The sequence below is a fragment of the Lactuca virosa genome, chromosome 5, assembly GCF_052849685.1.
Source record: "Lactuca virosa cultivar CGN04683 chromosome 5, Lactuca_virosa_CGN04683_v6, whole genome shotgun sequence".
In the NCBI taxonomy this organism is placed as follows: domain Eukaryota; kingdom Viridiplantae; phylum Streptophyta; class Magnoliopsida; order Asterales; family Asteraceae; genus Lactuca; species Lactuca virosa.
Window position 1 is genome coordinate 334,851,149 of NC_136430.1, and position 72,089 is coordinate 334,923,237.

The following is a 72,089-nucleotide window of genomic DNA, read 5'->3' on the forward strand; positions in this document are numbered from 1 at the left end:
ACCTGTCGCTAGGTTAAGGCCGAGCACCAGCGTCCGCATGGCAAGTTGCAGCCACTAGAGGTTCCCCAGTGGAAGTGGGAACAGATTTCTATGGATTTTATCACCAAATTGCCGAGGACCGCGAGGGGTGTTGACGCAATTTGGGTGATTGTGGATCGGCTGACGAAGAGCGCTCATTTCCTTGCTATCAGTGAGAGCTCTTCTGCAGAGAGACTGGCAGAGATGTATGTGAGAGAGGTGGCGTCGCGGCATAGAGTGCCGATCTCGATTGTGTCAGACCGAGATGTACGTTTTACTTCCAGGTTCTGGAAGAAGTTTCACGAGGAGTTGGGTATGAAATTGCACTTCAGTACTGCTTATCACCCACAGACGGATGGGCAGAGTGAGCGGACGATATAGACACCCGAGGACATGCTTCGAGCATGTGTTATGGACTTCGGTGGAAGTTGGGATACATACCTACCCTTGGCTGAGTTTTCTTACAACAACAGCCACCATTCGAGTATTGGTATGCCACCCTTCGAGCTTCTTTATGGGAGGAGGTGTCAGACTCCCATCTGTTGGGGAGAGGTAGGACAGCAAGTGATGGGTAGCATTGAGATAGTGCTTAAGACGAATGAGCAGATACAACAAGTCCGACAGAGGTTACTGACAGCACAAAGCCGCCAGAAGAGCTATGCGGATAGGCGGCGATCCGAGCTCGAGTTTCAGGTTGGAGATTTCGTTCTCCTGAAGGTATCTCCTTGGAAAGGAGTGATCCGATTCAGGATGAGGGGCAAGCTGGGGCCCCGATACATTGGTCCATTTAGGGTGACCGCGAGAGTGGGTAAGGTAGCATACCGTTTAGAGCTACCTGCGGAGTTGAGCCAGATTCATGATACCTTCCACGTATCCCAGTTGAGGAAGTGTATTGTCGATGAGACGGCAGTAGTGCCGCTAGAGGATATTCATGTGGATGTGAGCCTGAATTACGTTGAGAGGCCAATTGCGATCTTGGATCAGAAGATCAAGGTTCTGAGGAACAAGGAAGTGTCCCTGGTTCAGGTCCAGTGGCAACACCGGAGGGGATCCGATTTGACTTGGGAGCCGGAGTCAGAGATGCGGGAGCAGCATCCAGAGTTATTTGTGGAGCACGACTTCGAGGGCGAAGTCTGATTCTAGTGGGGGAGAATTGTAACATCCCAAAATTCAGGTATATTCCTTTGACCTTTTTCTTTCCCCAAGTTGTCAAAATTAACCCTTAAAAGAAAAGTTTTGCTTTTGAGTACGTTGGGCGTAAGGAGGAGTACGTTGCGCGTACTCATGAGCGTGTTCTTGACGCGGAGTCTACCCAGTACGTTGGGCGTACCATAGTGTACGCCAGGCGTACTAGGTTCAGATTAAAACCCTAATTGTGGGGGTGAGCCCTATATAAGGAACATTATGGCCTCCTTGTTGGCCACCATTTCCAGAGACTTGTCCACCAAAAACCCTAATCCTTGTTCTTATAGCTAGAGAGTGCCTTTGAGAGCTTGTTGGTGTATTCTTGAACATTACAAGTGGAAAGGAAGCTTTGGAGAAGAAGGAGTGAGAGCTCAAGCACTTGGATCTGAGCTTAGCAGTATGGGAAGCTTCACTTGGAGGTATAAAGCTTCAAGCTTTCCTACTCTTTTCTTTTGTATTTGTATGGGGTGTTTTAGGGTTTTTGTCCCCAAAGTTGATGACTTTATGAGTTAATGAGCCCCAAGAATCCGAGGATCTGTCCCTTGTTAGTGTATTTCATGATATAGAGTCATAAAAATCCAATCTTGGACGTTAGAAGTGAGCCATGCATGAGATATGAGCTCTTTAGTGAAGGAAGTGATGTGTTTTGGGTGTTGATGACCATTACAGCCATGCAAAGGCGTAAAGTCTTCGACTTTATGGATTAGGAGGCTGTAGGAGGTCCAGATCTGTATTTTGAGCCAAAGTCTTAACTGATTAAGACCTTAAGTGAGGAAATAGTGAAACTGGGACTTACGCTGGGCGTAATCCCAGTACGCGCAGCGTAGGGGGTCGAGCTCCCCGATTCTGTGAAGCCTTCGAGTACGCCCAGCGTACAGAGCTGGTACGCGCCGCGTACTCCGGAGGGCTGACTTTCGTTGACTTTTAGGGTTTAGTCAACATGTGGACCTTTGGGCCATTTGAGGGATAAAATGGTCTTTTACCCTTCTGAGAGAATATAGGGTGGGACTAGTCTTGCCTTTGAGAGCCATATTAATTAGAGATAATTGTTTTTTATGATTAGGCGGAGGCTAGATCAGTATTTCGAGTTCGAGTTTATCCGAGTTACCCGAGGTGAGTCTTCTCATTATACATTACCTAGAGTGGTAGCTATATGCAGACTGGAGGGTCTTATGTGTTATGTGTATGTTGATTTTATGTGCATTGTGATATATGCATGCTATGTGCTATATAGACTGGACCGGAGGGTCCTACGATTTAGACCGGATTAGAGGATCCAACGATTTAGACCGGACCAGAGGGTCCAACGAGCTAGACCGGACTGGAGGGTCCAACGAGCTACGGGACTGGAGGGTCCCGCTGAGACACATTGACCGGAGGGTCATACCGAGTTATAGCCTCGAGTGGCTTATGTGTTGTATGTGGTATTTTGGGGAACTCACTAAGCATTTATGCTTACCGTGTTTTGTGATATGTGTTTCAGTTACCAGCGAGGATCGCGGGAAGGCGCCGGCATGATTTGTACACACTGGCAGAGGAATTATGTTTGAGATTCTGGGATATGTTTTATTATGATGACATTTGATACATGAGATTTTGAGAATATTATATGAGTTTTATTATGTGGAAAAATGAAAAATTGTTTAAAAATTTACGTCGTTACATCAACAATGTTGAGAGGTCCGGACTAAATTGGAATGTCATTCTCCATAGTAAACTTTGTGTCATTGATCGGAGCAGTCTTTCGAACATAGAAGTCATCAAATTTCACGTGAAAGCTTTCTTCAATTATTCTTGTTCTTCGGATCAGAACCTTGTATGCAACTTTGTTTGTAGAATATCCCAAAAAGATTCCTTCGTCGGATTTGGGTGTGAATTTTCTCAGATGCTCCTTGTTGTTAACCACAAAACACCTTCAACCAAAAATATGAAAGAAACGAACATTAATTTGCAGTTTTCAAACCTTAGTATGGAGTCTTGTTGAGGCGTTTGGTGATGATGCTTCGGTTTTTCACAAATCAAGTTGTAGTAACTACTTCTGGCCAAAAGTAGAGAGCCAGGTTTGCAAACTTGAGCATGGATATGGAAGCTTCTACAACAGTTATGTTCCTTTTTTCTACCACACCATTTTTTTGTAGTGTGTATGGTGCTGAGAAGTTGTGATTGATTCCTTTTGACACCAGGAATTCATTTAGAAGTTGATTTGTGAATTCCATACCATTATCTCTTCGAATCTTTCGGATGCAAAGCTTAATCTGTAATTCAATTTCCTTTATGAAGTTGGTTAAACTTAGTGGTGTTTCTGATTTTAGTCTCAAGAAAAAAACCAAAGTGGAGCGTGTATAATAATCAACGATGACTAAAATATACTCCTTATGATGTAGACTGGCAACAGTGGATGGACTGTAGAGATCAATCTAAAGCAACTCTAAAGGTTCGGTAATTGAGGAATCTAGGATCAATAGATGACTCCCATTCGTTTGTTTTCCACACCCACAAGCAGGGCATAAAGTGTCATTGTCGAATTTTAGGAGAGGCAATCGTCGCACCATTTTTCCAGTAACCATGTTATTGATATACCAAAAATTAAGGTGAGCAAGTTTATGGTGCCATAGCCAGTTAACCTCGAAGACTTCTTTTGACAGAAAACACAATTGTGGTTTACCGATGACGAGAGAAATGTATAATGGGAACATTGTTCCTGAAGCCTTTGATTTAATTATACATCTTGATATATCTTTCATCATGATGTAGTTGTATTCATCGTCAAATTTAACATGATGACGAGCTTTGCAGAGTTGCCCAACACTTATAAGATTGTGTCTTAAACCTTCAACATATCCTCGGATTGTTCCATTTGCATCGTTCCCAAAAGTTACGTGACCACCATGTGTGACTGACTCAAAGTCACGATGGTATTCCAACCTTCCAGCCATCTGCAACGAGCAGACATTATCAACTAACCATTCTATTTTGTGATCCTCTTTGCACATTGCATGTGTAATCAGTTAGATAACTTGGTCACCCAAACTTGTTTGGGGCCCGCAATAACATAGAATGATTTCTTACCATATTTATGAAAATAAGATGAAATTTTGGGTATTGTTGTGATGTGTGGTTTTTTAACTGTTGATGATGTGGTGTTCTTGACATCTTTTCTTTTCCAAATCCTTTTTGAGATAAGATCTACTTTCTTAGATCTAGAGGCAGTTTTCTTCATAGGTGGATAAGTGCTAAACATCAATTTCTTTTCATTTATCCATATGGTTTTCCTAGGTTTGGATTTAGGAGCATAATCTATATGTTTCTCAAGGTTTCTTTGTAAGGTCAAACTTTATAATCTGATGAGTCAAGTACTAACACAGACTGACCATCAGTGCCAGCGGCCATGCAAGCATCAGCACCAGTGTACATACTTAGAAGCATCAGCGTCAGAGTGTGATCCATTATATTGATGGTTTTAGTTTGTATTATGTAATTATATTAATGATAGTTATTAGGTAGTTGTTCCTTAATCTTAGTGATTAGGATCAGTTTATATATTTAGATTAGAATCAATCCCTTTAATTTCGGGATTTCTGTTTACTGTATTAGTATATATTCTTGTAATTGGTTGGTCTCTAGATAACCCTGATCACCGCTTTATTCATTCAATTCTCTTGGTGAGAATAATTTCTTATTGAAATTATCTTTGTGATAACTCTATAAATTGTTCTTTTATTTTGTTTGTATCCAATCTACGATCCATTTAGTGGTATCAAACTAGGTCTTCTGATACGTTCAAGATATTATGTCTTCTTCATCCTAAAACAATCCAAAAGCATCGCAGTGAACAAAATTTATTGTTCGATGAAAATAATTTTGCCAAGTGGACAACAAAGGCCATGGTTGTTCTTGAAACCATGGACTATGACATGCTCGACATCATCAATAATGGTCAACATGTAACGCCCTGTCCCAAATCGTTTCTTATTTCTGGGTAGTGACCAAAGCTCGGGTATTATCAGGCTTAGGATCTTTAAAGAAATAAGATATGGACCCATTTGGATGTGGGTGACGTAATTTAGATGATCCGGGTATTTGGTTTGCGTTTTGGAGCCAAGGGGTATTTTGCTAAAGTGTCAGCTCGGGCTTTTATGGAAATTGGATTTTTGTTTGGGAAATTTTAAGGCAAGTATGGGTTGATAAAAACTAAGAGATTCTTGTTACCTTTTCATGGATATAAGGATCGTCGAAATCAGATTTATAATGAATAAGTTATGTCCTTCGGAGGATTATAGGGTTTAAGGACAAACCTTAGTACGCGGGGCGTACATAGGGAGTACGCAAGGCATACTAGTGCAAAGTTCAGTATGTGGTGTGTACATTGGTGTATGCATAGCGTACTAAGAGGGATTGATCACGGGACCGAGGCCTTGTACGCTTGGTGTACAAGGGTTTAATGAAACCCTAGTTTTGAGATGTTGCAGCCTATATAAGCTCATTAAGTCCCTAGGGCTGGCCTCTTTATCAGCCTCCATACCTCATAAACCCTAAATCTCGACCCTTAACCTCCATTGTTGTGTCTTTGATCTCTTGAGAAGAAGTTGGTGCTTATTTTGCTCATTTTGAAGGGATTGAAGAAGATTGAAGGTGCATTGCTTAGTGTGAAGCTTAGAGATCCAGAATCATCACTCATTTTGCAAGTCTTTTCAGGTAATAAGTTTATACCTTGTCTTCTCCTTGCTTAGATCTCTTCATGTTATGGTTTTATGCTTCTTTGTTCCCTTTTGGTTGGTCTTGATGGGTTAAGACCGTTTTAGAAGCTAAATCTTGAAGATCTGGATGTTTGGAGGGTTCATTATGCTTAAAGGTGCAAACCTTATGGGGTTTCTGGTCTCATGCATGCATTAAGTCATCTATTAAGTCCTTTTGAGCTTTATGAGCTTCATTAAGCCAGGCATGCATGTAAAGTTGGCAACTTTACGTGGTAAACCATCTGAAGGATGTCAGATCTAAGTTTTTGAAGTAAAGTCTTAATGGATTAAGAGCTGGAAATGAAAGTTGGATGAAAGAGGGAGTACGTTGGGCGTAGAAGCAGGTACGCTTAGCGTACAAGCCCTAAGGCGAGTACGATGTGCATACAAGTTGAGTAGACCCCGCGTACTCAGCAGGTTGGGCCTCAGAATCTTGGGTCTTCGGTTTGGTCCATATTTTGTGCTTAGATGATTAGGGCTTTGTTGGGCCATCAGAATTCAAGTATTTTTGGCTAGGAATATTTTTGGACCTTGGATTAAGGCCCATGAAAGGGATTTGGGCCTAATTTGGAAAATTAGGCCATGACTGGGCCTTTTGGATTGTAGGTTGGGCCTTAGTCTCAGATCAATCTAGGTAAGGGGTAAAATTGTCTTTTTACCCTAATTTGGACAGATGGTTATGGATTGGAATCCAATTATTGATTGGATGATTATTTTGTGATTGTTAGCATGGGAGTTTTAGCGGACCAGCAGCCAGATATTCTTTCTGAGACATTCGACAGTTTGAGGTGATTTTTCCTCATTGTACTTGCGGGTCGAAGGCACCAAGGCCGCCCCTTTGGATTTGATATCCTGCATGTGATAGTATTTCATCGTGTTGTAGTGATCGTTTGGATAGGTATCCTGGTATATAGGATGATGATATGCTTAGTGATCGGTAGATCTTCCTGTTATCCGCGTCCGAGATATATGTTATCTGTGGTATATGTAGTCGTAGTGTGGGTGGGTTGAGACAGTACTGCTTTGTGTTGTCAGTCAACAAACCCGATAATGTTTATATCGATATGTTGTTATGGTTACTGGTTATATATGTTTATCTATTATGTATATGTCGATATGTTATGTGTGGTTGGGTTGAGGCGGACCAATGGAAACTGAAAGACAAGAGACAAGGGCGGTCCGGATAGATTGATGGCCTGAGAGGCGGACCAGTCAGGCCGCATGCCCGGAGAACGGTCCAGATAGGATGAAGTCCCGGTGAGGCAGTCCAGTCATGTTGAAGGTTCTGTGAGCGGTCCAGATAGTATATAGGCCTGCAAGGCGGTCCAGTCAGGCTGAAGGCTCTATATGCATGTTGTTTGTTTGTTATCTGTTTGTGTGGTGGTATTTTGGGCGAACTCACTAAGCTTCGTGCTTACAGTTTTGGTTTATGGTTTCAGGTACCTCAGTGAACAGTGGTAAGGCGAAGGCGTGACCGTCATATCCTTGGTTTTACAAATGAATGGATCTTGGGAGACTCTGATTTTAAATCATGTTTTGGAAATAATGGCTTTGTAAACACTTTTATTAGTAAATGGATTGTTTTGAAAAGTTTAAATTTGATGAAATTTTTGGGATGTTACACAACACGTGCCTATGTATCAACCTATGGTTTATAATGCACCCGCTGGTCGGTTGAAGTAGAAGCCAAAGTCAAGCTACAATGAAGAAGATAAAAGACTTATTAGTCTAGATATGAAGTCAAAGGTTTCCATAGGAAACTTTCTTCCTTACCATATTTATCACCTGGTTCAAAATTGTGACTATGTATAAGAGATAGAGATGCACATTTGACTCCCGGATTCGGGTACCCGACCCTAACGGGGCGGGTTTTACCCCTATTGACGGGTAACGGAGCAGGGATGGGTGTTAACTTTCATACCCGAAGCGGGGATGGGGCGGGTACGGGTATGGCATTATCCGTCCGTCTAATACCCGAATATATATATATATATATATATATATATATATATATATATATATATATATATATATATATATATATATATAAAAGAAAATGTAAAGCCTTAGAATTCTTTTTATGAAGATGGCTTATCTTCTTGTTTTTGTGTACGGCCAATATGGGATGACTTTAGTCCCTCCTTTGTTACTTTCCTGAATGATTTTTTTTTTCCGCTAACATTTGATTTGAATATATTATGTGTTTTTTGTGAAAGTTATTGGAAACTATTTTTGAAAAAATTATATTTTCATTAATGTTGGTGAAAGTTTTAATAGTCGACATGACACATATAACTCAATAAAAAACTATTAATCGCAATACTAAATTATATCGTCTATAAAAAAAACTTTTTTATATCCACTTGAAAAGTGAAAACATTTTTCTGTATTGTAGATATTTTCTTATGAAGTGTTTTTAAGAAAATATATAAAGTTAGAATTTGAATTTTATAATAAATTGACATGTTGTAAGAATTTTTCTTATGAAGTGTTTTTGTCTTCGTTTTAAAAGTTTTGTCAAAGAATACAAAAGTTTTTTGTTTTACGTGTATATTGCAGCCTCATCTTTCATTCAATAATCTTTTGAGTTAAACTTAAAAGGTATTAATACTAGTCCCACATTGGATGAGTAAATAAGTGGAAGGAATGGAAACATGTATATAGAGGGAATAGAACTTGCAATGAGGTTGCCTTGTATCTTAGTCCCACATTTTAACCAAATGGACGAGATGGAGCTCATTACAAATTAAAAAAGCCTTAAAGTTGATTTTAAGTTTTCTATTGGCCTTTGCCTTTTGTGGATATTAATACTTCCTGTAGTTTAAATATTTTTAGAAAATGCTTGTTAAGAGTGGTTTCTTGTTTTTTAATAGAGAATGGGTACCCGATGGGTCCCCCGTACCCGATGGGGATTTTTGCACCCGAACCCGTCGGGGATTAGGCGGATCGGAGGCGGGGATGGGTTTAGGGTATGGAGGTCGGGTTCGGGGATGGAGCTTGTAGTATCCGCCAATATCCGCCCCCATTTGCATCCCTAATAAGAGATGACGGAGACTCTGACAGTGGAATATGAAGGCACTATAAAAGTTCAAGCAACAACAATAAACAACTTGAACTGAAGATATGTGCACTTCTTTGCACAACAAGGTGAGAGAGTGACCCAAAGATTTTATCGGTTTAACTATTTAGTGAATGATATACGTAGGTTTAGCACCACTAAACACTCATCTCAGTTGGTGCTAAAGTTCTTGGACTCCTTGGGAAAAAACTGGGAACATTACGCTGATGTCCTCAAGAACAGCGAGAAGATCAACACCAAGGACCTTAGCTCATTGTTTGGAAATCTATACAACTATGAAGAAACAAAGGCTCTTTGTAAACACATCATGAAGGACTCCAACAAGGAAATTTTTTTGGCGTTATTCTCAAGAAAGGAGTCGCATGTTTGTGTCAATAACTCTGAGGCATCAGATCAAGAGGAAATTCCTAATGAAGAATAATCAGATGAGTTAGTTGCTAGCGATGTACTCATTGTTAAACGCTACGAAGAAAGCAGGTCAGGTGGACGTAAGAAGTTTCAGTCTAAAGGAAGCAGCTCATCAGCAAGAAAGAATGTCGCTGATAGAAAGGATATTGGGAAGTGCTTCAACTGTGGAAGCACTGATCACTTTACCAGGGAGTTCAAGGTAAAGAAATCACCTCAAAACACAAAAAACTATGAAGTTATGTATAAGAAGTTGTTGGCTAATATGAAGAAAGAAAACATTCCTCTTCCACGGGCTCTTGTTTCCAAACAGGAGAAACCCGAGGAATGGGTAGACGAAGAAGAGTCTTTTAAAGATAAGGATCCAAAAGGGAAGTGTCTAATGGCTCACATCGATGAATTCCACACTGAGGAGTCTGGTAGAAGCTCTAGAACATTTGATGATGATCTCTCTCAAGCCGCAAAGGATTCAAAGATGCAAGACTGGGACTCTTCCTCCATGTCTCAAGTTAAGAAATTTGTTAATTACACTTCTAATGGAAAATTCGACATGTTTGATTATTTGTGTTTGGATTTTACAAAATCTAACTTAGAAAAGTTTATGCTTCTATCAGCGATTAGGATTTTAAAAGAAAAACTTATTGCCACTGAAAATTCTCACTCAATTTTGAATAAAGAAAATACAAATCTCTCTTTATCAAACAAATTTTTCTTCACTGAAAAAGAAAATTCTGATGAACTTGCCAAAAATTTACAACTTATCATTAACAATTAGGAATATTCACATTTCAAATTGAACAAAATAATAAATGCTCAAATTCCTGATCAGTGTGAGAAAATTCTTGGTGGCAATATTGATGATGTTGTAAAAATATTCAAACATATTGAATCTAAACAAAATTATGACACTGCTTGGATTCTTGAAAAAGACTTTCAAACTAGATTTGTAAGTACCACTTTCATAAATCAAAGCTTAATTGACAAACATTGCGTCAATGACTCAAACGGACACACTAAATGTAAATCTCACTTGTCTGCTCTTGATCAATATCAACAACCTCCAAATTGTGAGTATGTGATGAATACAACAAAAAATTTTCTGAAGTTTCCCATCTCAAATGGTGAATTTCACCAGTGAATGAAATTCTTAGTGAATTTCCTCAATGCACCTTAGTGACATTGACACTGACTGTCTTCCAAAAACCTTTGACATTGATGAATCTCTCAACTCATCAATGTTTAATGACAGTGTTTCTTCATAGTGCAACATTTCTGTTTCTAAAACAAAAGAAAAGGTTTTTAAATTAAATGAATAGGATTCCACTCACTAGAAGCCGAATTTTAAAAGAAATCAAAATTTAAGTATTAAAAGGAAAAATAATGGAATCAGGGTATGTTATCAATGTGGGGACACTTCACACAAAGTCAGCGAGTGCACCTTTGAAGAAAACACTAAATGTGCTGACAATATCATAGCACGAAATAACAAATAGATCAAAAAGGAAAATTCTCTAAATTGTCTTCCTAATGAATGCTTTAACATTTTCCTTCCTAAGAGACCCAATGCAAAATGGGTCTGTGTTTGCTAACATGTGTTATAGCACTGCAAGGTCCAGAGTATATTTGGTACGTAGACAGTGGATGCTCGATGAATATGACAGGATTCAAGTGTCTCCTGGATTATTATGTGAAGAAAGATGGCCATACATTAACATATGGAGACAACATCAAGGGAGAAACCAAAGGTTATAGTACAATCAAGTGCAAATCAGTCGAGTTCAAGAATGTGTTTTATGTCAAAGGTCTTCAACACAATCTCATCTAAATCAACCAACTATGTGATGCTGACTATGAATTTTACTTCAACAAGAAGGAAGGAAAGATGATTGATCAAAATAAAGTCACAATACTTGTTGCAAATCGACAAAATGATATCTATGTCCTGGACATGTTTTCTGCTGATAAATCTCTTAAGTTCTGCTTCTTTTCTCATTCATAATCCCTTCTCAATTTGTTGTGGCATAAGAGATTTCTCACTTAAACTTCAAGAACATTTCCAAGATCTCTGAAAATCAACTTGTGAGAGGGATTCCTAAGATGAAGTTCGTAAAAGATAAGTTGTGCTAAGCGAGTGAAAAGAAGAACCAGACTAAATCTTCATTCAAGCCTAAATCTTACTTTTAAATCATTGAACCTTTCACCTTCTTCATATGGATTTGTTTAGCCATGTTCCTATCAAATATAGATCTGGTAAAATGTTCACATAGGTCATTTTTTACGAGTACTCAAGATTCACCTGGGTTGTTTTTCTGAGAAAGAAAAATCATCCCGCTGATGAAATCATTTCTCTTATAAAGCAGTGTGAAGTTTTGTAAGACCGCAAAGTTAGGAAACTACGAAGTGATCATGGCACTAAGTTCTGAACACTACAACAAAATGGTGTCGCTGAAAGACGAAATCACACTTTCACTGAAGTAGGTCGAACTATGTTGGTAGAAGTAGGTCTTCCTCTATTCTTCTGGGCTGAAGTAGTTAATACAACATGTTCCACACAAAAGGGAGAAAGCCTGATATCTCCTACTTTCATGCTTTTGGGTGTGTTTGCTATATCTTGAATTAGAAGGACCAGCGTTCAAAATTTGAAGCAAACGCTGATAAATGGTTCTTCTTGGGATATGCAAATGAATCTAAAGCTTTCAGAGTATTCAATATTTCAAGACAAATCACTGAGGAATCTATATGTGTTACGTTTGATGAAGATTCATTCATTCAAGATCGAACGGATCATCCTACCAACATTCTTAACGAGCTTGTTCATAGTCCATTTGTCACTCTCACTAAGCAATAATTTCGAACATTGATCCTATTCTCAAACTTTCTAATGATGCTGAAGATCAATCCCATAATTTTGAATATCCAAACCCTAGCATAACCTCTAATCATGAAGAACAATTCTCCGATGATGAACCGGTCAGTAATAATGATGCAAATCACAGATTTCATCATGATCACCGTGAATCTCAGATCATCGAAAATGTTAACTTAGGGATCCTTACTCGTAGCAAGGCCACAAGTAACTTCTGCATGTTCATCAATTTTACATCCATGATTGAACCCAAGAAGGTGACTGAAGCGTTAAAAGATGTTGATTGGATCAAGGCAATGCAAGAAGAGCTTAATGAGTTTGAACGACACAACGTTTGGACGTTGCTTCTGTGTCCTCAGGGGAAGACTATCATTGGCACTCATTGGGTTTTTAGAAACAAGATGAATAAATATGGGAGTGTCACAAGAAACAAGGCAAGACTAGTTGCTCAAGTTTTTTGTCGATTGGAAGGTTTGGACTATGATAAAAACATGTTCCCCTGTAGCAAGACTTGAGGCAATAAGGTTGTTTCTTTGATATGCATCTTTCATAAACTTCAAATTCTATCAAATGAACGTCAAGACCGCTTTTCTACATGGGGATCTTCAATAAGAAGTCTTTCTGAAACAACCACCAGACTTTGAAAGTGCAGAATATCCAGATCATGTGTATCGTCTAGAAAAGTTGTATACTGTCTGAAACAAGCTCCTAGGGCTTCGTACGGGACGCTCGCTAATTATCTCCTAGAGAATGGATACAAGTGAGGGGATACTGATAACACTCTATTTATCAAGCATTCAGGGTCACATATTATTCTTGCTGAGGTGTATGTAGATGATATCATTTTTGGATCTACTGATGATACAGTGAGTACTGAATTCGCTGAAGTAATGGCTAAGAAATTTGAAATGAGCATGATGGGTGAACTAACTTTTTTCTTAGGTCCATAATTTAAGCAATTTGCTGATGGGATCTTTATTTTTCATCCCCATCAAACTCTTATCACCTATACCATTAATAGAAGACACCATCTCTTTCTCATCCCCATCAAACTCTTTGTAATGTTGGACTTACTCCAAAGTAAAGGTGGCCAATTCCCTCCCATTTTCTTCTTTCTGATGCAACATTTTTGTTACATTGAGTCTCCTTTACATCATACATATTTCCACCACAAAACCATCTTGTTTCATGACTTGTCCACCCGTTACTCTTTAAGCCTATCCATGGTTTATAAACCTGCCTACTTTCTTATTGTTTCTCGATAAAATCCCCATCATCGCCAACTTTCTTCTCAATTTCATCCCCTATAAAATCAGTCCACATCTCACTTTTCTCACTACCATTTTCACTTTTATCTGCTTGGTCGGAGTAATCTCCTTTTTTAGTTTTCATCTCCCCTTCTTGTGTGTCTTCTACTTTGATGATTATTTAAACCCAAGAATAAATTTCCTTTACCTGAACTTGGCACACCATTCTATTGATTGAAACACTAACATTTAATGATACTTTTTCTTTGATTTGGTCTTCACACAAACATGATAACATGATATGTTATCTTGTTGATTCTCATACGTAAACATCATCATCCCCTAAATATCAACATCCTTTTAAAAATCATGTGAAGTCGATCCACATAAATAAAGACTTATAACCACACCATTTGTTATTGGATTGTGAAGGTTATTGTTAATGGCTTGATTTCGGTAAAGAAACAAGTGGACATCGTCATTTTGTTTAAACCCGACACACTCATTCCTAGAATTGAACTCCAACCATACCCATGTTCCTCCCATGTAATTAGTTTAGGTGTTCTTATACTTTTCCTTCTAACATATCTTATATAAATTCACAATGGCACAAACCTATCTCATATTGCTCGAAACCACCAAACTTAGATATGGAATTCCTAACATGTGTTTGGATTCAATTGTATTAGAGTTCAATGCTCCTTGGTTGACTTTAGTTGTATCTTATCTCAAAAATCCCTTTTAAAAACATCAGCAAACGACTTCACAATGGTTAGTCCTATTGTTTTTCATTTATTTGCACTTGTGTTTTGTTGATCATAGAAGTTACATGGGGATTAGTCACATTATTCTCCTTACAAACTCCTCTTGGTTTTACTGGGTGTCAAGTGAGATGGTTCTCCTTTTATTAATTATTTAAATATTAAAAAAGAAAATAAATAAAAATGCTATATTACTCGTTTTAGTTTGGATATGGACCAAAACCAAAAAAATAACAAGAATCGAAATCATCAAAAATATCTAAAATTTTTAATCAAAGAAAAATTTGTCGTCTATATCATTCAGTGTGAAACTACAAATTTATACAGAGGGGTATAACTGAATTGAGAGATAAACTACACATGTTAATACCCTTCGGTAAGATAAAGGGCAGGACGGACTTGGAGCTTGGAACGAATAAAAAGAACACGAATTTTTTCCCAATGTTTTTGTGAAGATATCCGCCAACTGATCAATTGATGAAACATAGCTTATCTTGAGTTGTACCGATTCAACTTGTTCACGTATAAAATGAAAGTCAAGTGCGATGTGTTTAGAGCGGGTACTAATCATGGGGTTTTTGCTCATGAATATGGCCCCGACATTGTCACACGTAATTAATGGAGGATGGCTAATTTGGATCTTTAAATTAGAAAGTAGTTGCTTTATCCATAATAATTCTGTTGTAGTGTATGCCAATGATCTGTACTCAGCTTCCATGCTAGAACGTGCAACAACTTTTTACTTCTGAGATGTCCAACTTATAAGGTTTGAACCATGGAAAACAAGAAACCCGTATTGAGAGCGACTATCATCACGATCTGAATTCCATCCTGCATCCGAGTAGGCATGAAGTGACTTTGTTGTTTTGGGCTTGAAGTGTAAACAATGAGTCATCATCCCACTAAGATATATTAGAATTCGTTTCATTACCTGCCAATGGTGATTTGTTGGGGAATGCATGAATTGACAAACACGGTTCACAAAGTAAGTTATATTCAGGCGTGTAATTGTAGCATACTGTAATGATCCAACAACTTGACGATATAATATTGGATCAGGAAAGGGATCACCATCACGTTGAAGTCGACCTTGGGGATCATCAGGAGTGGTAATAGGGGTAGCCATGGACATATTGCTGCATTTCAGAACATCTTTGATATATGCTTGTTGTCACAAGGTAAGACATGTAGGACTTCTAGTAATATGTAATCCAAGGAAAAAAATGCAAATCGCCAAGATCATTGAGGGAAAATACACGATCCAAATCGTTAATGAAGTGTTGAAGATGGGTATCATTTGTTCCTGTTATAATGAGATCATCGACATATAGAAGGATATATATTGTAGACGAATGTCAAACACAAACAAATAAAGATGTGTCATATTGACAAACTTGAAAGTTATTAGTGACTAGATACTGTTTGAGTTTGGTAAACAAGGCCCGTGGTGCTTGTTTAAGCCCATAAAGAGCTTTGTGGAGTCTACAAACATGATAGGGTTTGGTTGGATCCTCGAAGCCTTTTGGTTGTTTCATATAAACAACTTCTGATAAGTCACCATTGAGAAAAGCATTGTTGATGTCAAGTTGTCTGATACGCCACCCCTGAGGAAGAGTAATGGAGAGTACCAGTCTGATTGTAGTGGGCTATATAACCGGGCTAAATGTTTCAAAGAAATCAACACCAGCTTCTTGGCTAAACCCTTGAGCTACAAGCCTAGCCTTGTGACATTCAATAGAGCTATTTGAATATTGTTTCACCCTGAAAATCCACTTACAGCCAATGATATTAATGTTAGTGGGACAAGTAACTAATGACCATGTCTTATTTTTCATGAGAGTATCAAATTTTGTTTTCATCGCATTTTGCCAACATTTGTGCTTAAGAGCTTGGGTGAAGGTATGAGGTTCAAAATTTGGATCCATGTGAGTAATAGCTGTTAGGGCTTTAGGCTTCAAAGAATTAGTGCGAGCTCGAGTCACCATGGAATGTTGATTTTGCTCAGCAGGTCGAAATTGAGTGGGTATGGGGTTTGTTTATCTTTCACGAGAACTAACCCTGGACTGTTGATATCTAGAATTTAAAGGCTGAGAGTTGATTGTGGATGGAGAAGAGTGATGATCAGAAAGAAGGTTGACTGGAGTGAAGACTGGAGTAGAGGGTGACACATTTGGTGTAGGTGAGGTAGGAATGTGTTGAGGTGAGACATGAACAGTGTTAGAAATTTGTTATTGTTGAGAAGATCTAAGAGAATCTGCACAGTCAAGAAGCATAGATGAGGTGACATTAAGATGAACAGGAACAGATACAGTTGGTGTAGATATATAAGGAAAGGTATCTTCGTCAAAAACCACATGTCTGGATATATAAATACGGGAAGTGGATTGGTGGAAGCACAAATATCCTTTGTTTGAAGCATTGTAACCAATAAAAATACAGGGAAGAGATCGAAAATCAATCTTGTGTTTATTTTAAGGTCTTAAGTAAGGATAACACAGACAACCGAAACTTTTGAGAAAATCATAATTTAGGATTTTGTTATAAAGCTTTTCATAAGGTGACTCATAATTGAGAATAGAGGTGATGGTTTAATTTTGTAAATAAGTTGCGGTTTTGAAAGCATGTTCCCAAAACAATTTTGGTAGAGATGATTGGGCTAAAAGAGTAAGTCCTTTTTCAACTATGATACGGTTTCTACGTTCAACAGCCCCATTTTGTTCATGTGTGTAAGGACAAGAAACACAATGTATAATGCCATGGTGTTGAAGAAATTTGGAGACATTTATATACTCACCACCCTAATCAGTTTGTAGGCTTTTAATATCACAATAAAATTGATTTTTAATCATGGTTTGAAATTACAATAAAGTGTAAAACACTTGAGATTTTTTTGATAAGAAGAAAATCCATATAAACTTAGTGCAATTGTCAATAAATAAGACAAAATATCGAGATCCATTTAATGAAAAAATAGGGGAAGGACCCCAAACATCTGAGTACACCAATTCAAAATGTTTAGAAGAAGTGACATGAGAAGTTGGTAAATGAAATCTTTGACTTTTACCCATTTGACATGAGTCACAGACATTTGGGAATTTATTTGATGAAGTAGGTAGATGAAACTTTGAAACTAATCTTCTTAACACTGGTTCATGAGGATGTGCAAGTCTATTGTGCCTTCCATGAAGAGAGGTTCGAGCACCAGTGAAAGCTACTTTATTGCGATTGTGAGGTAGTCTATAGAGCCCATCATTAGTGTCCTCTTGAAGGATTTTTCCCCTAAAAATTGTTAACATTGCAATGGTTACGCCAAAATTCAACATAAAAAGGATTGTCTTTTGTTAATTTAGAAATGCTAAGGAGATTTTTGGTTTGTTTAGGAACAACAACCACATTTGGCAATTTTAGATGAGAAAGAGAAGATGAGCCAACATGAGAAATAGACAACTGATTACCATTGCCCACTTGAAGTTTGTCGTCCCCTGTGTACTCTTATGCGTAATGAAGTTTGTGAACATCTGGAGACACATGATCTATCGCCCTTATGTCAAAGTACTAGGACAGATCTATCACATGTGAAGGACAATTGTACTGGACCACATTAGCCCGTCGTGTCTGGTTTCGGGGATTTGGACGACGGTACGGGAAATCCGTTTGATTTCCTCCTGCCAACAATCAATAGCCTCATGACCGGGTTTATTACAGAGTTGAAAAACCGGTCGATGACGTCTATAGTCAATATTGCGAGAGGAGCCAGAGCTTTGTCGCTGAGAAGAAGAGAAAGATCGATTGTTGTTGGTGTGAGAGCGATTTACTATAAGGGCAATGGATGTAGGTTGAACTACAGTGGGTTGAACTGACATTTGTCGTAGATGTTCCTATTCAATGCGAGCTTCTTCCTGAAGAAGAAGACCTGAAAGATCATCGATTGAGAGTACTTTTGTCTTCATCATGAAAGTTGTAATAAGGGTGGCATAGGAGGAATCAAGCCCATTGAGGAGATGCCCAATTAGATCTTCAGTGGGCACAAGGTTATCGTTTTGATCAAGAGTGTCTGAATTGAACGTTTCCGTTCAATGTATTCAATCATGGACATGGACCCTTTCAAAAGGGATTGGAGTTGGGCTTTTAGCTGCATACGATTTGCCCTAGTTTGGGCTTGATAAGTTTTCTCAATTGCCAGTCAGGCCATCTGTGAAGAGGTGCATCTGGTGACAATAGCTAGGGCTTACTCCGATAAAGTGGATTGAAGCCAAAGTAAAACAAGCCGATCGCGTTTCTTCCATAGAACAAATTCCAGATTTTATTGAGTAGAAGCCGGAGTAGCAGGAACATCAGGAGAATCGGCGGTGGCTGGAGTTTCATCGGTGGCTGGAACAACAACGGTGGTGGGAGGTGGAATGGGATTGAGAACGAAATCTTCTAGGTCAAAAGCTTCAAGAGCTGCAATGATTGTAGTACGCCATAGAGAATGATTGTCTTTGTTAAATTTGATAGCAATCTGTCACACCCCCAAACCAAGGATGGCGGAAACGTCCGGGGGTGGAGGACTTCATGTATAGTATCATAACAACAATTGTAATAGTAATTGAAGCAAACACAACCAACATATATATAATTGAAAAAGTGACATCATTGTATGAATTACATGTTTACGAATCAATTACAATATGTTGACAAAATATGAAATAGTAGACGCCTTAGCGCCCCATCCTCAAAAGCACTTGGTTACCTGTTTAATGATTTCCTGAGAATACAAGTTGTTTGAAAAAGTGTCAACACAAAGGTTGGTGAGTTCATAAGATTTTGTTTGGTATTATTAAAAGCCTTTCGTTTGTAAAAGTAGTATTTGTGTTAGAAAATTCAATATTTTCCTTAATGTGTAAATGTAGTCTTAAAACCCAAAGACCGAAATGTACAAGTAATTTGTCATATTTATAGTAAAACAATGCAAATTTAAATCGACATAAACTCGTTAAATTTTAATGAAGTTCCCGTAAATTCCAATGTTTATTAATACTTTATGTGAGTTTATTATAACCATACTATGACCAAGGTTGCCTAAAACGACGTTCTTCAGGCGTCGGAAATGTTATGACATTTGTCACCCCAGACCTATCGGTCTAACTGTTGCATGCAGTTTAGGTGTGGGTTTGTCAAACCCAATATAGATCTATACACAACTATCACGCTCTCCCTCAAGGAGACTCTGGTTACAATACAGGACTTAATGGTAATTTGAAGTAAATGTCTCACAAAGTCATTAACGGAATTACGTGTTATGAAAACTTGGTACCGTATGGCCGTACCTTGCTTAATGAAAATATCCTTTGTATAAATGTACCCTTTTTAAATGTATGTGTTATGTAATGTATCATAAACTATACCTATTATAGTTTATCAACCAAGGGTAGTACGTAGTAATGTATGCAAACTATATTCAAAATAGTTTATTAAATGTTTGAATGTATCGGTTGTACTTTGATTATAATCACTTGTTATTCTTTATATTTTATATGTCCAAATCCATTTGTAAACTGATGTGTGTCTAAATATTAAGATAAAATGTCATATATTGCAATAACATATAATCACATAAAGATATACACCTTGCTCAACATGTTACAATGTGAAATGAAATTGACAGCAACTTTTCGTTGAATACAGTTTCTGTTACTGTTCTTAGAAAATTTATAGAAAAATCATCAAAGCTCTAAATCCAAATCCGCAAATTCTGAGAGTTTGGAATATGAGTCTAGTTTGTTCGTAAATTTTATCATGATTTTTAGTGATCTCTAACAGAGGTGAAAATGTTCATAATCACAGACTGGTCCGGGTTTGCCTCTGAAATGACAGACAGTTTTGTAAAAATCACCATAAATTGTAGAAAAATCATATGGAGATGTGCAAGTAGCCATTTTAAAGCTAAGAGTTTGAACTACTTGCACCTGGAACAGTTTTGAAAACTAAAATATTTAAGTTGCCCAAAACAGTCCGTGATCGAAGTTCATCTTTTCTGATGTAATCTGATAGAAAACGTTTAATTGTGTTCTTGATGATTTTACTTGTATTCCCCCCTTAAAACTTAAGAAAAACATGTAAATGTAGGGGTATGAACTCACCTTATGTGGTTTCAGTAGATGAAAGTGAGAGAGAGGAAGTATTCAACCCAAGAACACTAAGAAGATGTCTTGATGATTCGAGAATCTAACACCGAATAAGATGGAATTTGTGTAAGATATCAATGATTTGAGTAGAATGGAGTGTAATAATTATATGAATGATGAAGATACTTACTAATTGAAGAAAGAAATCCCTGAAGAAAGCCTTGAAGTTCTTGAAGTTGAGAGAAAAGATGAGAGAATTTTGGAGAGTGTCCTTTGGTTGCTAAGTGTAGAATGAAAGAACTTTATGGAGAATGAGGAGAGAGGATCAATCCTCCAGCTCTTAGAACGTGGGAAGAGCTGGAGATTGGGTGTAAAGGTCCACTAAGGAGACAAGGGGTAGTGGGAAAGAGTGGCTGATCATAGAGTGAGGTGGTGGTGGTTTGCTTTTGCCATAAATTAAGGAAAAACAAATATTCCCTCAATAATTAGTTCAACCACTAATTCTTTTAATATATTTTTATAAAAACCCTGGAGATTTATATATTTTGGGGCCTTAGTTTATAAAATAAAGTTTTGGGTGAAAATCTCACGTTAAAATAATGAAAAACGGAGTTAAAACGAAGTCGTAGTCGAAAAACCGGTAAAAAGGGGCCGTCTGCGAGACCCCTCGCATGGAGGCCGGATTCGGACCCTCGCATGCGAGGCTGCTGTCTGATGGCTTCGGATTCGGTCTCCTGAGAGGCTTCAGCTTCGGTCCTGATGAGAGGCTTCGGATCCGAGGCCTCGGATGAGAGGCTTCGGTCCTGAAGCTTCAGTTCCAGGTCCATAAGGCTATTTTACCCGTTTTTACCCCGTTTCAAGCGATTTTTGACCCGGTTAAGGGTCGATATGACCCAAATGATTACAAAAAGTTAAAGTAACTTTTGAGAGAGATTTGGGAGAGATTTCAAATAGAAAGAGATAGAGTGAAAACGATTTAGAGAGGTTTCGTTTGTGATTAATTTGAGTGTCCGGCTTCACAACGTAAGGTTCGTAAACCCCGTTAAACCGTGTTTTAGTGTCGTACACAATCCCGATGATTGTGCAATAGTGTTTTATCGCTTTGGTTCGTTGTTTAGCACTGTTAAGGCTAAGGAAAATCAAACACATGAACTTTCCAAATGATGATTTCTCATTAAAATAGCGAATTGTATAGTGATTACATAACGTAAACCCTAACATACAAGGGTTATTGGAGTTGACCGGTTTGACTTGTTGACTTTGTTTGACTTTGACTTGACCGAAATTTGACGGTTGTCACACAATCGATGGTATCTGGAAGTTGAGGGCGTAGGCGGTGGTGGTGGTTGCCAAATTGAGAGGGTGAGGAACGATTGTTGCCATCAGAAAAAAAAATCGAGTGTATGAGGTAATCTCTGATACCATATAATCGAAGAAAAATCTATTGTCTATATCATTCAATGTAAAACTACAAATTTATACAGAGGAGTATAACTAAATTGAGAGATAAACTACACATGTTAATAAAATTATACATGACCGGTCCTCAGGAATTAAATATGCTCAAAGTCCCAGGACGAACTAGAATAAAAGGGTCTTTATCGTTATTATACGTTTTTATTTTTAAATAAAAATATATATAATATATAATGAAAAAAAATTAGATCCAGTACAACTAACCACTTTGCCCACCCATCAACGCCCCCTATTATACAATTGGTGTAAGTTTAAGCATTTTTTAACTAAAACCATAGCTTTTTTACAACCACATAATTATTTTTTATTAGGCTTTGAAAGCTTTCTTTTGAAATAATATTATATTTTATGACGAACACCATTTAAAATTATTGATGGACACCCTTATAATCTATTATGAAAAAAATCAATTATTAATTGTATTGTTAAATGGACAAATGGTTAACAATTTTTTTTTACAGATATCAAAATATATTTTGAGTTTTTGATTCTATAAGTTAGTAACTTACAGTAGAAAAAAGAACAAGAAAAAAAAACCCTACAAAAGCAAAAAAAATACGCATTTTTAAGTTTTTGGATAGATTTCATTGGCAGGAGTAAACATTGCTTTTGGTTCAGTGGTTATGGTTCCACCTCTCTACGCCTCTTTATGTTTGCTTTTGGTTCAGTGGTTATGGTTCCGCCTCTACGCCTCTTTATGTTTGTCTTTGTCATTAGATGATATTATTTGATACTATGTTTTTTGGACCATTCAAAATTGTCACTTGAATTAAGTTATTTCCGTGTAAATTAAATTTTAGTCCGTACCAAAAAAATATGAGCCCTATTCATTTGTCAATAACTCTCTACCAACTCTAGTACTGTACGATAAAACTATTTTACATGAATATGGTACTCATTAATATCACTTTAAGTAAATATTGAATTACAATAAATCCCTTTGACGCACTGCTTCTCCAATCCTAGCAAAATAATCAAAACTTAAAAGTAGACCTTCTAAGTTCTACCGAACGACATCGTAAACACACCATTTCTTTTTTCTTATATAATAATACTAACGAAACTAATAAATAAAATTAATATATCATTTTCACAGGGTACTTATCAACGGAATCTTCCCAAGGATTATCAGTCGATGGTGCGACGGTTCGAACAGCCACCCAGACCGCGCTGTTGCATTTGAGCCCGCTTCCGAAGGCGATTTGCCAAACCCGGTTCCCTTTCTTCATTCTCCCTTTAGCTTCTGTGTAGGCCAATTCGTACCAAATCGAGCTTGATGACGTGTTCCCGAACCGGTGCAACGTCATCCGGGACGCTTCAACGTGCTCCTCCGTCAGCTGCAAATTCTTCTCCATTTCGTCGATCACCGCCCTCCCGCCGGCGTGGATGCAGAAATGATCAAACGCCAGCTTAAAATCCGGTAAATATGGTTTGATTTTTGAGTTTATGAGTCTTCTGGCGACGAGGTTGACGAAAAATAAAAGCTGTTCGCTGATTGGAAGTACGAGTGGGCCTAATGTGGTGATGTTTGACTTCAATGCGCCGCCGACGACAGTCATTAAGTCTTTGGAAAGCGAGACTCCGGTGTTACCTGCGTCGTCTTGATCTTGGTAAACGCATTTGAAAGCAGTGTCGTTGGAGCCGTAGTGGGTACGGACGACGTGGAGGAGTTTGTATTTTGACCGGCGTTTATCGGCGGACTTGTTTGATAAAAGCACGGCGGCGCAACCGACTCTGAAAAGACAGTTTGGGATCAGCATTGACTTTTTATTACCGAAGTACCAGTTTTGGGTGATATTCTATGTACTGACGACCACCGCGTACGTATTTCGGTGAACTTGTAGCATATCTTTTGCTAAATCAACGGCGATCACACCGGCACTGCAACCCATCCCGCTCAGATTAAATGTCTTAATGTTTCCTCGGAGCTTGTATCTGTGAACGATCATGGAGCTTAGTGACGGAGTTGGATTGAAAAGACTGCAATTAACCACCAAGATCCCGATGTTTTTCGGATTGATTTTCGTCGATTTGAAAAGATTGTCAAGAGCTCCAAACATCACCTCCTCTGCTTCTTCTCTAGCAGTTGCCATCGATGGTACAGCCGGGATGGCATGAAGCGCAGCCGGGAGGTAAGTTTCCTCTCCGAGACCGGAACGTTCAAGAATCTTACGTTGAAACTCAAGCGACGGCTCTTTGAAGGCGCCGTGAAGTTTCGAATGGTCCATAAACACGTGGTATGGGACTTTCAGGTGGTCCGGCGGTCGGTAGCAAGAATAGTCAACGAGATAAACGGGTGTGGGTCGGGTCGTACGGTAGGTTGTGAACCCGAACACGGCCGTACAAGTCACGGCAAAGACGGCAAAGAAGTGGTATTGCAGGTGAGCGTAGAGGTTCTTGACATCTTCAAGATTCAGTTGGGTGGCGTGGACGGCGGTGACAACAATGAGATGGAGGAGAGAAAGAGTGAAAAGATTGGTAATCAAGTAATGGTAGCCTAATTTAACGTACTTCAGTTTGACACTCGCCTGAAAATCTGGCAGTTTTGACGGTAAAAAGGGGCCGTCTGCGAGACCCCTCGCATGGAGGCCGGATTCGGACCCTTGCATGCGAGGCTGCTGTCTGATGGCTTCGGATTCGGTCTCCTGAGAGGCTTCAGCTTCGGTCCTGATGAGAGGCTTCGGATTCGAGGCCTCGGATGAGAGGCTTCGGTCCTGAAGCTTCAGTTCTAGGTCCATAAGGCTATTTTACCCGTTTTTACCCCGTTTCAAGCGATTTTTGACCCGGTTAAGGGTCGATATGACCCAAATGATTACAAAAAGTTAAAGTAACTTTTGAGAGAGATTTGGGAGAGATTTGGGAGAGATTTCAAATAGAAAGAGATAGAGTGAAAACGATTTAGAGAGGTTTCGTTTGTGATTAATTTGAGTGTCCGGCTTCACAACGCAAGGTTCGTAAACCCCGTTAAACCGTGTTTTAGTGTCGTACACAATCCCGATGATTGTGCGATAGTGTTTTATCGCTTTGGTTCGTTGTTTAGCACTGTTAAGGCTAAGGAAAATCAAACACATGAGCTTTCCAAATGATGATTTCTCATTAAAATAGCGAATTGTATAGTGATTACATAACGTAAACCCTAACATACAAGGGTTATTGGAGTTGACCGGTTTGACTTGTTGACTTTGTTTGACTTTGACTTGACCGAAATTTGACGGTTGTCACATCATCCCCCCGTTAGAAGGAATTTCGTCCCGAAATTTTCATTTTGACTGAGATTTCAAGAGTTTGGGAAGAGATGTGGATACTTTTGTTTCATCTGATCCTCGCGTTCCCAGGTGAATTCGGGTCCTCGTTTAGCGTTCCAACGGATCTTCACGATGGGAATACGACTTTGTTTCGTTCGTTTGATTTCCCGATCCATGATTTCGACTGGTTCCTCCACGAAGTGGAGATTTTCGTTAACTTCGATTTCGTCGAGTGGTATTACGAGTGTCTCATCAGACAAACACTTCTTTAGGTTCGACACGTGAAATGTGGGATGTACTTTGTCGAGTTCCTGAGGTAATCGAAGTTTGTATGCTACTGGCCCAATCCTAGCAAGGATTTCGAATGGCCCGATGTACCTTGGATTTAGTTTCCCGCGTTTGCCGAATCGTATCATTCCTTTCCAAGGGGAAACTTTAAGTAGTACACGATCACCCACCTGGAATTCCAAGGGTTTGCGTCGTTTGTCTGCGTAACTCTTTTGCCGATCGCGAGACGCTTTCAGTCTTTCTCGAATTTGAACGATCTTTTCTGTGGTTTCCCTTATGATTTCAGGGCCAGTGAGGGTGCTATTAGAGACTTGCCCTCTAGCTAGCTGTGTATCCCCCACCTCAGCCCAACACAGGGGTGATCTGTATTTGCGACCGTAAAGAGCTTCGAATGGAGCGACTTTGATGCTAGTATGATAGCTGTTATTGTAGGAGAATTCGATAAGCGGTAGATGGGTATCCCATGCTTTACCGAAGTCTATCACACAAGCTCTTAACATGTCTTCCAACGTTTGAATGGTTCGTTCGCTCTGTCCGTCGGTTTGTGGGTGGTAGGCCGTACTCATGTCAAGCCTAGTTCCCAATGATTTTTGTAGAGACTGCCAAAACCGTGAGGTAAATCTACTATATCTATCGGAGATAATGGATATCGGCACACCATGGAGTCGTACAATCTCTCTGATGTACGTTCTAGTCAGCTTCTCCATCTTGTCGGTTTCTTTTATCGGTAGGAAGTGTGCTGATTTGGTCAATCTGTCTACGATTACCCATATGGTGTCAAGCCCGCCCGATGTCTTAGGCAGCTTGGTTATGAAGTCCATGGTTATTCATTCCCACTTCCACTCAGGTATATCCGGCTGTTGTAATAGCCCGGATGGTTTCTGGTATTCGATTTTGACCTTGGCGCAAGTCAAACACTTGCTCACATAGGTAGCAATCTCAGCTTTCATGTTCGGCCACCAGTATAATTTCTTGAGGTCCAGATACATCTTATCTGACCCGGGATGGATGGAATATCGAGTCTTGTGTGCTTCATTCATGATGACGTCTCGGAGTCCACCGAACTTCGGTGTCCAGATTCGATTCATGAGATAACGTACTCCATCATCCTTGACTTCTAAGTTTTTATCCATTCCCCTTAATGTCTCTCCTGCCACCTTTTCTGGTTTCAAAGCTTCTAGTTGAGCTTCCTTGATTTGTATGGTCGTGTGGGAATGGATCGTCATTGTTAAGGATTTTACTCGGCGGCCCGAGTACTCCTTCCTGCTTAGAGCATCAGCCACTACATTGACCTTGCCCGGATGATAACGAATTTCGCACTCGTAGTCATTCAGCAACTCTACCCATCTCCTTTGTCGCATGTTGAGCTCTTTCTGATTGAGGATATGCTGAAGACTTTTGTGATCAGTGAAGATAGTGCATTTCGTGCCGTAGAGGTAGTGTCTCCAGATCTTCAAAGCGAATACCACTGCTCCTAATTCCAGGTCGTGCGTAGTATAATTAACCTCGTGCGTCTTAAGCTGTCTTGATGCATACGCGATAACCTTCCCTCTCTGCATGAGCACACATCCGAGGCCTTGATTCGAAGCATCACAGTACACTACGAAGTCCTCGGTTCCCTCTGGGAGAGACAAGATCGGTGCGCTGCATAGGGCTTGTTTTAACGTTTGGAAAGCAGTTTCTTGTTTATTTTCCCACTTGAATATTACACCTTTCTGCGTCAAGGTGGTGAGTGGTTTTGCAATCTTGGAGAAGTTTTGTATAAATCTTCGGTAGTAGCCAGCAAGCCCAAGGAATTGTCGAATTTCGGTTGGCGTCTTGGGTGCTGACCAATTCTCGATTGCCTTGATCTTGGAGGGATCCACATGTATGCCTTTCTCACTTACCACATGGCCAAGGAAATCCACTTCTCTAATCCAGAATTCACACTTAGAGAACTTAGCATAAAGCTTCTCCGCTCTTAGTGTCTCTAGCACTTGGCGTAGATGTAGGCGATGCTCTTCTTCGCTTCGCAAGTAGATCAAGATATCGTCGATGAATACGATTACAAACTTGTCTAGGTAGGGTCGACACACTCTATTCATTAGGTCCATGAATACCGCAGGTGCGTTTGTTAAACCGAAGGACATCACCACAAACTCGTAGTGCCCATAGCGAGTTCTGAATGCAGTTTTGGGAATATCTTCTTCTTGAACTCGTAGCTGATGGTAACCTGACCTTAGGTCGATCTTTGAGAAGAAATTTGCTCCTTGGAGTTGGTCGAAAAGGTCGTCGATTCGGGGTAGAGGATATCGGTTCTTGATGGTGAGTTTGTTTAGTTCCCAATAGTCGATGCACATGCGAAAGGATCCGTCCTTCTTCTTTACAAAAAGGACTGGTGCTCTCCAAGGTGAGAAGCTTGGTCTGATGAACCCTTTGCTCAAAAGCTCGTTCAACTGACTAGACAACTCTTGCATTTCTGTTGGTGCGAGGCGGTATGGAGCTCTGGCTACGGGGGTAGCTCCGGGTATTAAGTCAATTCTGAAATCGACTTGTTGTGCGAGTGGTACACCAGGAAGATCTTCTGGGAACACATCCGGGAAGTTACACACTTCGGGGATGTCTTTGATGTCTTTCACGTCTTGTTTCTTGTCTACTACGTGGGCCAAGAAGGCGTGGTACTCCTTCCGGAGATACTTTTGGGCTTTGATGCATGAGATGATTTGTAAATTCACACTAGGTTTGTCACCATAGATGAGAAGGGTTTCGTTATTTGGTAGATTGAGGCGAACGGCCCTTTCGTAACATAGAATGTCGGTACGGTGAGGAACTAACCAATCCATCCCGATGATTACGTCGAAGCTTTTTATGGTGACCGGCATCAGGACAATTTTAAATGTATGGTTGTCTAGAGTGAGAGTACACTCTGAGTATATATCGCTAGTGCGTTCTACTTTCCCATTTGTCATTTCTACTACATAAGTATCCTTTAGTGATTGGGGATTTTGTTCAAGTAATTGTTTATATTGGTGGCTCACAAAACTCCTCTCCGCTCCACTATCGAATAGTACGCATGCATAAGAGTTATTGAGGAGAAACGTACCGGTAACCACCGCGGGATCCTCAACTGCTTCCCCATGTCCTATTGCCAGGATTCTTCCTACTCCACCAGCATTAGGGGCTTGTGCTTTGGGGCAGTTTCTTTTGAAGTGACCTGCGTCTCCACAGTTGTAGCAGGTTCGGGTTGCCCCCGTACTGGCGACTTGGTTGATTGGTCGAGCCGGCGCTTTACAGAAACGAGCAGTGTGCCCCTTCCTGTCGCAGTTGTTACAGTGCATCTCCCTACAAGCACCATTGTGGTGAAAGTTGCACTTGTTGCACTTGGGTAGGGTTCCAGCATATGGCTTCGGTGGTACAGTAGTGGCAACATTAGTGGCAGCATGGACAGCAACAGTTTGTTGCTTCTTAGCGGGGTCCTGTGCTGGTTGGCTCTTCTTTTGGTTCCAGAACTTCCTTTTGTTGTTTCCCCCTTTTGATTGATCAGTGGTGGTGGTTGTAGTATTATGACCGGCTCGGTGGTCAACAAGTTGTTGTGCCAGCTCCCTGGCACTGTCAAAAGTAGTTGGCCTTGAAGCCAGGACACTACTTTGCACATGGGGATACAGTCCCCAAAGGTATCGCTCCACCTTTTTCTCCTCCGGAATAACCATTGTTGGGCAGAGGAGAGCCAATTCATTGAATCGGGTGGTGTAGGTTTCAAGGTCGGAGCCCGTCATCCTGAGGTTCCAAAGTTCTTGTTCCAGCTTTTGAATTTCACCTCTCGGGCAGTACTCCTTCATCATCAAGGTTTTTAGTTCTGCCCAGGATATGGAACTAGCCACTTCGAGAGTAAGTGAATTAATCCGACAGTTCCACCAAGTAAGGGCCCGGCCGGTGAAAGTGAAGGCTGCGAACTTAACTTTGCTCGCTTCGGGGCAAGAGCACACTTGAAAGACTACTTCAGTCTTTTCAAACCATTGCATTAAAGTGATGACTCCCCCGCTCCCATTGAAGTTGTCGGGTTTGCCATTGGTGAAGTCTTTGTAGGAACACTCTCTTGTACGCCACGTACTGTCTCCGTGGTTAGAGTTTGTAGCACCCGATCCAGAACCACCAGCTCCGTTTGTCCCTATCTGCGATATTGCGGCCGCTACGGCTGCTGTTACTGCAGCCTGGAACATCGCAGGATCAAACTGTGGAGGCAGCGGCGGAGGAGGTGTTGCTGTGTTGCCGAAAGGTCTTGGTCTTCTCCTTGGCGGCATGGTTCTGTCATAAGTCGTAAACCAATGTACTTTTAGTAAAAGTATATTTATAGGAAGAGAAATCTTTTATACATAAAGTATATTATTACGTTGTTTTCTGGTATGTTTACGATACATATGATTTTATACTTTTAATTGACCCAATACATTGGGTTATGAGGTAAAATGAAAGTATAAAATATTTTATTTGAGTTTCCTTGTTTCCAAGTATATGACTGTTTCTAAAAGTTTCACATATACTAATTTAGTCGGGACATAATTAATATATTATATTTTAAAATGATCTTTATCGGTTACTTAATTAGTTGCAAAGTGCATACCAGTCATATGTGATTAAGATATAATAGTCCTTCGAATAGATGACCCTAACTCCAAGACCACAACCAAACAAGGACAGGAAGTGAAACAAAGATACATAAATTCTAAGTCTATAGCATCTTAGTTACATATGACCTTAGCGCATCCACTTAGCAGCTATTGATCTATAAATAAAGACCTATTTAATTCTCAGATAATTTATTATAGTAACACAAAATACTCCTATAGTATTTGTAAATGTTTAGTTTTGAGTTCTTAAAGTATCCTTTGTAGTGTGTTATTAGGTTTGTTAGATTTGTTGCCCATCCTGACCATCCCCCGGTATATGCAAGTCAATTCCCGGACAGATATAGTTGATCAGGCTATATCCTTCCCAGATTTAATCCACATTTACTAAGGCATACTCAAAATGTTCAACTCTTCTTCTTTTGCTTTATGTTTTCGCTAGTTATGATACCATGCGAGCATGTAATGTATGTATGTATACTTTAATCAAGAAAATCATTTATTTTCTAAGAGTATATTTATTTGAAAAATGCACAAATCAGAGACTATTAGTCCCAATTGTGTTTATAGTTTGTATATCTTATGTGGTTTGATATACTTAATTCACTATAAACTGTGCTCTGATACCAATCTGTCACACCCCCAAACCAAGGATGGCGGAAACGTCCGGGGGTGGAGGACTTCATGTATAGTATCATAACAACAATTATAATAGTAATTGAAGCAAACACAACCAACATATATATAATTGAAAAAGTGACATCATTGTATGAATTACATGTTTACGAATCAATTACAATATGTTGACAAAATATGAAATAGTAGACGCCTTAGCGCCCCATCCTCAAAAGCACTTGGTTACCTGTTTAATGATTTCCTGAGAATACAAGTTGTTTGAAAAAGTGTCAACACAAAGGTTGGTGAGTTCATAAGCTTTTGTTTGGTATTATTAAAAGCCTTTCGTTTGTAAAAGTAGTATTTGTGTTAGAAAATTCAATATTTTCCTTAATGTGTAAATGTAGTCTTAAAACCCAAAGACCGAAATGTACAAGTAATTTGTCATATTTATAGTAAAACAATGCAAATTTAAATCGACATAAACTCGTTAAATTTTAATGAAGTTCCCGTAAATTCCAATGTTTATTAATACTTTATGTGAGTTTATTATAACCATACTATGACCAAGGTTGCCTAAAACGACGTTCTTCAGGCGTCGGAAATGTTATGACATTTGTCACCCCAGACCTATCGGTCTAACTGTTGCATGCAGTTTAGGTGTGGGTTTGTCAAACCCAATATAGATCTATACACAACTATCACGCTCTCCCTCAAGGAGACTCTGGTTACAATACAGGACTTAATGGTAATTTGAAGTAAATGTCTCACAAAGTCATTAACGGAATTACGTGTTATGAAAACTTGGTACCGTATGGCCGTACCTTGCTTAATGAAAATATCCTTTGTATAAATGTACCCTTTTTAAATGTATGTGTTATGTAATGTATCATAAACTATACCTATTATAGTTTATCAACCAAGGGTAGTACGTAGTAATGTATGCAAACTATATTCAAAATAGTTTATTAAATGTTTGAATGTATCGGTTGTACTTTGATTATAATCACTTGTTATTCTTTATATTTTATATGTCCAAATCCATTTGTAAACTGATGTGTGTCTAAATATTAAGATAAAATGTCATATATTGCAATAACATATAATCACATAAAGATATACACCTTGCTCAACATGTTACAATGTGAAATGAAATTGACAGCAACTTTTCGTTGAATACAGTTTCTGTTACTGTTCTTAGAAAATTTATAGAAAAATCATCAAAGCTCTAAATCCAAATCCGCAAATTCTGAGAGTTTGGAATATGAGTCTAGTTTGTTCGTAAATTTTATCATGATTTTTAGTGATCTCTAACAGAGGTGAAAATGTTCATAATCACAGACTAGTCCGGGTTTGCCTCTGAAATGACAGACAGTTTTGTAAAAATCACCATAAATTGTAGAAAAATCATATGGAGATGTGCAAGTAGCCATTTTAAAGCTAAGAGTTTGAACTACTTGCACCTGGAACAGTTTTGAAAACTAAAATATTTAAGTTGCCCAAAACAGTCCGTGATCGAAGTTCATCTTTTCTGATGTAATCTGATAGAAAACGTTTAATTGTGTTCTTGATGATTTTACTTGTATTCCCCCCTTAAAACTTAAGAAAAACATGTAAATGTAGGGGTATGAACTCACCTTATGTGGTTTCAGTAGATGAAAGTGAGAGAGAGGAAGTATTCAACCCAAGAACACTAAGAAGATGTCTTGATGATTCGAGAATCTAACACCGAATAAGATGGAATTTGTGTAAGATATCAATGATTTGAGTAGAATGGAGTGTAATAATTATATGAATGATGAAGATACTTACTAATTGAAGAAAGAAATCCCTGAAGAAAGCCTTGAAGTTCTTGAAGTTGAGAGAAAAGATGAGAGAATTTTGGAGAGTGTCCTTTGGTTGCTAAGTGTAGAATGAAAGAACTTTATGGAGAATGAGGAGAGAGGATCAATCCTCCAGCTCTTAGAACGTGGGAAGAGCTGGAGATTGGGTGTAAAGGTCCACTAAGGAGACAAGGGGTAGTGGGAAAGAGTGGCTGATCATAGAGTGAGGTGGTGGTGGTTTGCTTTTGCCATAAATTAAGGAAAAACAAATATTCCCTCAATAATTAGTTCAACCACTAATTCTTTTAATATATTTTTATAAAAACCCTGGAGATTTATATATTTTGGGGCCTTAGTTTATAAAATAAAGTTTTGGGTGAAAATCTCACGTTAAAATAATGAAAAACGGAGTTAAAACGGAGTTAAAACGAAGTCGTAGTCGAAAAACCGGTAAAAAGGGGCCGTCTGCGAGACCCCTCGCATGGAGGCCGGATTCGGACCCTCGCATGCGAGGCTGCTGTCTGATGGCTTCGGATTCGGTCTCCTGAGAGGCTTCAGCTTCGGTCCTGATGAGAGGCTTCGGATCCGAGGCCTCGGATGAGAGGCTTCGGTCCTGAAGCTTCAGTTCCAGGTCCATAAGGCTATTTTACCCGTTTTTACCCCGTTTCAAGCGATTTTTGACCCGGTTAAGGGTCGATATGACCCAAATGATTACAAAAAGTTAAAGTAACTTTTGAGAGAGATTTGGGAGAGATTTCAAATAGAAAGAGATAGAGTGAAAACGATTTAGAGAGGTTTCGTTTGTGATTAATTTGAGTGTCCGGCTTCACAACGTAAGGTTCGTAAACCCCGTTAAACCGTGTTTTAGTGTCGTACACAATCCCGATGATTGTGCAATAGTGTTTTATCGCTTTGGTTCGTTGTTTAGCACTGTTAAGGCTAAGGAAAATCAAACACATGAACTTTCCAAATGATGATTTCTCATTAAAATAGCGAATTGTATAGTGATTACATAACGTAAACCCTAACATACAAGGGTTATTGGAGTTGACCGGTTTGACTTGTTGACTTTGTTTGACTTTGACTTGACCGAAATTTGACGGTTGTCACACAATCGATGGTATCTGGAAGTTGAGGGCGTAGGCGGTGGTGGTGGTTGCCAAATTGAGAGGGTGAGGAACGATTGTTGCCATCAGAAAAAAAAATCGAGTGTATGAGGTAATCTCTGATACCATATAATCGAAGAAAAATCTATTGTCTATATCATTCAATGTAAAACTACAAATTTATACAGAGGAGTATAACTAAATTGAGAGATAAACTACACATGTTAATAAAATTATACATGACCGGTCCTCAGGAATTAAATATGCTCAAAGTCCCAGGACGAACTAGAATAAAAGGGTCTTTATCGTTATTATACGTTTTTATTTTTAAATAAAAATATATATAATATATAATGAAAAAAAATTAGATCCAGTACAACTAACCACTTTGCCCACCCATCAACGCCCCCTATTATACAATTGGTGTAAGTTTAAGCATTTTTTAACTAAAACCATAGCTTTTTTACAACCACATAATTATTTTTTATTAGGCTTTGAAAGCTTTCTTTTGAAATAATATTATATTTTATGACGAACACCATTTAAAATTATTGATGGACACCCTTATAATCTATTATGAAAAAAATCAATTATTAATTGTATTGTTAAATGGACAAATGGTTAACAATTTTTTTTTACAGATATCAAAATATATTTTGAGTTTTTGATTCTATAAGTTAGTAACTTACAGTAGAAAAAAGAACAAGAAAAAAAAACCCTACAAAAGCAAAAAAAATACGCATTTTTAAGTTTTTGGATAGATTTCATTGGCAGGAGTAAACATTGCTTTTGGTTCAGTGGTTATGGTTCCACCTCTCTACGCCTCTTTATGTTTGCTTTTGGTTCAGTGGTTATGGTTCCGCCTCTACGCCTCTTTATGTTTGTCTTTGTCATTAGATGATATTATTTGATACTATGTTTTTTGGACCATTCAAAATTGTCACTTGAATTAAGTTATTTCCGTGTAAATTAAATTTTAGTCCGTACCAAAAAAATATGAGCCCTATTCATTTGTCAATAACTCTCTACCAACTCTAGTACTGTACGATAAAACTATTTTACATGAATATGGTACTCATTAATATCACTTTAAGTAAATATTGAATTACAATAAATCCCTTTGACGCACTGCTTCTCCAATCCTAGCAAAATAATCAAAACTTAAAAGTAGACCTTCTAAGTTCTACCGAACGACATCGTAAACACACCATTTCTTTTTTCTTATATAATAATACTAACGAAACTAATAAATAAAATTAATATATCATTTTCACAGGGTACTTATCAACGGAATCTTCCCAAGGATTATCAGTCGATGGTGCGACGGTTCGAACAGCCACCCAGACCGCGCTGTTGCATTTGAGCCCGCTTCCGAAGGCGATTTGCCAAACCCGGTTCCCTTTCTTCATTCTCCCTTTAGCTTCTGTGTAGGCCAATTCGTACCAAATCGAGCTTGATGACGTGTTCCCGAACCGGTGCAACGTCATCCGGGACGCTTCAACGTGCTCCTCCGTCAGCTGCAAATTCTTCTCCATTTCGTCGATCACCGCCCTCCCGCCGGCGTGGATGCAGAAATGATCAAACGCCAGCTTAAAATCCGGTAAATATGGTTTGATTTTTGAGTTTATGAGTCTTCTGGCGACGAGGTTGACGAAAAATAAAAGTTGTTCGCTGATTGGAAGTACGAGTGGGCCTAATGTGGTGATGTTTGACTTCAATGCGCCGCCGACGACAGTCATTAAGTCTTTGGAAAGCGAGACTCCGGTGTTACCTGCGTCGTCTTGATCTTGGTAAACGCATTTGAAAGCAGTGTCGTTGGAGCCGTAGTGGGTACGGACGACGTGGAGGAGTTTGTATTTTGACCGGCGTTTATCGGCGGACTTGTTTGATAAAAGCACGGCGGCGCAACCGACTCTGAAAAGACAGTTTGGGATCAGCATTGACTTTTTATTACCGAAGTACCAGTTTTGGGTGATATTCTCTGTACTGACGACCACCGCGTACGTATTTCGGTGAACTTGTAGCATATCTTTTGCTAAATCAACGGCGATCACACCGGCACTGCAACCCATCCCGCTCAGATTAAATGTCTTAATGTTTCCTCGGAGCTTGTATCTGTGAACGATCATGGAGCTTAGTGACGGAGTTGGATTGAAAAGACTGCAATTAACCACCAAGATCCCGATGTTTTTCGGATTGATTTTCGTCGATTTGAAAAGATTGTCAAAAGCTCCAAACATCACCTCCTCTGCTTCTTCTCTAGCAGTTGCCATCGATGGTACAGCCGGGATGGCATGAAGCGCAGCCGGGAGGTAAGTTTCCTCTCCGAGACCGGAACGTTCAAGAATCTTACGTTGAAACTCAAGCGACGGCTCTTTGAAGGCGCCGTGAAGTTTCGAATGGTCCATAAACACGTGGTATGAGACTTTCAGGTGGTCCGGCGGTCGGTAGCAAGAATAGTCAACGAGATAAACGGGTGTGGGTCGGGTCGTACGGTAGGTTGTGAACCCGAACACGGCCGTACAAGTCACGGCAAAGACGGCGAAGAAGTGGTATTGCAGGTGAGCGTAGAGGTTCTTGACATCTTCAAAATTCAGTTGGGTGGCGTGGACGGCGGTGACAACAATGAGATGGAGGAGAGAAAGAGTGAAAAGATTGGTAATCAAGTAATGGTAGCCTAATTTAACGTACTTCAGTTTGACACTCGCCTGAAAATCTGGCAGTTTTGACGGTTGTTCGATTTGAATCGTGGCGGAGGGAGGGTGAGAGGCGGTAGCCATATGTCGGAGATGATAACAGTGTTATGGAGTGTGGTGAGGGAAGCAAAGAGTGTTATATACAGCAAAAGATATATTTATTGTGGTTTCAGAGGTAGATGTAACCATCAATGGTATGTCTCACCATATATTTTGATTCTAGGCAACTTCTCAAAGCTACTTTCCTTCTTTAATCTCCATTCTTCTCTCGAAAATACGTGACGTTGATTATTTTCATCAAATAAACAAAAAATGTCACTTCCCCTATGTTTTAATTTGTAACCGATTTGAATGATCTAAAGGTGAATCCGCAAAAAAATAAAAATATCCGTCACTATTGTTTTTGTTTAGAAATATTAACTTTCCACCTTGAATTTATTAGAAAGTAACAATTACTCAACTACTTTTTTTTATTTCCTCACCAGATCCTCTGTGCTTCCCGTCCTACTTCATTCAATTTAGCATATGATGGTGCATATTATGTGTTTTTATCTCCACGTGATTTTTATATTCTCTCAAGCTCTTCAAAGAAACTATGAAGACATATTGAATGTTATATCAATTGATGAAATCAACAAAACCACAACTGAAATGTTTTAGAGTTCGTTTATTTGGTTCACGGTTGAAGAATATCTCTATATCTTGTGGGGGAAAACATTAATTTGAGATGATTAACATGGTGGAAGATTATATTAATTTAAAAAAAAAAAACAAAGATAAAATACTAATATTGTTTTATAGGACCTAGTAAACACGAGCTCGAAGATATTGATCTTCAAAAAATGTTAGAAATCCAACCCAATATCATTTTTAACTAAAAAAAACATATATAAAAATTATATCAATATTAATCTTATTTTGTAGAAAAAAATAAATCATGTATTTCGGAAGTCCTCTATAATAAAAGTTAATGTTTTGTGAGCGAAGAATGTGTGTACAGATCTACATGGGTTGACACCTCCATTTGTTATTGCTAACTACAACCATCGTTTGACGAGACAAAAGGGACGACAACTTCTGGTTTTTTATCTTACTCTTTTTTTTTACGACGTCGATGAAGCATCGTTAGGACAATAAACATCAACCAATTTTTCACTCTGTTTCATGGAGGCAAGCTCAAGTCATATAGCTCGGTTATTATTCCACAAAATCTCGGATACAAAAATACTAATAAAGACTAAAATAAGGTTGTATGTAGCATAAGGATTCACATGTAGAATGTTGAACAAATTGTTAGTGTTTATTTATATAGAATAAACACTTAATATTCCACTTCATAAAAATATGTTGATTTTTACTTATTCATTATAAGTAAATTAACATGATTACTTGTATCGGATTGCAAGTATGAGTTTCACATAAATCATATCGGTAACATTTTTGGTCATGTTCTTGCACAAACTTTTCCTTATAAACATTCTACGTTTTATAAAAAATTCTTTTTATAAAATTATGGAGTCAAAACTTGTGGAACTCAACAATAATTTTTTTTGACGTATTTTAAAAATGTGTATTCTCGGGTAAGTAAGAAGCCGAAGGTAGGACATCAGTCCTAAGGAAATTATATTTCCTCTCTCTTGTGAAAGACTTGGCATGTTTTATATTATCGTTATGTGTTTGAAGTATTATGATGTTGTAATTTCGTTTCCAAACTTAAAAGTTTGTAATATATTAATTCAAGTATGTTAAATGTTCAATATATGTGGTTGACTGTGATCCAGTTGTAACGTCGTAACCCCGTCGTTTCCGCCGTCGGTCGGGGTGTGACATATGATAGCACGTATTTTGATTAATGCAACATATCAATGTTATTACTCGCCAATGATTATCATCTATATATACAACGAGCATGGTAAATTTCCTCCCACTAATCTTGAGGTATATACATCAATATAATTGGTTCTTAATTAAGTCGCTACTTTTCCGTTGAACGTTAGATACTGTGACAACCCGAAATTTCTATCTTGTACAGACATTCAATTCAATCACAGTCAGACTCATTTCTGCTATCTTTTAGCATTGTTTAGGGTCTGTTTGAGTGTTCTAAGCCTAGTACATTTAAGGTTTGGGTTTAGGGATGAGTTAACTTAGGTTCATCGGGTTGCATTCGGGCCAAACACTCCATCAAGAGGAGTGTACGGCCGTACACATGAGTGTACGGCCGTACACCCAAGGTGGCTATAAACCCAAACCCATATATAAGTTATTCCTTCATTCTTTCACACTTTCACCCCAAGAAATCTGATTCTCTCTCAACTATCATCAAGTTTTTCACCTTGATCTTCAAAGATGTAAGTATTCCTTCCATTGATTAGTTGATACATGGCTTTATCTAGTGAAGATCCATGTTTTCATCCATGAAATCTTCTCTTTTGGTTAGATCTTCAAGTCTTCTTCACTTTCACCAAGAACACCAAGAACACCTACTTGTTCTTGGGCCGTGAACTCCTTAGAAGCCTTCAAAAGTGTGAGTATCTCTTCTATCTGCTAGTTAAGCTTGAGAAACACTTGGTTCCTAGCCTTGATTCGTCATCTAATGCATGAACACCAAGGGTGTACAGTCGTACACACCTCATATGACCGTAAACCCTTGTTTAGTGCATGTTTTTGCCTCAAACTCACCTCATGTTCCAACATAAGATCGTGAACCCTTAATGGATGCAAGATAGGGCTATAAACACCCTTTTTGCATGCTTCGTCCATGAGTGTACGGCCGTACACTCCATGACCGTACACATCTTGGCCGTACACAACATTGGCCGTACACACCTTGGTCGTACACACCCTTGTGTGGCCGTAAACCCCTTTAATGCAATCACATGTGATTGTAACACTTCAATTCAAGTGTTTCCTAGTCCCTAAAGTGGTTTCCTATCATAATTAGTTGTTATATACACTAATTATATCCATATATGTGTCATTATATGCTTAATAGGATCCGTTTGTGCTCAAGACTTCACTTGACACTTAGCATCCTATATCGACCTTTCACTCGAATCACTCACTTCAGGTGAGTTCATACCCCCGTATTTTCATAGTTTTTACTGTTTTAAGGGGGAATACAAGTCTAACACAAAGATTTTGTGTTATAAACAAATGGTTTCAAATATATTATCAAAATGGATTTCAGTTATCATCAAATGGTTTTCAATGATTGTATCAAAATGACATCAAGTCACCAAAATGTATTTCAAATTATTAAACATCTTTTAAATGTTTTTATAAACTTATATTTCTCCCAGAAATCATACTTGTATATATATATTTATATAAATAAGATTTAAAAGACTTAGGACTGATAACCCACTTTGGTTCCTTTTCCTTGTTTGGATGTGGGATTACAAGTATCGGTTATTTGTCCGAGTGTCATTTAAATTTTACTTATATATAATTGTATATGTATACAAGTATAAAAGTTAGTTCATTAAGTTCAATTACCCTTTGTAACATGTTGAGCAAGGGGTTGCATTCATGAATACTCGGTATCAATTCAGAAAGTACATATAAATTATAATAGGTATAATTTATGATACACAGAACAGTAATTCACGATTCAATTATACTAAAGTACATTGTTTTACAAGAACAAAGGTTTGATTCAAAACTAATCAAGGATATACATATTTCAGATACATGTTAAGAATACTAATTCAAGAACATACTGTCAATCATTCATTTCAGAATGATTGGGTTTTCATAACTATTATACATGTAACGTTTATATGCTTTTTATGAGTCAGTTGATACAGGTTGTTTAATTCATTTAAACAATATTGTTAAAGTCCTGACATTATAACCAGAATCTCCAGCCGGGGATCGAAACAATGTGTGTATAGATCTATATTGGGATTGACAACCCCGCACTCAGACTGCTAGCTACAGTCAGGCATACACGCCTACGAGTGACAGTTGTTATCAACAGCTTTGAACGCATTCATAGCGTTGGGTCATGCCATCTAGTCAGTATGGTTATAATAACTCATATAAAAGATATTAACAATACGTTAGTGTATAATTAACTAAACATAAGTACATTTTCAAAGTACTAGTTTACAAGATACAATTTATAGTATTACCTTACAGTTTACAATAACAGTTGATGAAACCAGGCACACTCTCAGATATAAGTTTACAAAAGGAATACAAATACAGAACATTGGTTTACAAACAGATCGGTTTTATGTAATCAAAACTACTTTTCATATACAGCAGAAAATATAGGATTTTCTGGAATAATTTTCATATTCAGGAAACAGAAAACATTCATTCAAACATAAATACTTATGCACTCACTCAACTTTATGTTGATACTCTCTTTTCAAATTACTTGTATTCTAAGGGAACCAGTAGACAGGTACTCCCCGAGCTTTTGAGAAGATGGAGCTATTTATGTCTTGTCTTCTTCTTTTGTATAACTATTTGGTTTCAGTATACTATGATGAAACACATGTAAATACTTATACTTTTTAAATACAGTGGTTGTTTGTACTCTGATTACTATAATGCATGTGTTGTGATACTACAAATGAAGTCCTCCACCCCCGGACGTTTCCACCGTCTGGTTTGGGGGTGTGACAGATTGGTATCAGAGCGATGTTTACAGTGAATTCAGTATATCAATCCCTAAAAGATATGCAAACTATAAATACATTTGGGGCTAAGAGCTCCGACTACAAGTATACTTTTTAAAAATTTAAGTATTTTTTACAAGAAGTATACTAACACTCATACCTACAAGTACAGTATCACAGTCATAAAAACTTAAAAGTATTTGGATGTTAGACATTACAATCAAACCTGGGCAGTTATGTAATCATATCTGGGATTAATATAGCCTGATCAACTATATTGATTTGAGATATGACCAACATGTGTTTGGGAGTGATAGTGGTGTTGCGGCATGTCTAAAACTTACCAACTATACATATTTAGAAGAACTCTAGAACATAACATAAAGATTAAAATACTATAGGGGTATTTTAGGCACTATATACTAATAACAAACATGTGAAAACAATAGAACAATTGAGGGTAGAACTATAAATATTAAGGGTATATTACAGTTATATATAATTAAAGTTATATAGACTTAGAATAAGTGATTTAGCTTCATTTCCTGTTCCTTGTTTGGTTGTGGATTTAGAGCCGGGTCATTTAATCGAAGGTCAGTTATACCCAAGTTATATATAATTAGTATACACTTTATAGTTATAGTAATACTTAGAACAAGTCATAAAGAATACATTACTTGATAACTGTAGGTCTCTCTCGTAGAAACTTGTATCCTTAATCTATCGTTACTAACTATATTCTATATCTCTTATCCCTATTCTCGCTTAGATAACAATGGTTGGATTTCATCTACCTGGAGACCCTTATTTTCCCAATCAAGGACAAGATGCAGAGCCAGAAGAAAATCACGAAATTCCCTTAGATGATGATTTTGTAGAAAATTTTCCTGAAGACAATGATTCCGGATCAGAAGCCTATAATCCACAGCCAGTTGCCCAAAATCCTAACCCTCGTCCGGCTTTTCAAGGCCCGACGCCTCTGTGGGCGGAAAGCTTGGAAACATGGAGTCAAGAGCAGGGTCAACCCATGCCATACAACGGAGACAGAAGCTTCTACAACCTGAGCGAAAGAGGCTCAGCAGACAGAGTTCTACCAATTTTGGTCCGCAGGGTTGCTCGAAATGAAATACAGGGTAGGACAGCTATCAACCGAATCATGGAAGTTGATGCCAATGCGGGAGTTAATACAGTCTGCATTCGTCGTCTTGAAGATGCTCGCGAGAGAGCTACGAGAGACAATGAATCTCTGCTGCAAGAATTAGCTGTAACTCGAGCTGAAGTCATAGAGCTTCGAGCACGCCTGGCAGTGTATGAAAGACATCTGCTTGCTGTGGAGCGTCAGCTAGCTGAGTTGAGGTTTCGTCCAAATGATACCCATCGCCAGTAGGAGATGCTCTACTCATTTCCTATTCATTCTTTTGGTTATAGTTAAAGTCTACGGATATGTTCTAGCGTTATTTTTCATGTTTTTCAGTACGACCGCGAAAATTTCATTTTCGGTAGGTCAATATGATGTCGATGTTTTTCTCAAAATTTGGTATATTGTAGACCTGTTTAGGGTCAAGTTTTCCAGACTTTATGTATTCAATATGCCAATATTATTGACATGCATTTTCACACTCTTTGAAAAATAACCATTCAATTTCATATCATTCTGTTAAAAGTTGTACTTGTCGTAACACTGTTAATGAAGCACCGATGCCACCTCCGCCACCACCTCCTCAGTTCGACGCTGCTATGTTCCAAGCAGCGGTCACGGAGGCTGTAGCGGCTGCCATGTCTGATATCAATACTCCTGGTACTAGTGGGTCGGGATCTGGTGCACATGCTTCTAACCATGGCGAGAGTCATGGGCATTCACAAGAGTGCACTTATAAAGATTTTTCGAATGCCAAACCCAGGACCTTTAATGGGACTGGAGGAATTATGGGATTAAGACAGTGGATTGAGAAGACAGAAGCAATTTTCAAAATCTGCTCCTGTCCAGAGAGCAGCAAAGTCAAATTCGCTGCTTGTACCTTTTCAGATAGAGCTTTAACGTAGTGGAATGGCCATGCTAAGTCACTAACTCTGGTAGTGGCTAACTCGATAAGCTGGGAGAACTTAAAAGCCATGCTAATGCGGGAATACTGTCCGCAAGGGGAAGTTCAGAAACTCGAGCAAGAGCTCTGGGGTCTTACAATGGTTGGTTCTGACATATCAACCTATACCAGTAGATTCTGTGATTTGGCAATTCTTTGTCCGGATATGCTTGCTCTGGAGAGCAAAAAGATTGAGAGATATATTTGGGGTCTGTCGCCCCAAATTCAGTCAAGTGTTTTAGCTTCAAGGCCTGTTACTTTTGACAACGCCAAAGAGCTGGCACAATCTCTTATTGACCACGGAGTCCGTCAAAACTCAGTGGTTGCTGCACCAGAACAACCGAAGGGAAACAAAAACAACAACAATAATAACAACAACAACACCAAGAAGAAGGGTTGGAACAAGAGGAATGGAAAGTCTTCAGAGGAATCCTCAAAGAAGCAACAACTAGTTGCAGTCAATGTTGTTACTGTACCTGCTGCTGTTCCTGCTAACCCTGCACCAGCTAAGCCTTATGATGGTAACCTGCCCAAGTGCAACAAGTGCAATTTTCACCATAACGGAAATTGTCGGGAAATGCAGTGTCGTAACTGCAACAGAAAAGGGCATACTGCCCGATTCTGTAGATCACCACCCCAACCGCTTAACCAAGTACCTGCCGCTGGAGTAGGTCAAGCATGCTACCAATGTGGTGATGTGGGGTATTTCAAGAGAAATTGTCCAAAAGCTGGAAATGTCAGTGGAGTTGGGAGAATGTTGGCTTTGGGTCATGAATAAGTGGTAGCGGACCCTGCAGTGGTCACGGGTACGTTCCTTCTCAACAACACTTATGCATGCATTCTTTTTGATTGTAGTGCTGAGAAGAGCTTTGTGAGCCATAATTTCAAACACTTGCTAAATCAAAACTCCCAACCACTAAAAGAAACATTCATAGTCAAAATGGCTAACGGGAAATCCGAATCCACCAACGATATATACATAGGATGTATTCTTACCTTGAATAACTTTTCGTTCCCAACAGACCTTATGTCGGTCTCTATCAAAAGTTTCGACGTCATAATAGGTATGGATTGGTTGTGCCCTAACCATGCTGACATACTATGCTATGAAAGAGCTATTCGTCTGAACTTATCAACTAACGAAACTCTTGTTATTTACGCCGACAAACCCGGAACAAACCTTCAGATCATTTCTTGCGTCAAGGCACAGAAGTACCTTCGCAAAGAGTACTGTGCTTTCTTAGCTCACGTGGTAGACAAAAAGCAAGAAGTGAAAGATATCGACTTAATCCCTGGGGCTACCCCTGTAGCCAAATCCCCCTATCGTCTTGCACCTTCTGAAATGCAGGAACTATCCAGCCAGCTTAACGAACTCCTTAGTAAAGGTTTCATAAGACCAAGCTTCTCACCCTGGGGAGCACAGGTTTTGTTCGTAAAGAAGAAGGATGGATCATTCCGTATGTGCATAGACTACCGCGAGCTAAATAAACTTACCATTAAGAATCGATATCCGCTGCCTCGCATTGACGATCTGTTCGACCAACTTCAAGGTGCGAACTACTTCTCAAAAATAGACTTAAGATACGGGTATCACCAGTTATGGATTTTGGAGGATGACATTCCTAAAACCGCGTTCAAAACTCGTTATGGTCATTACGAGTTCATAGTGATGCCATTCGGATTGACGAATGCACCTGTTGTGTTCATGGATCTAATGAACAGAGTGTGTCATCCATTTCTGGACAAATTCGTCATAGTCTTCATTGACGACATCCTCATCTACTCGAGAAGTGAAGAGGAACATGGCCAACATCTTCGTCAAGCATTGCAAACTCTTAGATCAGAGAAACTCTATGAAAAGTTTTCAAAGTGTGAATTTTGGATCAGGAAGGTTGATTTCCTAGGTCACGTGGTCAGTTCAGAAGGAATACACGTCGACCCTTCCAAAATAAAGGCAATTGAAAACTGGTCAGCACCCAAAACACCTACAAAAATCCGTCAATTCTTAGGTTTTGCTGGCTATTATCGCAGATTCATCCAAAATTTCTCTCGAATAGCTAAGCCTCTTACCACCCTGACGCAAAAGGGTGTAACTTTTAGCTGGGGAGGAAAGCAAGAAACCACGTTCCAAACGCGGAAGCGAGCTCTGTGTAGTGCACCAATCCTGTCTCTTCCTGAAGGGACAGAGGATTTCGTAGTGTAATGTGATGCTTCTAATCAAGGGCTTGGATGTGTTCTTATGCAAAGAGGAAAGGTTATATCATATGCCTCAAGACAGCTAAAGACACATGAAGTCAAGTATACAACACATGACCTTGAACTAGGAGCGGTGGTATTTGCTCTGAAGATATGGAGACATTACTTATATGGCACGAAATGCACAGTATTCACGGACCATAAAAGTCTCCAGCATATCTTCGATCAGAAAGAGTTGAACATGAGACAACGACGGTGGGTGGAGCTAGTGAACGACTACGATTGTGAGATTCTTTATCACCCTAGTAAAGCTAACGTAGTAGCTGACGCCCTTAGCAGAAAAGAATACTCAGGACGCCGAGTAAAGTCGTTGAACATGACAATCCATTCACATATGTCCACACAGATCAAAGAGGCTTAATTGGAGGCCTTAAAACCTGAAAACGTGGCAGGTGAAACCTTGAGAGGAATTGATAAAAACTTCAGAGTCAGGGATGATGGAGTCTATTGTTTCATGAACGGATCTGGACACCAAAGTTCGGTGGTTACAGAGACGTGGTTATGAATGAGGCACATAAAACCCGATACTCCATTCATCCAGGTTCAGACAAGATGTACCTGCACCTCAAGAAACTATACTGGTGGCCTAACATGAAGGCCGAAATTGCTACCTTTGTGGGAAAGTGCCTTACTTATGCCAAAGTCAAGGTAGAATACCAGAAACCTTCAGGTTTATTGCAACAACCTGAAATCCTTGAATGGAAGTGGGAGTGGATTACAATGGATTTCATAACCAATTTACCCAAGACATCGGGTGGTTATGATACTATTTGGGTAATCGTCGATAGATTAACCAAATCCGCACACTTCTTACCAATCAAAGAGACCGACAAAATGGAGAAGCTAACAAGAACTTACCTCAAGGAAATCGTTAGACTGCATGGTGTGCCAATATCTATTATTTCTGACCGAGATAGTAGATTCACTTCTCGTTTCTGGCAGTCTTTACAAAAATCTTTGGGAACTAAGCTGGACATGAGTATAGCCTACCACCCACAAACTGACGGACAAAGTGAGAGGACGATTCAAACTCTAGAAGATATGTTGCGAGCTTGCGTGATAGACTTTGGAAAGGCATGGGATACTCATTTACCCCTTTTCGAATTCTCTTATAACAACAGTTATCACACTAGCATAAAGGCTGCTCCTTTCGAAGCTCTCTATGGCCGTAAGTGCAGATCACCTCTGTGTTGGGCTGAAGTGGGTGACACACAGCTAGCTAGAAGTCAAGTTCCTGACGGTACTCTCACTGGTCCGGAAATCATTCGCGAAACTACGGAGAAAATTGTACAAATCCGGGAGCGACTTAAAGCTTCCAGAGATAGACAGAAAAGCTACGTTGACAAAAGAAGAAAACCTTTGGAATTCCAGGTTGGTGGCCGCGTCATGTTGAAGGTCTCACCCTGGAAGGGCATCATACGCTTTGGAAAGCGTGACAAGCTGAATCCAAGGTACATAGGACCATTCGAGATTCTTTCTAGAATCGGTCCAGTAGCTTACAAACTGCGACTACCTCAAGAACTAAGTAACATACATTTTGTTTTCCACGTCTCGAACTTGAAAAAGTGTATGTCCGACGAGACTCTTGTAATCCCACTCGACGAAATCGAGATCGACGAGAGCCTCAACTTTGTGGAAGAACCAGTAGAGATCATGGACCGAGAGGTCAAGCAAACGAAGCAAAGCCGTATTCCTATAGTGAATGTTCGCTGGAATGCCAAGCGGGGACCTGAATTCACTTGGGAGCGTGAGGATCAAATGAAACTGAAATATCCTCACCTTTTTGCTTAGTTATTTGTAATATCTTAATTGCTTAAACTCTAATTGCGGGACGAAATTCTCTCTAACGGGGGGATAATGTGACAACCTGAAATTTCTATCTTGTATAGTCATGCAATTCAATCACAGTCAAACTCATTTCTTCTATCTTTTAGCATTGTTTAGGGTCTGGTTGAGTGTTCTAAGCCTAGTACATTCAAGGTTTGGGTTTAGGGATGAGTTAACTTAGGTTTATCGGGTTGCATTCGGGCCAAACACTCCATCAAGAGGAGTGTACGGCCGTAAACATGAGTGTACGGCCGTACATATGAGTGTACGGCCGTACAACCAAGGTGGACGTAAACCCAAACCCATATATAAGCTATTCCTTCATTCTTTCACACTTTCTCACACTTTCACCCCAAGAAATCTGATTCTCTCTCAACTATCATCAAGTTTTTCACCTTGATTTTCAAAGATGTGAGTATTCCTTCCATTCAATAGTTGATACATGGCTTTATCTAGTGAAGATCCATGTTTTCATCCATGAAATCTTCTCTTTTGGTTAGATCTTCAAGTCTTCTTCACTTTCACTAAGAACACCAAGAACACCTACTTGTTCATGGGCCGTGAACTCCTTAGAAGCCTTCAAAAGTGTGAGTATCTCTTCTATCTGCTAGTTAAGCTTGAGAAACACTTGGTTCCTAGCCTTGATTCGTCATCTAATGCATGAACACCAAGGGTGTACAACCATACACACCTCATATGACCGTAAACCCTTGTTTAGTGCATGTTTTTGCCTCAAACTCACCTCATGTTCCAACATAAGATCGTGAACCCTTAATGGATGCAAGATAGGGCTATAAACACCCCTTTTTGCATGCTTCGTCCATGAGTGTACGGCCGTACACTCCATGACCGTACACATCTTGGCCGTACACAACATTGGCCGTACACATCTTGGCCGTACACACCTTGGCCGTAGACACCCTTGTGTGGCCGTAAACCCATTTAATGCAATCACATGTGATTGTAACACTTCAATTCAACTGTTTCCTAGTCCCTAAAGTGTTTTCCTATCATAATTAGTTGTTATATACACTAATTATATCCATATATGTGTCATTATATGCTTAATAGGATCCGTTTGTGCTCAATACTTTACTTGACACTTAGCATCCTATATCTACCTTTCACTCGAATCACTCACTTCAGGTGAGTTCATACCCCCGTATTTTCATAGTTTTTACTGGTTTAAGGGGGGAATACAAGTCTAACACAAAGATTTTGTGTTATAAACAAATGGTTTCAAATATATTATCAAAATGGATTTCAGTTATCATCAAATGGTTTTCAATGATTGTATCAAAATGTCATCAAGTCACCAAAATGTATTTCAAATTATTAAACTTCTTTTAAATGTTTTTATAAACTTATATTTCTCCCAGAAATCATACTTGTATATATATATTTATATAAAAAAGATTTTAAAGACTTAGGACTGATAACCCACTTTGGTTCCTTTTCCTTGTTTGGATGTGGGATTACAAGTATCAGTTATTTGTCCGAGTGTCATTTAAATTTTACTTATATATAATTGTATATGTATACAAGTATAAAAGTTAGTTCATTAAGTTCAATTACCCTTTGTAATATGTTGAACAAGGGGTTGCATTCATGAATACTCGGTATCAATTCAGAAAGTACATATAAATTATAATAGGTATAATTTATGATACACAGAACATTAATTCATGATTCAAGTATACTAAAGTACATTGTTTTACAAGAACAAAGGTTTGATTCAAAACTAATCAAGGATATACATATTTCAGATACATGTTAAGAATACTAATTCAAGAACATACTGTCAATCATTCATTTCAGAATGATTGGGTTTTCATAACTATTATACATGTAACGTTTATATGCTTTTTATGAGTCAATTGATACAGGTTGTTTAATTCATTTAAACAATATAGTTAAAGTCCTGACATTATAACCAGAATCTCCAGCCGGGGATCGAAACAATTTGTGTATAGATCTATATTGGGATTGACAGCCCCATACTCAGATTGCTAGCTACAGTCAGGCATACACGCCTACGAGTGACAGTTGTTATCAACAGCTTTCAATGCATTCATAGCGTTGGGTCAGGCCATCTAGTCAGTATGGTTATAATAACTCATATAAAAGATATTAACAATACGTTAGTGTATAATTAACTAAACATAAGTAAATTTTCAAAGTACTTGTTTACAAGATACAATTTACAGTATTACCTTACAGTTTACAATAATAGTTGATGAAACAAGACACACTCTCAGATACAAGTTTACAAAAGGAATACAAATACAGAACATTGGTCTACAAACAGATCGGTTTTATGTAATTAAAACTACTTTTCATATACAGCAGAAAATATAGGATTTTCTGGAACAGTTTACATATTCAGGAAACATAAAACATTCATTCAAACATAAATACTTATGCACTCACTCAAGTTTATGTTGATACTCTCTTTTCAAATTACTTGTATTCTCAGGGAACCAGTAGACAGGTACTCCCCGAGCTTTTGAGAAGATGGAGCTATTTATGTCTTGTCTTCTTCTTTTGTATAACTATTTGGTTTTAGTATACTATAATGAAACACATGTAAATACTTATACTTTTTAAATACAGTGGTTGTTTGTACTCTGATTACTATAATGCATGTGTTGTGATACTACAAATGAAGTCCTCCACCCCCAGACGTTTCCGCCGTCTGGTTTGGGGGTGTGACAGATACCATTGGTAGGAAGCATGATTTAGCCTATATATTGATGCTTTGAGTTCACACATTGGATGTTCTTGACTTATAGAATAAAAACCTTTATGTTGGTTCATGTATACACTTCTGTGTAAATCCATGTTAAGAAAACAATTTGATGTGTATTTGATGTAACTCAAAAGAAAATGAGCTACATGGCCATTATGATCCTAGAGAAGTTATTTTAGAGAAATGGAGGAGAATGTTTATTGGTAATAAATACCCTCCTTTTTTAGTACCCCTTGGGTGACCAATAGAGCTATATGTCGTTCGATGTTAATCATTGGGGTTTAGTTTTATCTTAAAGAACTACTTGCATCGTATTGGTGTGAAACCCTTTGGTAATTCAGCATGTTCCCAAATGTCATTCCTTTACATTATATTAAGCTCTTTAGTCATAACTTAACTCCACTTGATCATAAGTAATGATATCACTATCCATGACTGGGTTATTTCCTTCCCCATGTTAAGACCGTGTAAGATCTAGTGAATGAAGACGAATGCGGAATAGTAATGGTTATATGAATCAAACAATATCAAGAACACGAAAAGTAAATAAAACAGTTTAGGCTCTCATTAGTCTAGAAAGTTATTACAAAGTGGGAATTGCAATATTTCTCTCGTTAGACTAATCTCTCATGTTGTTACATAAATGAGAGCATCTCACTTCCTATTTATAGGAAAAGCTCAACCCATTACACATTCCTAAAAGGGTAATACTACATCACATCCAAGAAGAACTTTGCACCCTAACATTCTCCCCCTCAAAGTTAGGATTGGATGTCCCAGCTTCAATATCCAAACGACCACCAAGCGATCAAGTCCAACTCCCCCTCGAAGTAACACCGGTCTTCAAATCCGCTTTGAAATGAATATCTTTTGAATACCCATTTAATTTTTCTCTCCTTTTTTATAATCAACAAATGATTATAAAACCCAAAAGGTATGAGAAACGCTCGAAGAATAATCCATATGAAAATCCCCCTCGATGTGTGACAAAAATGAAACGCTTCATTTCCGAGAAAATCCAAAAAATACGCCAAATTCTTTAAATATTTGACTTCCAGGACTTGAAAATGAACACACATTGTTCATAAACCACAAAATTTTTTGCACCATTTAACAAACTCGAAAAGCCGAGAGAAAATCTTCAAAAATTGTGAAGATTTCGACTTCTGGGTGAGAGTTGTTAACATTCTGAAACTTCAGGGATGAATTATGAATAATTGTTAACACCTTCCCATTTTTTGTTCCAGTTGAAAAATATCGTGAGTCTGAGTGAAATTTGATAAATCGCTGAAACTACAGGGACCAAAAATAAAAAACTGTGCCATATTATTCCCAAGTCGTACCAGATGCGAAAGAACGCATACATCATCAGTCAAACCCACTTTCAACTCTCAGGCAAGTTTCGATCCGAATCTTGAACTTTCGACCATTACCAATCATTCAACCATTCAATTCAATTGCAGTCGAGTCGAGACTTCACTTTCGATTATCAAGCTTTCGTTTTCAGTCAAACTTTCATAACATTCGAACATCAACAACCGACTTCAAAGTTTCGACCATCTCAACTTTCGATTGTTTTCTTCATCAACACCCAACTCTGTCGAATCACATGTACAAACGTTCGACTATTAACCATTATAGCATTTGTCAATTAAAATCAATTTCGATTATGCAATCATTCGATTCGATTATGACCACCAATTTTGAAAATCCCAATTACGAGAACCCAGTAGCGATAATCAAAAGCGAAAACTCAATATCTAGATGCGAATCATCTTTCGACCACAACAAATTGAATCGAAAAGATTAAAGCATTATCTTCTCAATCGATATACAGATTGAATCATTCAAAATCAGAAATCATTCTTTCCATATCATCCCATATCCGTCAATCTCATCGGCTTCAATTAACAAATCCTTCTTCCCAAGGGCAAACCCAATCGAAATCAAAATCAGTCAATATTGACATCGAAATCAAATTTCCAACAACAAGTCATTGAATTAGTCTCCGTATCAAAATCGAAATTCACCTGTTCACAAATCAAAAATTGAATACCCAACCTTCTCAACAGCAACTGGCAAGTCTCCCAAAACCCAGGTCAAACCCAAAAACTTGAGTTTTACAAGTTTTGATGTTCATCAACCACATGCATCTGAGTTTTCTTCTTAAAACATCATTTTGAACAAATTAAGTCCATGCATGGTCCTTAAACCAACATGCATGTGATGATATTCAAGCTTAAATGCTAGATGATCAAAGTTTGTTGTTAAAAGCTTTCAAATATGTTCATAAAGGATTTATTCACAAACAAATATCTAAAACTTATTTTCTGTCTAAACCCAATTTTTCCCCAAATCTTAGTGGTATAATAAGATGATCTGAAGCGTTTCATGTGTTAATTCATTTTTCTTGATTTATTGCAATTTTTGCAAGAAAATGAGACCATTAATCACATAAAATACTTCCTGAGGCCAATAAATTCTAGAAAATTTCTGGAAATACCTACACTGTACAGAAACGGCTGTCACGAAGTTTGAACAGATTTTACTACTGTTTACTATTATTTTGAATTTTATTTAAGTTGAACTTAAATAAATCATCAAACCAAGTTCCAAAAAATAAAAACTACATTTAATAAATTTCGCTGCTTCTAAACTCTATATGACACTTATAAAAATTTATTGAGGAGGTTTCATAGTATTGTTCTATTTTTCCACGATTTATATGCATTTAATGGACTAAAACAAGGAAAAACATATATACTTGTCTATAAATCATGAAACATTATCAGTACGTCGTGTATTACAATATAAGACCAAATAAAAAGTGTAATAAGTTTTTTCAACTGTTTACTATTTTTTACGATTTAAATTCATATTTATGAGAATAAATAAAGGAAAACAGTTAAACTACTTTAAAAATCACAAGAAATCATTATAACATTGTGTATTACATTTGAAACACAAATAAAAATGTTGGAAAATTTTCTAAACTGTTTGCTATTTATTTGAATTTTTAAAAGAATAAACACACAAAAATCTTTAAAATAGGTTACGTTGTTCCAAAACGAATTTTGATATTTTTCTCAGTTTGTATACACCAAGTGTAGTTGTAAAAAAAATGTTAAAGAATTATCAAATCCGTTTACTATTTATTATATATTTCCCTCATTTAATACACATAAATAATAAAAACCAGACTCTATTATATGAAAACCATTTTTGATATTTTTTCCAGCTTATATACATTGTATAACAGTTGTATGAAAATATTGATAATTTTTATTAACTGTTTACTATTATTCCATGAATTTGTGAGAAATCAATTGGTTAAATATGGGAAAACTAGTTATACGTATCTAAAACTCATAAAACATTTTCTGGAAAGTCTTTGACTACAAATAGAACACAAATAAAAAAGTTGTGTGATTTTTAATTACTATTTCCTATTTAATTAGAATTTCTTGATGTAAAACACATTTAAATTACAAAAACCAGGTTTTATTAATCAAAAGTAACATTTAATAATTTTCTCAGTTTAGGGATGTTGTGAAACAGTTACACAAAAAGTCTAGAATTTTTCATGATCATTTACTATTTTTCAATGATTTGTGATTATTCAAGAAATTAAAAATGGTGAAAAATAGTTAGACAAATCAAAAATTCAAGAAAATTTATCTTAAGGTCTTTGACTTCAGTTAATATTGAAACACAAAGTTTGGGAAATTTTATAACAGATTTGATGTAGTTTTGAATATTTAATCAATTGAAACACCTTCCAAAATGTTATAGTTACATTTCAATTGACATTGCCAAAAATTGGATTTTTCACTTCAATTTGTTATTTAACAAATTGATCCAGGGAAATCTGAATTTACATAAAAATGTATGTAACTTATAAAAAACCTAATTTTGACACAATATTGACATAATTCTATTGTAGAAATTAAGTATACTAGTGTTAGATTTTCGACTAGAGACTTACTAGTGTGTAACCTTATCATAGGGAATCGGTAGTAGGACGTGAGGGAAGTTAGTGTAAGACATCAAAAATATATTCACGCATCATTGTGAGTATTCACAACCCCTTTATTCGGTTTTTAAATGTTTTGGGGTGGAAAAACATGTCCTAAAATTTCTTATTGTTCGTTGTATTTAATTTAACTTGTATCATTATGATTGTTAAATTTTGATGTATGTGTATGCAATTGTGAAACATGAGGGCTTATCGTCTTAAGTCCCTTACACTTTACTCCAGCCATTAACTCTTTGAGCTAATGGTCATTATGAATAGCGCTATTAGGAATTGACAACTCCTCACTCGCCCGATTGTTTGAGTGCATTTTACCATGTTCGTTTATGGAACGATAAGCATAGATCTTGATAGGGCATCAGTCATAGGCTTGGTTGTGAACTCATTGTTGATTGTTACGCGCATACAAAAGATTATTACAAACATAAAAACTTATTTACTCATTTTAGCAACGAAACTTGTTTACTCATTTTAGCAACGAAACTTGTTTACTCGTTTTAGCAACGTATTTTATTTCTCATGATGACAATGAACTTTGTTTATGCAAACTTATTTACTCATTTTAGCAATGTACTTTTATTTATCGAAACTTCTATCAAAACTTTGATTATGATTCATGAAACCAATATTTTTGTAAACCTGTGAACTCACCAACAGTTTTATTGTTGACACTCGTTTTACATGTTTTTTTCTTCTTCTTTAGGAGTCATCTACTAAGAGGCACCTAAAGACACATCACTTGTAGGAGCATTTGCATGTGTTTTCTTTCAAATACATTGTAATTTCTTTTAAAAAGTTGTTCAAACTCATTGTAAATTGTAATGCTTTTTAATACTATGCTTGTTGTTGTCTTTTAACTTTTGCTATGAGACCCTTTGTACTTTCGCACCCTATGTTTCTGCTTTAGCGGGGTGTGACAGAAAATGGTATCAAAGTCGAAGGTTATAGAGAATACCGATTTTCTTTCGGAGAACCCCAACTATAGCCAAAAAAAGTTTCAAAATGACTTTCAAAAAATACTGAACATACTACTGGTATAACTAAGTCGAGTACACATTATTGGACTTTAATTAAGTATAGCCTGGCCAACTATGCTTAATTAAGGAAAATTAATGCGAGACTGGAAACGGTTATAGTAGAATTATGTCCAAAGCGATTTTCAACTTAAGCTTTTGACAGACATTGCATATTATAGGCATTCATCTAGGTACACTTAGAAACTAAGTGCAATTTTATCACAATGTATTTATTTAAAAATATTCTGATCCCTTATCGAGTGCTAGGCTAACCAGTTAGGTTATATCACCAGCCACTATAGGATCAATCCACTTAGTACTGAGAATGAATACTCCTTGGTAGCTATCGACTCTAGACGTAAGATTAGTAGCTAGATAGACACTAGTAATAATCTTAAGTCGAAACCATTACCAATTATACCTCAGTACCTCTTCATCGTTTTCATACTAGAGTTAAAACTAGGAAAAACGTTCTGATACCGACACAAGAGACAATTGGATCACCGCATTAGAAAGTAGATGAGTCCTCACAAGTGATCACCTGGATACCATTGGCGAACATTCCCAATCCGACTCACGAGGAGACACGAAGGTTTAACCTATTGCTACTAATACGTGAGACTTCTATTCTACGCTACGATTTTAGCTTTCGGTTGTTTCCACATTGAGCTTAAAACTTAACATTGGATATCTCTTTTACCCAAAACATTTTCTTTAGGTAGTTTTTACCCTACCATCTTTACTTCGCATATCCGAATTCAAGCACTAACCATTTCCCGTTATGGCGAAATTTACAAGTCTTAGTTCGAGACTCCCAGATGCACTAGTAATCATCCCAAGTATACCATAATCTTACACTTCCAAATTGCTAACATGTTTCATGCCCAACCTTCAACCTTAAATTTTCATGCCCGATCAAACATCGTACTACTTCGTTGTACGAATCCTTCCTACAAATTTCGAATCCTCCTTCGAACCTTATTATTTTCATACATTTGTTTGAGCCTTAGCGACATTACTAACATTACTATCGTTATAGAGGATTTCATCCTCTTACGCCATACGCTAAACCTATGACTTAACCTTTGATCCCTATAAAGGGCACGAAACTGTATCTACACCATAAAACGTTTTACAAACAATTTTTCTTGTCCTTTATTTTGGGGAAAATCCACTGGTACTCGCCTTATACTCGTATTAGTATTAGGTACGACTAGTTACACTAACCCACTTAGTCCTTGCCTCTTAATCTTTCACCAAACCTATTTCACTTCACCAGTTTTATTTACCATCATTACAATATTTTATAATCACTTCATATAACTCACTAGACATTTCCTAACCATATAAGCCATATTCCTCGCTAAAAACAACCAACTTTAATTTTGACAACTTGCTTTAACTTAACATTTTTCTTCAAAACTTAATTTAACGAATGTTGGTTTTAACCTTTCTATTTCAATTTCATTTCAAATCCCTTTCAGCGGATAGATGTGCTTTTTAAGGGCATATAGACCATTTTAAACCTTGCTTACCATTTTTGCACGTTTTCGAAAAACTTAGAAACATTTTATTTTATAAAAAATTTTAAACTCTATGCTATAAAACTTAAACACATGACATTGAAGTTCATATTATGTGTAAAAGCTTCATCGGATCTTTCAAATCACTTTTGTTTCGACTCTTTTGACGACTTTCTCATTTAGGCATTGTACTTTACTTAAATATGTTTTCTTGAAACCCAACATGATATTTTTATAACCTTCTACTCCAAACGTGTTTACAAGACATCCCCAATGCTTAGATTTCAAAACATACCTTATTTTTGCACTCTGTTTCAAATTAGTTATATAATCTTTAAAGTTTCTAAATTTTACCTCAGGACAAAACTTAGTGTTCATTTTTAAACTTCTAGTGACGCACTTCCAACAGTTTATAATTATTATTGTAAATATATTGCATCTTTATCTTATTTGTTTTAACCATTGTTGGACTCCAGTCTAAAATTCAAAACTGAGAGAATTTCAATTACTAGTTTTAGTGCTTCATCTTTTGCACAAATGGAGTTTAACTTAATAGATAACTCTTGAATTTTTTTTAGCAAGCCTTAGCCAACGCTTTAAAACTTCCACATGTCTATATAACCATCAACATGCATCAAGGATTGAAGTTCGAAGTATATCTCAACCTAGTTTTAAATCTACCTCTAGATATTGCTCTTAAAATTTTAACAATAACAAATATTGCTGGTACCTTCCTTTTATTTCCCCCGCACTTGATTACTTGTCTCAATTGTTCACGAATCTGAACAATCTTCTCTGTCGTTTCCCGAATGATTTCCGGACCCGTGAGAGTGCTGTCAGGAACTTGCCCTTTAGCTAATTGCGTGTCACCCACTTCAGCCCAGCACAGAGGGGATCTACACTTCCGGCCATAGAGGGCTTCAAATGGAGTTGCCTTTATGCTTGTATGATAATTATTATTGTAGGAGAACTCGACAAGGGGTAAATGAGTATCCCATGCCTTTCCAAAGTCTATCACACAAGCTCGCAACATATCTTCTAGAGTTTGAATAGTCTTCTCACTTTGTCCGTCGGTATGCGGATGGTAGGTTGTACTCATGTCCAACCTAGTTCCCAGGGACTTTTGTAGCGACTGCCAGAATCTTGAAGTGAATCTACAGTCTCTATCAGAGATAATAGATATGGGAACTATTGGATTAGATGTCTAAGCCAATAACTATTATTGTTATGTACTCGACCCGAGAGTAGCATGGTCCATTTGGGTTGCATAACACCAGGACAATTTGTTAGGATGGACTCTTGAGAGAAGGTTATATATGATTTGGTAATATATTATAAGTTATGATATATTAAGATGAAATCATATGTTTTAATTAGTATTGATCAAGAATTAATTTGGAATTAATTTAGTGATAAAAAGAGACTAATTAAATCTATGGGGACTAATTATGGTAATTAGTTATATTTATATGTGTTGGGCTTATGATCCATGTTGGACCAAGTTTATGTATAGATACATAAAGAGTTGGGACACATGAACCATGGATCATAATACTCATGGGTATGGATTTGGGTTATACCCATGACCCTTGAAATGCCACATAGAAATACATACTCCATTGCCCAAAATCGCCACTTGAAAGTGCTTCATTTTCTTAGAGAAATATGGAGGTGTTTGGATGCATGGAATTATCTCTCAAGAGTCACCTTTGTCCTAGGTGAGTTGTGATTCCATTTGAGGTGCAACACTTGGGGCACTAAGTTCTTAAAGGCCAAAGTCTTTCAAGCAACACCAAATACATCAAGACTTCAAGCCACATAAAAGGTATGTTACTCTAACGAGTATCTTGTATTGTTTATGACAATTTGCATGCTAGTTATAGGTTTAATGCCTTGGAAACTATTTGCAAGTATAATTAGTGAAAACATAGATCCAAGGTATTTAGGGTTGTATGTGCACCATAGGATGTTGTAGTATACTAAAACCCATCAGTGGTATCAGAGCCATGGGTTGTTTTCAATTATACTTGATGCAAATTGCTGAAAAAGCTGAAAAAAAATGTATTTTTTTGCTGTCTGGACAGGGGACTCGACGAGTCCATTAAGGGACTCGACGAGTCCATGTACAAACTCATCCAACTCGTCGAGTTTGTTCTTGCACTCGGCGAGTTGGACCCCCTGACAGCATATTTTCGAGTTTTTTGGCTGGAATTGGACTAGGAACATTACCCTAAGATGTTTTTGAACTTATAAACCTATTTTTGATGTGGTAATTTTCATGCTAATCCAATTTCAAAGATAATTGTCAAAATTTCAAGATTTGTATTATTTTATATGTTCATGCTAATTTTTTGAAGATTGATTATATGAATTATCTTGTTCTTATGAGTTGATTTAGATTAATAGAAAAATTATGTGATAATGTGTTTTCGATCCAAATTGATCTAAAAGTTGTTCATAAAATGTTTTTTTGTAACTTTTCCTCAAGTTATATGAAAATCTCATTTATGATTTTTTAAAAACTCATAAGATTTCCATAAGTTATGAAAATGAAGAGTCTCATTTTTTAAATGTTTTAAAGTCTTCCACAACTTGTCCAGTTATGGAACTTGAAGAGTTTTTTCATTAAAACTACTTTAAGCTCATAAGTTATGGAAACCAAAAGTTTTTGAATTGTTCAAAACTTGTCCTCAAGTTTTGGAATTTGTAAAGTTTCCCCCTAGAAATACTTTAATTCCAAGTAAACCCTTAGAATTTTAAAAGTTAAAATTTAACCCTTATACTATTATAATATTAATAGTTAATAGTTATATATATGTATAAGAACAAAATCAGTCTTACCGTTAGTAGGCCTCATTCACGAAGTCGGTCTATAAGGGGGGTATAAGGTTACTGCCTATAAAATGACAGTTTAATGGGTGTCCACTCTCACTCACCGCTTCCTTGACTGGTGGAGGGTCGTTAGTCGAACGGGTTTGACAGGACATTAATTCTCCCTTCATTAAAAGTATAATGATAAATACTAAGTAACTAAACACTTAAAAATTCACAATCTTAGTTACTTAGGAAAATGTGAATTTGGTGCTAACCCATGAATTTACACTTTATACCTTACCAAGTCGTTGGTGGAGCGTGTGTGGGTAACCGGCACACTAACATGGACTAGTAAGAGTGGAAAAGGGTGACTTAATGTTTATCATAGATCGGTGGAGAATGTGTGGGTAACCGGCACATCGATTAGGTGATAAAGATTAAGGGTACCAAGTTAATTTGCATGGTTATTCACACCTTGTTTGTGATCCTCGGCATCCCAGTCACAAACTTGAGAGGGCACAATCGAGATTTAAACATGCCATTGAAAAGTTTAATGAATATCAAAAGATCTAGGAGTTTCAAACCAATTAAAACCTAATACCTATTTCGTTTTTCATGGTGGAAATTGGTGAATCGTCATTCGCCTACCTTCAAATATCTTATAGCTTGGATTACGACATCCTTTTCCAAGTTATAAAATGTAGTGTTGGGTCCTAGCCTTAATATTTCATATTGGGTGTTATATTAAGGACTTAAATCAACTAACTTGAATATCTCCCATTTTAGATGTCTGGTTCAGACAACTATGATCATCCCAAATCCCTTGGAACAAGATTTGCTGATGAAGATGATGTCCCGTGGTTGGATCATGGAAATCATACTTTAATTCCTCCACCTCCTCCAATTATTCTCCCTAACCCACAAGTTCTTGTATAGTTCAAGGTCACTCAAGCCCTATTGGAGAGCAAAGTCTATGTGTGCTCACATCTTGGAGATGAAGTCACAAATTGACAAGCCGGGAGAGTTGGGTGTCAAAGTCTTGAGGAAGTTGGTTATTGACTAGGTTCTTCAATCACTTTCTAAGTCACATAGTGAGTTCCTTTAGGACTACTATATGACAGACCATGACATGACCCTTAATGATCTTACCTATTTGTTTGATGCTGCTGAATCAGCAATGATTTGGAGCACTGGTAAAGCAAAATTGATTGGAAGATCGAATTCCCAAACTTCCATGGACATTGACAATGGTAACATTGGAAATCCAGAAAAGCTTTCCCTTCCCAATGGAAAGGGATCGGCCATAGTCAACTCGGTTGACCAAATGGTAAAGAGAAAGGCTAAGTCTGAGATAGTCCCGTGTACCAATCCCAAAGAGTTCATATGTTTCTATTGCCAAAGGAAGGGGCATTGGTTGCGAAGCTGTCCTATTTACCTGAAAGATCATAAGGTTGGTAAAGTCAAAAAGTTTGACTCTACTTCGGGTAAAGTCCACTATCTAACTCTATTAAGTTCCTATTTGGAGATTCTTATTACATGATGTGACTAGGTCGCATGTTGATGTTTTAAGAATCAAAGAAAAGAGGAAGCTTAAAGTAAGAATATGTTGATTCTGACCGCGAAGATGGATTTCAATCGCATAATCTGAAGATCAGAATTTTGAGTTGTTGCTTAAGAGTTGTGATAGATTGCCTAGGAATAAATAACAACATTGTTTTCATATGCATTTGCATTGTAAGGATAAGTTTTTTCCGCAAAGTATTAAAATAAAAGGAAAAAATTTTAATTTTATTTATTTTAAATATCCTTACAGTGGCATTTATGAAAAATGGTTGTTTATATGATTCCATTGATAACAATATTGGAAGATGGATTTGATTCTTTCGTTTGTGGTAGTGTCATAATTTACCAAATAAGGAAAGATTCTCATCACCCAAGTTTCAGTTGGATAGAAACTTGGAATCATGCAACTTGTATTGTATGATGAATGATAATTTTCATCTTTGGGAAAATAAGACTAATTCCTTGTTCACATGTATATATGAGTCAAGTGAAGGGCTAGGAGATCGGGTACACTTGGTTGTGCGCTGATCAGGTCCACCACAAATAACAATAAGGTTGTTCGTTATGATTTACTAAATTTTAGTAAATATGGTTATACTTACAAGTTTAAGTATAATTCAGAAACATTGGAAAAGTTTCAATGTGTGGCAAAACGAATGAGAAGAATCAAATTTGGCAGAAAGATAAAAGTTTCTCAAATCTGAAAAGATGGGAGAGTTCTTTAGTATCATGTTTTATGATTAAGATACCATATCACAGTTGATCCTCAAAGGACATCTTAGTGCATTTGTTTGGCTAAGAAGAGGAATCGTGGATTGTTGAAATGGTTAAAATAAAAAAGATAAATCATACTTCGTTCCAAAACAAGTCTTAGAGTCATACTCCAAGATTGTAACTTGAGTGACATAATATTTAGAAGGTTTTTAACACTTGTCAAATGTAGAATAAGATGTTTCTTATTGTTGTACATTTGAAATTGGCAAGTTGTGATGTCTTGGATAAGACAGAGACCAACTGTGACCAATTGCGTGAAGTGTTATCCTGATAAGAATCCGCACTAACTCTTGAATATTTTCTTTGTCAAGGAATAGTTCTTGACAAGAGAATCTTATATGTCAAGAGGTCATTGGGAGTCTTAAAGATCTTGAAAAGTTTCAAGAACTAATCAAGGGTATTGTTTATCACTAGTACACGACTTGAGTTTTGTAACCTATCGTGTTGACATATTATTGTTTCTGTGCCCATTCCAGTTAGAGTAGACTATGCATGTGAGTTATATGAGTTCTTAGATGTTTGCATAACTACTTGGAAGCAATGGTAGGCCTTTGTGCTGGCAGGTGGCAAAAAGTTAAGATTGCACAAGTTCAGTCCATTATGAGTTTGGATTTGTCACTAACCTTGTCTTGTGATTATGGTTTTGACAAATTCACATGGATAGGAACACATACACCATAAAATCTAAGTGTCATAAGGTTTCTCTCTGATTCATGAAAATGATGGTGAGGAAACGCTTTCACTAAGTAGATAGCAATTGTGATATTTGCATTCTCAAAGTCGTTAGTGGAGCATATGTAGGTAATCGACACACTAACATGGACTTGTGAGAAATGGCAAAGGTCTAAACAATTGAGACTATGATTACGACATCCCTTTTCATAGTTCCAAAAATTATTTAGACACTCATATGAGTTGTCTAAGGAAAGGTGTATGATTTTGATAAAGTTTTATCAAAGCATCGTGTATCAGAAATCTGAAATTTGGTAAGAAAGTCAATAACGCATTGATTTCTAGAAGTCCAGCTGATTTCTGGATACATGTCAAAGCTAGTGGGAGCATAAGTGTTATGCTAATAATTATCATGTTAGTGGGAGCATGATTATTATGTTAAGTGTTAATTATAGAAAACAAAAGGTCTCAATTAGTGACTTTGCAGGGTTCGAAAAGTTGTTTTGCTATAATTAAGGGAGAGGAAATTATACTTCATGTCAATTCTAAAAGCTTAGATTAAGTTTTAATCATCTTTAGTCAAGTATATATATATATATATATATATATATATATATATATATATATGTATATATATATATATATATATATATATATATATATATATGAATTTTATGTTGGAATGGTTCAACATAAGGAAATTCTATATATATTGCGTTCTCAAAATTCGATTATGATTAAGACATCCCTCTTCATAGTCGAATTATGAAAACATGGCAAATAACAAATATTGTAGCAAAAGACTGGTCTAGGATCATGTCTTTATGTGAGACATCATGAATCGTGTCCCATATGCTTCGGATATAGGATCGATTACATGTGCTATAATATTTATCCTTTCTAAATTTTCCAAATACCTAGGGCATTAAGAGGGGAAAAGGTCTAGAATTGGATATGACTAAAATGATTAAGCAATTGTCGAGGACAATCTGAGGTTTACCAAAGATTGGTTGCTCATGGACAGTTGGAAGTATGGTGTAAATTTTTGGAAAGGACCATATTGACATATTCTGAAAGGAGGCAACTCTTGTTCAGAAGTAATAGTCAAAATGGGAATATGGAAATGTTTCCATAAGTGGAATTTATTCATTAAATCTGTGTAAGATTAGAAGACTTAATGCAAGAAGGATGTTCAAAGGAATGTACTTTGAATTTGAGACTTCGTTTCCATTGGAATACTCTGTAATGTCTGTTGACAAGTCTTTGTGACTTTGTGCATAGTCATTACAAGAGGATCAATGCATATAAGTTTAGAATCTAACAAATTTCGGGAAATGGCAGGAATTTGGAATTCTTACATTTACAATTTGGATTGGGGATTGTGAAATGAGAATCATTGGAATCATGTTCAATTAGTCTATTTCACAAAGTAAGGATCATAGACAGACATAGTGTGTATACTTGGAGTATGGCATAACTATTGCTTGGACAAACATGGTGTGCATGCTTGGAGCATGGCATGACTATTCTTTTGATTCAAGTATAAAGTTGATTATTTGAAACATTATACAATGAATAATGAGTAATCAATATGGTGTTTAAATTAAAGGTGTTTTATTTACTCTCAAAGGTGCTTGGGGCCATATAGGATTAGTATTATTCTTGTGTTTCACTTTGCATGTTTTGACTTCCCGAATAACTAGGTTATTCAAACTCTCCACAGTCAATCATACTTTGGAAGTAGGTATGAGGCAAGACTGTCATGAATGGGTCTGTAGTTTGTCTAGGTGGCCTAGACATAGCTTCAGTATTCATGAGTGCTCTTGGAATAAGATTCGAGTATTGGATTAAACCCACGCTCATTTTACTCACTTCATGGATTTTATCACGAGTGATCATGAGACGATAATATCTTATATTCTTCAAACGGAGATGTGTGAGTTGTAGTTGCGCATCGGTTGCACATTGACATATGTAAACGCAACTAGTAACTTGGTTATTATAAAACATATCGTTGTGTGTAATTTGATGAGTAAGTACAAGCGAACATTTGGGTCAAAGTTTATCCATTCCTTTTACCCTTAGATGGATAAAAGCGATATCTGTGGGCCCCACGATGATTTTGTGATGACAAACGTAAGTGCTCAGCCGGGCCTGGACTGATTTGATTTGTTCAATTAGTCGGTCGTCACAAATCAGAAAACAAGAAACAACAAATGGACAGAGAGAATGATTATAATCAATGTCTCAGTCCATATGATATCTAGAATGGAGGAATATATGATCCCTTATCTAATGGACATGTCATTGACTAGGTCAGAGTTCGACAACAACTTTTAAGAGCTACGATTGCTAGTCGGGATCTTGGAGTCATACGCAATAATAGTTTTAGAATTATCCAAGTGGGACACTGTTGGATTAGATGTCTAAGCCCATAACTATTATTGGTATGTACTCGACCCGAGAGTAGCATGGTCCATTTGGGTTGCATAACACCAGGACAATTTGTTAGGATGGAATCTTGAGAGAAGGTTATATATGATTTGGTAATATATTATAAGTTATAATAGATTAATATAAAATCATATGTTTTAATTAGTATTGATCAAGAATTAATTTGGAATTAATTTAGTGATAAAAAGAGACTAATTAAATCTATGGGGACTAATTATGGTAATTAGTTATATTTATATGTGTTGGGCTTATGATCCATGTTGGACCAAGTTTATGTATGGATACATAAAGAGTTAGGCCACATGAACCATGGATCATAATACTCATGGGTATGGATTTGGGTTATACCCATGACCCTTGAAATGCCACATATAAATACATACTCCATTGCCCAAAATCGCCACTTGAAAGTGCTTCATTTTCTTAGAGAAATATGGAGGTGTTTGGGTGCATGGAATTCTCTCTCAAGAGTCACCTTTGTCCTAGGTGAGTTGTGATTCCATTTGAGGTGCAACATTTGGGGCACTAAGTTCTTAAAGGCCAAAGTCTTTCAAGCAACACCAAATACATCAAGACTTCAAGCCACATAAAAGGTATGTTACTCTAACTAGTATCTTGTATTGTTTATGACAATTTGCATGCTAGTTATAAGTGTAATGCCTTGGAAACCATTTGCATGTATATAGTGAAAACATAGATCCAAAGTATTTAGGGTTGTATGTGCACCATAGGATGTTGTAGTATACTAAAACCCATCAGGAACACCATGCAGTCGTACAATCTCCCTAATGTAAGTTCTGGTTAGCTTTTCCATCTTGTCAGTTTCTTTAATATGCAGTAAGTGTGCGGACTTAGTTAACCTGTCTACGATCGCCCAAATGGTATCGAGACCACCCGTTGTCTTGGACAATTTGGTTATGAAGTCCATTGTGCTCCGCTCCCACTTCCACTCAGGTATTTCCGGTTGTTGAAGTAAACCTGAGGGTTTCTGGTATTCGACCTTAACCTTGGCGCACGTAAGACACTTACTCACGAAGGTAGCAATCTATGCTTTCATGTTAGTCCACCAGTATAACTTTTTGAGATCCAGATACATCTTATCTGAACCTGGGTGAACAGAATATCGAGTATTGTGCCCTTCGGTCATGACCACGTCTATGAAACCACCGAGCTTCGGTGTCCAGATCCGGTCCATGAGGTACAAGGCTCTGTCACCCTTGACTTCTAAGTTCTTATCCATCCCTCTAAGGGATTCACCCGCCACATTTTCAGGCTTCAAGGCTTCTAGCTGAGCCTCCTTAATGTGTGTGGACAGATGTGAATGGATTGTCATAGTCAATGCTTTGACTCTACGACCTGAGTATTCTTTCCGACTTAGGGCGCCAGCTACTACGTCGACTTTACTGGGGTGATAACGAATTTCGCATTCGTAGTCATTAAGTAGCTCGACCCACCGTCGTTGTCTCGTGTTGAGCTCCTTCTGTTCAAATATATGTTGAAGGCTTTTGTGGTCTATAAAGATAGTGATTTTCGTACAAAACAGGTAGTGTCTCTAGAGCTTCAGAGCAAATACCACTGCTCCTAACTTAAAATCATGTGTGGTGTAGCTGACTTCGTGCGTCTTAGGCTGCCTTGAGGCATAGGCGATGACCTCTCCTCGTTGCATAAGAACACAGCCAAGCCCTTGGTTGCATGCATCGCAGTAAACCACGAATTCTTCTATCCATTCTAGGAGGGATAATATCGGTGCGCTGCATAAGACTCGCTTCAGCGTTTGGAACGCCTTCTCTTGTTTCTCTTCCCAGTCAAAAGTCACACCTTTCTGGGTCAATGTAGTAAGTGGTTTCGCGATCCTAGAGAAGTTCTGAATAAACCTGCGATAGTATCCAGCGAGGCCTAGAAATTGACGAATTTTCGTAGGCGTCTTTGGTGCTGACCAGTTCTCAATAGCCTTAACTTTGGAATGATCCACGTGAATTCCCTCTTCGCTAACCATGTGACCCAAGAATTCGACTATTCGAATCTAAAAATCGCATTTAGAGAACTTCGCATAAAGCTTCTCTGCTCGTCGGGTTTTTAAGATCTGTCGTAAATGTTGACTATGTTCCTCCTTACTACGAGAGTAGATAAGTATGTCGTCAATGAATACAATAACGAACTGATCTAAGTAAGGATGGCACACCCGGTTCATTAAGTCCATGAACAACCACGATATGTTGCTTCTTGGCAGAGTTCTACGCCGCACGTTGCCCTTCTTCTTATCCCAAAACTTCCGCTTGTTGTCGGCTGTTTTGGCTGGTTTTGGGACAACGAGGGTGGTTATTGGTGTGCGGACTCCATGATCGATGAGCCGCTGTGCCAATCGCTTGGAACTGTCGAAGGTAGTGGGGTTTGAAGCTAGCACATTGCACTGAAATGGAGGCACCAGCCCCCAAATATACCTCTCAACGTTCTTTCCCTCAGTATGGACCATTCCTGGACATAGAGCCACTAGATCACTGAACCTGGCAGTGTAGGCTACTATGTCGGAGCCCTTCATGGTTAGGCTCCAGAGTTCCTGTTCAAGTTTCTGAACTTTTCCCCTCGGACAGTACTCCTCAATCATCAGCTCCTTCAGATCTTCCCAGCCCATTGCATTAGCCACTATTAGAGTAACTGACTTGACATGGATATTCCACCATGTGAGGGTTGTGTCCGAGAAGGTGCAGGCAGCAAATTTTACTTTGCTTCCTTCCGGACAGGAGCAGATCTCTAAGATCGACTCAGTTTTCTCGAATCATCGCGATAGAGCAATGATCCCTCCAGTCCCATTAAAGGTTCTGGGTTTGCAATTAGTGAAGTCCTTGTACGAACACTCCCTAAGTTGCCCCTGACTACCACCCTACGTAGAATTAACAGTCGTTCCACCCCCGCTAGTACCACTAGTTTTGAATTGAGATAAGGCTGTCGTAACAGCCGCAACCACTGCAACTTGGAGTGTTGCAGGATCAAATTAAGGAGGAGGTGGTGGTGGTTGAGTTGGAGTTATCTTGGTAGTGCGTCTTGTTGATCTACGTGGAGGCATCTTTTAACTATAAGTTTACAAAGATGAAGATAATAGTAAGAGTTCGATAGTGAGAATAATGAGAGTGCTTCATGATCTAACACACCATAGACCAACATGAATTGTTTGAGTGTTTCCAATAAAGAGTTACCACAAGAAGGATGAAAGTATTTGAATACAGATTTTACAAGAGGATCAGATGCTTGTCAATATGATTGGCATTATAGATGCATAAGTTCGGGAAAATTGACCTTGGAGTAGGTCTTACATCACACCAGAAATGAGAAAATTTTGACAGCACAAAGACCTAACAAACTGAAAGTTCAAGGTCTTAACATAAACATGAAATTTATACTAGAGTCTATACATAGACCTAATTTATATCCAAAAAAGAGAGTAGAGTAGACTCTACTCGCGAGGGGAGTTGTTCTGGTTGGAAATTGATTCAGCCCTGGATTCAGCCAGCTGCTGTTCCGCTTCCCATACGCGCCTTTGCAGTGCCACCTGGTTCTGACGAAGATCCCTAGTCTCAGATCGACAAGCATTCAGTTCCACCTGTAGGGCATCAATATGAGACCTTTCAAAGTTCTGGCCATCGGTCAGATGACGAAGACGAACTGTGTTCACTCCGGAGTTAGCACGGATCTCCATGACTTGGTCGAAGTTTGCTCTTCCCTGCTCAGCATTTCGAGCTACATGACGCACCAAGACAGGATGGACTCTGTCTGCCGAGCTTCCCTCATTCAGGTTGTAGAAGCTTCGGTCTCCATTATAGGGAGGTGGTTGTCCATGCTCGTGGCTCCACCTTCCCAAGTTCACCGCCGACAGAGACGTCGAGCCTTGAAAAGTCGGACGAGGGTTAGGATTCTAAGCAACTTGGGGTGGACTATAGACCTCGGGGTCTGAGTCGGAGTCTTCATGATCATCCTCGTTCTCTTAATCAGAATTCTCCTCGGGGTCTTCTTCTGCTGGGACCACCGGGTTTTCTTCTTCGGGTTCAGCCTCAAGCCATCCTCCGTGCCCTTGATCGGGAAAGTACGGGTCGCCAGGGAGATGGAATCCATCCATGTTATCTAAGCGAGAAAAGGGATATAAGAAACATATTATAGACGTACTACTTAAGATAATTATAGGATGATCCTTACCAGTTACTTCAATATTTGCGTAGTGCATACCAGTCATATGTAACCAAGATAGAATAGACCTTCGAATAAGTGACCCTAACTCTAAGTCCACAACCACACAAGGAACAGGAAGTAAATCAAAGATCACAAGTTCTAAGTCTATGACACCTTAGTCACATATAACCTTAGCGTATCCACTCAGCACCTATTGACCTACTAGTAAAGACCTTTTATTTTTCACATAAGTAATTATAGTATCACAAAATACTCCTATAGTAATTTTAAGTTTATGTTATGTTCTAAAGTTTTCATTATAGTAGAGTTGGCAAGTTTTTAGACTTGTGGCAACACCACAACCATTCTTAGGCACATGTTAATCACTTCTCAGATAGATATAGTTGATCAGGCTATATCCATCCCAGAACTGATTATATGTCCCCAAGCCTACTTGTGCTGTTCAACAACCGCAATACTTTTGTTCTGTTCTAGTATGACACTGATTTTTAGTATGAATGCATGTATGTATACTTTTAGTAAAATATTTTATTAATTTAAACGTATAAACTGTTGGTCAGAGTATTTTAATCCCGATGTGTTTAAAGGTTGTATATCTTTTATGGGTTGATATACTCAATTCACTATAAACAAAGCTCTGATACCAATCTGTCACACCCCCAAACCAGAACGGCGGAAACGTTCGGGGGGGTGGGGAGGACGTCATGTACAGTATCATAACAATGCACAATAGTAAAACAAGCAACAACGTCATCCATTGCATTAATAATATAATTTAATACAAGTGTGTTCTGTGTAAAGTTTGAAAGACACCAAAAAATTGTAACCAAAATAAAAACGACTCGTGAACATGCTCCGCCTTTTCAAAACCTGGTCCAGTGTACCTGTCTATTGGTGACCTGAGAATACAAGTTGTTTTGAAAGAGTAGATCAGCATTTAAGCTGGCGACTTCATAAGTATTTTAGTGCCAAAAGTTTGCATCTGTTTTATGAAAATGTTTGTAAGTATTTTGATGTAAAAGTTTGTATACTTCCTAGAAAATCCTATATTTTATACTAAAACGGGATGTAGTCTTCTACCAAGAACCGACTGTTTAGTAAGTTTGTTTTCTCGTAAAAGTGTATGTTTTCCCAAGTTTATGATTATTTTTATTAGAAAATAGTTTGCATTTCTGATGTGAGAATATCATTATATGAATGTAAGGGAAAAATAAAGATGTACAGTAGTGTTGTATAAAACAACTACTGAAGTACTAACTACCTTAAAACCAATAAGTTAAATTAAGGTAAAATGTGATGAGGTTATAACCATGCTTGATTGACTAGTATAAAACACGACGATCAAAAGATGTCGAAATGGTATGACATTTGTCACCCGTAGACCTGCAGGTCCCACTGTAGCTAGCAGCAAGGTGTAGGGTGGTCAATACCGTATAGATCTATACACAAACTCACGCCCTCCCTCCAGAAGACTCTGGTTACAAAACATGACACAACAAGTATATTGCTATGCCATGAAATAGTGGCTCACATTATTGTTATCTTGTTCTTGTTATAGTATGTATGTTCCTTTCTGTTCTTGTTATAGAATGTATGTTCCTGTCTGTTCTACTTATAGTATGTATGTTCATGTCTGTTCTAGTTATACTATGTATGTTCCTATCTGTTCTAGTTATAGTATGTATGTTCCTGTACGTTCTAGTTATAGTATGTATGTTCCTGTCTGTTCTAGTTATAGTATGTATGTTCCTGTCTTTTCTAGTTGTAGTATGTATGAACTGACTCATGTAAGTTTCACTGATCTAGAAATAGTAAGTAGTAATCCTCTAAACTATACCTATTATAGTTTACTAGTATGATTGTTTGACTGTTACTGATTTGTAGAAAAGACTTAATTACTAACCATAAGCAACTAAGTTAAGTATGTACCTTAAAAATGGGTTTAGTATTCATATATGTATTTAATAAGTATAACTACTATTTAACCGACATTCGGACTAGTGATCCTACCCCAAGCCCACAACCAAACAAGGAACATGAGTCAGGGTATCTAGCAATAGTCCTAAGTCAGTTAAAGCATACTTATACGTAAATATATAGACGAATATGATTTGATATAAAAGAAGTTTATAAAATATTTAAAAGAGTTTTAACAAGTTTTGAGTATAAGAAATCCTTTTGGATGTTGTTTTCATATGTAAATGGTTAACACAATATCATTGTGTTCTACTTGTACCCCCCCCCCCTTAAAAGCATTTAAAAACATTTAAAAGATAGATTATAGGGGTATGAACTCACCTGTAGTGAGTGATTCGAATGAAAGATCGATATAGGATGCTAAGTATGCCAAGTGAAGTCTCGAGCACAAACAGATCCTATTAAGCATTTAATAACACATATATGTATACAATTAGTGTTTATAACAACTAAAGTGTAAGGGAAACAACCTTAGGAACTAGGAAACACTTTCAAAGAGGTGTTAGAATCACAAATTAATGATTGAAGGGTGTTCACGGCCAAACAAGGGGTGTTCACGGCCCTATGAACACTTGATGTGTTCACGGACCTATGATGAAGATAAGGAGGGTTCACGGCCAAATGATGAAGGTTCACGGCCTATGTGGTGTTCACGGCCCAAGCTTGATCCTATGAAGGGTTCACGGCCATGAACTCTTGAAGATCTTGCAAAGAAGTGTTGTATCAAAAGTGGAATCAAGTGTTTCAAAGGGACAATAAGAAGATGGATGAGATACTTATGTTTTTTAGGCCTTTAGAAGTGATCACGGTTGAAGATAGTTGCAAGAGAAGTGATGTTCACTGCTGGAGTTTTAAGAAGTGAAGAGAAAATGGCCAAAACTCATATATATGGCATGAGTTCACGGCCAAGGATGGGTTCACGGCCGTGAACTCCTTTTTGATGGTGTTTTCGACTCGATTGCAACTCAATGATCTCATACTAACACTTCCTAACACAGAAGCCTTGAGTGTACTAGGCTTAGAAACTCTCAAAAAGACCCTTAACACAGCATAAAGGTAACAGAAACAAGTCTGCCTTTTGATTGAATTGATTGACTTTACAAGATAGAAATTTCGGGTTGTCACATCATTCCCCCGTTAAAGGGAATTTCGTTCCGAAATTAGAGTTTAAGCAAATACAGATAGACTAAGGGAAAAGATGAGGATATTTCAGTTTCATTTGATCCTCCCGCTCCCAAATGAATTCGGGTCCCCGCTTGGCATTTTAGCGAACCTTAACT

At 37.7% G+C, this 72,089-nt stretch overlaps 2 pseudogenes; both read right to left on the minus strand.

Moving 5' to 3' along the window:
• Nucleotides 1-22,743: 22,743 nt before the first annotated feature.
• Nucleotides 22,744-24,427, minus strand: LOC145115720 (3-ketoacyl-CoA synthase 9-like; annotated as a pseudogene).
• Nucleotides 24,428-34,604: 10,177 nt separating this feature from the next.
• LOC145115669 (3-ketoacyl-CoA synthase 4 pseudogene) lies at nt 34,605-36,446 on the minus strand (annotated as a pseudogene).
• Between the last annotated feature and the right edge of the window lie 35,643 nt (nt 36,447-72,089).